Here is a 72,089-nt window from a genome sequence, read left to right as displayed (position 1 = left end):
TTCCAGTTTTTCAGACCATGTTACACTGTATTCACTAAGAAATCTGAGTAAAAACTAACAGAAACCCTTCTAAAGACCTTTATAAAAAACTGACTGGCATGCCTATCTTTTGATTTGGCTGAATGCAAAAAGGAAGTTTGAGAAATCTGGGTTTAGGGCAAATGTGCCCAGGAAGATCCATTCAAAGCCCATTACAGAGGCCCCTGGATTTTGCTGTATGGTGCCTCCCCCAGCACTCCCTTCTTCTTGGTGCTCATTGTCATGTATCTCAACTCCGCACACAGGGTCCAAACCAATGAACTGCAGTTTTGCCATTGTCCCTATAGGTTGATGGATCACAGCCCTAGTCTTTTACCTGCCTAATCCTTTCTCACAGAGGGTTGCCCCTAATTCTAATTAACTGAGTGCCTTTAGGTCCCTAATCTATGCAAAATCCTTTTCAAAATTTGTACTGATAAAAGTGCCAGGAACATATGTATGTGCCAAGATCCTACATGGAAAATACAAGAATTTACTTATCCAAACACAGTCCTTGTGAGTATTTCTTGACATGTTTGAATCTTGCACTTTTAGTAGAGAAACTGCAGGTTATTTGAAAATGAGTTCTGGAAGACTCTCCTGATAGAGTCTAGTACTGGTTTTAAGATAATGAAGGCACGCTGTGGCTAAAAACAAAATATTTGTTAGGGAAGGGTGGAGAACGCAAAGACTAAAAATTCTGATTGCTGAAAGAGAGGTTCAAATGGTATATGAATTACCATCTAAGTAGCCAAAAATCAGAACAAGGATAGTACCCAAAAGACAGCTTCTCCAGAACAAGGCTTCAGGTGTCATAACTTGACATAGCGTTATCAAAGTTGAGATACCAAAGCACACACTTCCAGGGTAGGGCATCCTGGCAAGACAACTAGCACAACACAAAATTGCCTTTGCAAGGTGGGTTGGAGTTAGATCTCTGTGCCTTGAGAGAAGACTCCAAAACCTTTTGACAACCCAGCGCACATGACAGTCCCACCTGCTTTAGGAAAACAAACTAGCTACCAGAATTTAGCCCTTTTTAAAAATATGGTTTATAATTCCTGGAGCTAGATCTTGACATGTTTACTCCTAGGATCTTGCCCTACAAGAAGTTCCACACAAAATGCTGTTCCTAATGAACAATAGATATAAGAATCTGTCTGGGCATAAAATGTATGAAGCAACGTCTATTTCCTAATGGATTCCATAATCGGTGAAAATAACTTTAACAAAATACAGGTTCCCCCTCCCCCAGCAGCTCTTCCTCTGCGTGCCAAGTATTGTGGGTTTACCAAGCCCCCTCTGTAAGCTGAATGAGAGCCCTAGCCTCTTGAGAGTCTCCCAGATCAACAAAATGCCCCCTCTTATTTCTTTCTCTGTTAGAATTTGTTTTGCATGAAATTTATTTGCCCGTTTTGCATGAGCCGTTTGGCTGTAATCTCAGCAGCATGCAGCCTTGCCAGATTTCAGAAAGATGAGTAAACTTCTGAATCTGATAGCGACTTCAACAGAATACCAAAAAGGGCCTTCTTTGTTCTCCATAAACAGACTATTTACTTTGATCTGGTAAAATGAATTAATGAAAGGAAATGACACCTTCCAATTTCATGTGTGCAGGAGAAAGGGAAGTGGGCTTAATTTTCGGTTGTTTTTTTTTTTTCCTTTTTCCAAGGATGGAGTAGTCTAAGGAGCATCTTTTTGAAAGTACAGTGCTCTTAGAAACAGATAGATCTTTTCTCCGATAAAAAGTCTCCTCATAACACTGTAAGGTCCATGTATATGCAAGCAGTTTAGAGTTATTACAAATCTAAAATAGGAAGCTATTCACTTGATCTTTTGGTTCAATCCTATTAGGACCCCCCTGGAGCTCTAAATGGATACCAGCCTGTCACAGGCCTGTTGCTGTGACGACCCAGTCTTTACAGAACAAGAAAAAGAAATGATAGTGATTGGCAGACCTTCCTTGCCCCAGTATGTAACACAAAAGGAGACAAAATGAAGAGGAAGTCAGACTCTTATTACAGGTTCGATGCTTCTTAACCTTACAGCACCTTACACCTGGTAAGTGTCACCCTGCAAACTTAAACCCTCGGAAGACTACTGTTACATTTCAGTATCAGATGTGAAGAGCTAAGTCAGGCATTAATTTATCCATCCTCTTGTTCTAGTTGATTGAAATGCAAACAGCATTCCTAGCAAAACTGCATCTGCAGAAAGAAGAAATAAACACAGAGGGCCAAACCCTGCTCACTGTGCCCTCATAAGTAGATTTATGGGTGTAAAAGCACTAGGTCAAGCAGGATTTAGCCCACGGCGTAAATGAATGAGTAGCTAGCAAAGCAAGGACTGCAAGAGGGAACTGTCTATGGCCCCTATTCGCCCTGCATGAGAAAGGAAAGAATTTGATAAATTCTACCATATGGTGCCATACTGTATCTTGCTAGCTATAAATAATAGTCTTTCTGTTTCTGGTTTTCTTTAGCTTTCCTTGGTAGCTGTGACAGATTTTCAGCAATGGTTATAAAAAAGTGCAAAATGCAGTTTCTCCACCTTTTTTTTTTTTTTTTTTTTTTGTGACCACCAAAAGAAAAAAGATCAAAAGAAAGGGAATAAAATAGGAAAATTCCCATTAGCTTAACAACACGAAGATCCAGATAAAGTCATTGTGATGTTAGAATATTGTACATTCAATTGTTGCTATCAAGAGCTGTCAAAGAAAAATGATTGCTTAAGGGTGATAGATATATACCTGCATCCACAATGCCTGAGCTGTATCTGTACCTTATGCATGTTTTTCCCAAACTTAATTATAAATTTTGATACTATCACATAATAATCTTGAAAAAATCCCAAGAGCCAAATAGCTTTGTCATAGCACCACGGAGAAAGTTAATATAAAACTTTTCTATTTTCATTCCTTTCTGGGTTCTCTTAAAAGCAACAAAGTTTTTACTCATAAATGTTCAAACAGCATTTCTGACATTTGTAGTACAATCTTGTGTTTAAGAGTGTCACTAAACAAATGTTTGCTTGAGTAGTCAGATGAAATCCAATAAACCATGATCCTTAATGATGGTATAAAAGTTTGCTGCATTAGCATGCTCGAAAAATGGCATTCTCCAAAGATAACAAGAGAAAGTTAAATTAGCAAGAACAGACAATCTGGCTATATTCTGAAATGGCTTTTTAATACTCTAAGTCACAGTTCAAAACATTAATTTTCTTGAATAAGCAAAGCTGAACTTTTAAAGGTTTGTAGAAAAGCACTTGCACTTCAAAAAAGATTCAAAACAGTAGCACAGATACTTAGCTGATATAAGCCAATGTAGCTCCATTGGCTTCAGTGAAGTTACACTGTTTTAAAGCAGCAAAAATTCTGATCCAACCTTCTAAAAGCTTTTAGACCTGAAATTTAGAATAATATGCTATTGAGTCTTTTGGATGATGCTTTGGATATTTACATTTACAGATCTCCACCATTATTCCTCCCTAACCATTCACTTCCAAAGTGACACCCACCTCCAAAGCAAAATGCAAAAGAAATAAGCATATGTGTTATTATTAAGGTAGGGATAAAAAAAAAAATATTGTTCCAACATTTCTCAGAATTTTAAAAAGCAAGGAAGTTAGCAGAAATTTAATATTATATTTTCTTTTAACCTTTATACAACTTAATTTCCTACATACCTTAAAAAAAGATTGTTTAATAACATGTTGAATAAAGATAGGCTTATTACAACATATATACATATTGCCTGATGAAGTCTGCACTCATAAAAACAATGCAAGCTTTTGTACATGGAACATATGCAAAATCTGCATGAAAAAATATTTGTTAACCAGGAAAGGAAGAAAGTTAAAGGTGTAAAAAAAAAAATTCTGAAAATATTATATGTCATTTTGTTCCAGAGAAAGTATGCTGAAATATGTTGCTTTTCGTATACTGGCAGTCTAAACTATCCCACAAGAGGCATTGCTAATCATTGTGAATTGAGAAGCTGAAATGAATGCTTCTTTTACAGACCCTTGTTCTTCTTTAAAAAACAAAACAGAACTTCTGCAATATGAGGAACAATAAACTGAGGCTATTTTTTATTTTCTGTGTAAGCTGAACTCATGCACATATAATTTTTGTCTTACAGCGTAAAACAAGTTTTCGTATGGCAGCTTTGTAATCATACACTGAGATTTTAAAAATTAAATAAAATCTTCAATTTGTCAGAAACTAATGTATTTAATTTGCTAATGTTTCAGTAATTCAGCAATCAAGCCATGTTTTATACAGTTTTGTCACAAAGACAAATTAGTTGTTTTGTTAAATTACCACCAAAGGCCGTATAATGTATTTACAAACTACTTATTACTAATGTACAGTATTTCAGCAAGGAGAAAGGGAAAACATTTAGCAGTTCCTGTTTTGAGTAAGAGATAACTGACAACACACTTTCATGACATAGCTTTTAATTTGTTTTTAATTAATACACATGGAAACAATGGTTTGTGAAAATGTATTTATTTTTACTTTTATTAATTTATTTTTAGTATTATTTTATGGAAAACTTTAAAAAATAAGCAAGCAATTGGACAAAATGGAAAAACCAGGCACAAAGAATCTAAAATCTGATCACATTTTTGTCTGCATTCTGCATAGCAAGAATCTTTATAAATATAATACTTTAGAAGTAATTTGGTAATACCTCTATTTTATTGCCATAATTACAGCATGAAAATAGCAGTTATTAGTGTAAAGTTCCCCTGCATTTTCTTCCTTTCGTATAGTTAATATTATCAGCCTTAAATACATACCAAAATACCAGAGTTATAGAAGCATGCTGGGAGGGTTAAACCTCTAGTATTTTTCCTGGGTAGTACAAGTTGGAGAGTAGTCCCTGGAAGAATGAAATTTGTCTCCTCTCTGTGGCATGAGCAGGGGCTTTGCACCACCTCCTGGTGCACTGGGGAACAGCCAGAGACCAGGGCTATCGCTGACTGATCCCTTTTCTCTTCTGTTTTTCTCTTTTTTTTCCCATTTTTACCTCTACTTTTTTTAACCCCTCTTTAAAACTTAGGGTGCAATTGCACCAAAAGCCCTTATCCTGCCCTGCTGTCTCCAGTCCCCTAAAACATACAGATGGAGCAAAGGGTCTTTGCAGCCGCCCTCTTGCTGCCCCTCTGCAAGAGTATCTCTGCGGATAAAGTCAATAGTATGCGCATTGCTGATTTAACACGGACCCCAGTCTGGAAAGCGCTGGAGACCCCGGAGGGATGGAAACTCCCCGAGCTTGCACTAAGAGGTGCAGTGCTGGGTGGCATTGCCCCCCGGGTTGTCAATTTTAGGATCGTTTGAGCAGGGCCTTTCTCACAGTCCTGTCCCCTCAGCCATACCTGCTCTCACTTAAGCTTTCATCATCCTGAGCTGTGGATTTCTAGATGAGCTCCCAACAGTCCAGCCTGAGGGCTTGCAAAAATGAAGAGAAATATTCCTGGGGGTTCCAGTGGGCTTTGGGTCAGGCCCAGAGCCGATAAACTCTCGGCAGCAGACCTTTCCTGGGACGAGCTTGTCCTGCCTCCTGTTATGCTTGTCGAACAGCATCCTAGATAGGTCTATGAGGTTTCTGCCACAGAAAATGAATTAAACAGAACAAAAGGAAAAAAATACAAAATCCCAGACCTCCTGAACTGAATCCTTGTCTCTTGCACTGACAGAGCCACTGTGTGATGGGGATTTGGCCCCATAAGTCTAGTAACATTCTAGAGCAAAACAAAAGAGCTAATAAAGGGTTTTCATCATCTGTTTGGTTTCACACTCCCAGCTTTAAAACAAAACAAGACACTACTACTATAATACCAGAAAAATAAATGCTTTTCCTTCTTAGGTTCATAAAACACTCATTACCCATAATTAATCATAATGACATGCTGTATTCAGGCCTCTAGCTAGGTTCTGGCTGGAAGTGTAAAGAATTGGCTTCTCATAGCTTCCAGTCCTTTACCCAGTATGTTCTTCAGGATGCAAAACTGATTATCCGAAATAGAAATCTCTTTGTTTCCCTTGTTTTTGTTGTGTCGAAAAACCTATTAGTCAGTTGTTAAGTCTCTGCATTTTGAACATCCCTTAAACAGTTAAACAGTTGGCTATTTAACTCCACTGAAGTTAATGGGTTTACACTACAGTGAAGTTAACCTAGCAGATACAAAGTCATTAAAAGCTTGATCAAAGATTGACCAAAACTTGACCTGATCCTCACTAAAGACTTTGGGCCACTACTGAGATCATTAATAAATTATTTATGTCTTAATACTATCTCCTCACAACTGATCCCAGGATATAATATATAATATTGATTGTAATGCAATCTCTCCTTTTCGAAATAGCAATTGATACTATTTATAAATATGATTCTGAGATTTAGAGTAAAAAAACCTAACACCATAAACATTTTAATACTAAATTTCCAAGGCATATAAACCCATAGAAACATCTTTGATTCCAAAAGTAAGGGTGGAAGGAGAAAACAAATGTTAGTATATACCCATCACCCCAGCCAATAGGACATTTAAACCAAGAGTACAATTCTGCTGAAGAGATTTTTTTTCACCCTCACATCACTTACACTGAACTTGGATAATGGGAGGTTGGTGCTTGACAAGGTCTATTTAGTCAGCAGTTTTCTACTCATTTCAGCCTACAGGTTGAATTGGATCAACTCCCAGGAGACACCATGCCTGTTGGCTGCCTCTGGTCCATGTGTGATATCAGGTCAGTAACAGAAAAACACCCACTGGCTTTTGGAGTAATTTCTACTTCCTTCAGATTGGCTCCACACCAAGCATATATACCTGACCAGCTTGCTCATGCCAGTGGCTCCCTTCCCCTCGTCTTCTGAGGATGGATAGTCAGTCTGGCCAAGAACAAGTTTTGAGATCTCTGATATGAACCAGGTTATTTTCCAAAGCCCAGGGAACTGAACAGACAATAGCTGCTAGCATACTTAAGATATGCATTTTGCTTTCTTTTTTGACAAATCTGACCATGAAGTGTGTTTGATGTTGCAGAAGTAATCACTAGTGACTGCTCCTCAACAGGGCATTTACACAACACAAGCAGGACACCTCCTTCTCACATGCTTCAGAAAATGGGTTTGTTCAGGCAAAAGTGGCAAACCTACAAAAACCTTCCCAAGTCTGAGCAGACATCATCGTGATTTCCTCATAGAGATGGTCCTCAGAGTTTAATAACTATAATTTTTGATGAGTGTGCAAAGACTCTGTAAAGGATTATGGATTTGTTGTAGAAATCTAAAAAAGACTTAGAAAGAAAAACTCTCAATAAAATTCTGTGGGCCAGACTGTGCTCACTTTCTGCTGAGCTTAGTGCAGTGGTAAGGCTGTCAGTTATGGCTCCCTAACACAGCCCCATGGGCTGCTCTAGCTTTCACCAGATGGCAGTGGTGCCTCAGGGACTATCCATCAGATGAGGTTAACAGCAGGCTCTCCTCCCCTCTCCTGACATGCCTACCAAATGGGGGACTTTGGGGAGTAAAGCATTGCACCTTCTTTATCCTGTTCAAGACTCTCCCATTTCCTATGGTATCCACAGCAGAATGTTACAGGAAATCTCTAAATCCATAGGACTACCTGAACAACAAAGAGAACAACGCTAAAAAGTAAGGGGTCCTGGCAGTTTCTGTAGTTACATCTACAGACTTCTGTGAAATTCCATAGATCCCTTCTGTTACTAAACTCAAAAGGACTTTTTCTATAAATACAAATAAAGACTAGTCACATGGAATCAGAGCTTATGGATTTGGTTTTGCCACAAGCCCTGTATTTGGACTAAGTCATTTAACCTTCCCATTTTTCAGTCTGCATGATGAGCACAGTAATTCTCCTTTAAATAATGTATGATGGGGTTTAATTCAGTTGTCATCTGCGAAGTGCTAAGGCTGATGAATACCATGGAAATATCTATCTGGCTGTTTGTACAAAGTGTACATTCTTGGAGTATAAGCAAAATTTATATTCCTGATTGTGGAAACAGACTAGAGTTTCCAGCAAGAGATTTCCATCCACTTCTCCTCCCAGCCTTTGTGTAGCTCCCATCACACTCCACACTCATTCATAAACTCCTATGTATTTTGGTTACAATGAATAGCCTATCGTACAATGTATTGTACAATGAATAGCCTATAGCAGTTTTCCCAGTTCCATTCTTACTTTCCTCCACTAGTTAAGAGTTTGGGGCAGGTGGGACTGAGAGATTTCCGACAGCAAATCCTACCTATAGGTAGTAGGCATGGACAGATTTTTCACTGTGGCATCCTTTTATATAATGAGCTAAAGGGGATGTCAGGACACCGTGTGGGGAAACCCTAGCAAGAAACTGCCAGCCGTTGCATGAATTTGCCCAGAAGTGACAGAGTCCAGCCAGGAGGTGCAGACCAACTCAGTTGTCACAGAGAAGAATGGCTTGGGAAACAGTACCTCAAAAGACAGGCAGATGGACACAAGCCGTTTTCTTCAGAAAGTTGCCTCTTACCCTCTAGTGGACCAAGGGACGAAGTAGATGTTATCAGAATTGTTGATCTGGTCGAGGAATATTAATCTCTATACGTGTATGCTAAGAGAGAGAGAGAGAGATACAGATGTAAATAACAGCACACACACATACTTCAGGTGTGCCCAGCAGAAGCAAGTGTGTGATCTGCCACAAGTCTCTTGTTTGTACTACAGCCCTGGTGAAGGCTGAAGGTTTTCCACGCTTAGATAAAACAATTGTACTGTTATGAGAAATGCTGGCTCCAGTGGCACTTCTTGCTTCTCTAAGTGGTGAAAGGTGGGCAGAGAACTGCCTGTGGTACGTGGGCTGAGACCTGGTACCACCTCAACCCTCTTGAGATGTGAGAAACGTTTATTCTCTTCTGCAATGTGAAATATGTTCTCAGGCACAGGAGAAGTCTTGTCTGTTACAAAGAAGCACAAAGGAAAAGGAAAAAGCTGGCCAGTACAGGTTCTTTTTATATGCTGAATTTATATTCTTGCAACGCTGAGTTTTGAGCCACAGCTTCATCCCCACCTTGCCACAATCCTGCAGCTGTGCAGATGTACATGCCATACTGCACGAGCAAGGAAGAGACACATTTTTAATAAGTTGTTCTGACATTTCTACACTATGGCATTTGTATTTATTACAGCAGACCATCACTGTGCACATTGCAAATCAATAAAGTGAATGTGAAGCCGTTCGTAGCACTCAAAGCCTTGTCCATTACTGTAATATCCAGTTGTTTACAGTGCAGTAATGAGGCACTTGTAGGACTCACTCAAATATGGCTTTCATTCTCCCGCATGATCAAATGCCAACATGCTGTACAATGGTTCCTCTGTGGATCAGGTATATCCTGATTTAGCCTTGGATAACACTACAGAAGTCAACAGGGTTGTAGTTCACTCACATCATCAGGTAAAGATAAATTAAGTCAAAACCTCAGACCCAAGCAGTTCCAGAATTAGGGAACTTTTGGCTCTGATCCCTTTCTATCAGGAAGAAGAATTTAAAGAGGAGAGAGGGAACACAAGGAGAAAGGGGGTGTGGAGACAGGAAAAATATGCCATCTCAGCTGTGCATTGGCACCTTCCATAAAAGAGGTCTTGAGCACAGCTCAAAAACCTATTTCACAGCTTCTTTGGCTGAAACAAAGCCTGAGCAAATGTCTGTATTTCATTTCCTAACATTGCAGACTGATTCTGCACAGGACAGACTGCAGAGACACTTGCTGATTCTCTTGGCCACGTCTCTTGTCCCTTCACGTGTCTGGGGTGTGGGCTGTTGAGTGGTTATTTAGCAAATATTCTGGAGAGCCGCTCCCCATCTCTATGGAAACAGGTAAACATTCAATTGAGAAGGTTTTTAAATTATTAGTATTCCTTGTTTTCACATCAGAAACATTAACCCTTGTGGGGAAGGGCTTGCTGACTACAAGTGGAGTAATTTCATCCCAGGTTTCCAGGAAGGAGGCAACACATTCTGAGTATGACTTTTTGTTCTTTTCCCACCAGCAAGACAAAGGGTCTATAACAGGTATGAGGTTTGACCAGCCACAGTTTTGGGGGCAATCTGGCGTTGCACTGGGAAACTCAAAACACAGAGAGCTGGTTTGCTTGCAGATCAGAGAGATTTCAATGAGATGCTATGAGCAGCACAGGCTTACTTAAAACAGGGCTTTGTCCTTCTCTCAAGCATCTTCAATGACCACATTAAAGGTAAAAACTGAAACTTGTAGTGGGGAAAAGGAATAGATGGAGGACAGGTGTTCCGGATTCTCTCAGCTTGTCCCCAAATACTCATTTCCTTCAGGCAGTTACTAATTTCTTCAAAATTTTCCACCTATACTTTCTCTCTTCAAATTTCACCTTTGTTCCTCTTTTTTCAGTCTTTTTTCTCTTTTCAGTCTCTCTTTTCCTGCCAAGGATTTACCTTTCCACAGCTCCCTTACCTCATTTCTGTCACACCCAGCTCCTCCAGTGGCCCTTCCCCAATGGATCTTGCTCTACCCCCAATCCTTCGTTATCTCCCTGCAGCAGCAGGCTTTATTATACTGCTGTTCCTAACCCCAACCCATACTACCTGTTTTGCAGCATCCCAGCTCTGGTGCAGGGCCAATTCAGAATAAACAGCCCAAGCAGGTTATGCCAGTAGCTGCTCACAGATGTGGCTAAGGAAGCCAGATTGATCTACTCAAGTGCAGAATGGGAATGATTCCTCCTGGATCAGGGCTGTGCAAGAAGCTTCCTGTGATGTTTGAGAAGGGGCAGTAACAGGGTAGGAGGGCAGATCTGTAAACCATTACAAGTGCCTTTGCAGGAAAAGCTAGAAGCTTAAGGAAACTGGACAAAGAAGCACTGTTTCTGGGGTTGTGATGGTTTCAATTTTATTATTTTCTTGTGATGCAGCAGTCAGTTTTTCACCAGGTTATGGCTTTTGCATGTGCAGTGGATATACTTCCATAACAGTATGTCATTTGACCTTTTAACTATGCAGATTGATTTTGTGAATCCAACCTAAACCACCAAAAAAACCCCATATAATTTTGTTTAGTTTTTCTTTTGGATCAAACAAGTCTATATTTGCTGATTTGTGCACACTCAGATTTAATGCGCTCCTGCAGACCATCTGCTATAGCACCTAAGCAGCAGGACTGGTATATCCCATATACACCAGAGTAGCTGCACATGCGTGATCCGTCTGTCCAAGATTTCCAGCAGCCTGGTCAGAAGAGCAGCAAGATCCTCAAGCCCTGCTCAAACTAAAACACTGGGCAGAAAGAGGACATGGCCTGGCAGGTAGCCTTCAGTTGCCGGGCTTCATTCAGCTTCACCGAGCCGCTATAAAGCATGTACATAGTGATGGCCTTCATTCCCAGCTCCTCCAGATGGTCTATGACAATTGAAGCTATGACTGGCACAAAACTTGTTCAAGAACATGCAAAACCAGCCCTGGAGTAGAAAGTGACTGACACATTTAGTGAGCAGCACTTACCTAATATTAAACATAGCAGGCTGTGCAGCAGCTTGAGTTGCAGAGTATGGTAATCATTGCTATCATGCAGAGAGGGTGAAGATGAGACTCATCTAACCACCAACATACTAAGAAGGTTGCCACAGCAGCAAGGCTAGAGCTTCAGTGATAACTTTAACCAGCAAATGACATGACTGTCCCCATGTCAGCTCCTTGTCCGAAACCAAAGTATTTCTCAGAAGTCAATAGCTAGGCAGGGTTGCCTTTCCAAATTGTTACAGGGTACTCAAAAGGAATTGCTGCTCTATCTGAAATTACTTAGTTTGCTTGTTTTAACTCCTTTCTGGCTTTATTTGCTAATCTGCCTATTATAGTAAATAATTTATTTTAGCCAGTTTAACAAGACACGGTTTTGGAATCCCCTACATTTTCTTAGACGTACACAATCTGTAAAATTTACACTTCAGTCAGTAGCTCCTAACATGCTGCTTGTAATTGGTGTCTGAATCTTATTTCAGCCACTGCAAAAGCTGGGTTCTGAATGTGAGGACTTGGTGTGTCAGATGGCAAGCAGCAAATCCTCCAGCTAATGGGTTCCCCGTGTTACATCTACACTGACATAGTACAGTGACGTCAGAAGGAGCGTTACTGCCTTCAAGCCGTGCTATTGTGTTTCGCAAATCCACACTTCTCTAGTGTGTACAAATAATAAACTCCCTCGCTACCGCTCCAAAAATATTTAACAGCAGCTGCTCCAGGGATCATTCACATTACTGAAATGTAATTAGTCCTACAAGAAGTGTAGGAACATTTACTAGTCTATTATATTAGCATAAAAAATAATTACACTGCATGGATTTTTTTTTAACACAGCTGTAGAAGTACATATTCTGCACTGTCAGCACATGGAAAGGCAGCGAGATTTGGTAAGCCCACAGACAAGTGTTTATTTGACTCATGGGAAGAAGAAAATATCCAAGGTTTATAAGTATCCTGAAAAAGGGACAAATGTGCTGCAGCAATTCAACAAAGTGCTTATTCTAATCCTTATAAATATGCACCACATGTATCTTTTATAACTGTTATGTTTTGCAGTATTTAGGCAATAGTATTGAAGGCTTTGTCAGCTATGCTTCAATGGATTCATAAAAGCACCTTCCATTTAAAGAAAGAGGATTTCATAGTAACGGGCAAAATTGTAAGTGCTGTCAATGGCTACATTTCATCTCATTGATTCACACTGCGTAGGATGATTGCCTGATCTGAATCACATATGCTGGAGAGGTGCCGCATTCAGCGCAAAACAACTGGATTTCACAAAAGAAATGAAGTAGCAAAATCTGCTAATTCTCTGCGCGGAGACTCTGTCCATGGAAAGCTTACAGGGTTACGCTGAGATGATTTCAACAGTGCAACAGTGAGTGGAAACTAGCAAACTACGAGTCTTCAAATGATGTCTTAAAGCTGCGTGGGGCCAATTAATTAGCGGGTGTTCGATTTTAGTGCCGAACATTGTTGAAAAGAGGCCTTGGGCTGGGACAACCTCTAACTACAGCTAAGCAGAAGGCATTTCAAGACGAAACTTGCAGATCGGGGTGGTTGGCACTGTTAGCAAAACGCTACCAAAACCTAACTGTTTATGTTTGCTGAGGCTTGTTCTTGCCCTGGTTGAATTGTCTGTAAGGAGGGAGGAAGCAATGGATGGGTTATAACCTGAACTATGTAAGTGAAGTGGTTTGTGCAGCAAGGTGGAGTGTTGTTTTGCACGCAGTGCCTGTGTGAATATAAAGAGCCTGTATCTGGTACCGTATGACTGGTGGCAGCCCCGCATCTTGGCATATCAACTTTCTTTTTTCCTCCCCTCTGGAAACTATCTGTGTAATATGTGTTAAAAAGGTCAATGCCTTTTGCGGATTTAATAGTTTAGGGTTGAACTCTGCATGCGATGTTATGCTTGTCATATACCTTACCTGGGCTTTGTTATGGTCTTCACAATCAATGCTAAGAGGTAACAGCCTGGCAAACACTCCACCTAAACTGTGCTAGCAGCAGTAACTCAGAAGGTAGAGATTTGGTTTGCCTTGCAATTCACATCATAGATCAGATGCAGAGACCACGTTTTCTCTCCTGACCTGTTTTGTATTAGTCCCCAAAAGTTACACTTCTATTCCCCTATATTAATAGATTAAATAAGCGCATAGTCTGGATACTCCAAGCAAGATTAAGTTTTTATTTTCTCTCTCTCAAACAGGGATTCAGGCTGTGAACTCATGTGAAGTCAATGCACACCTCTTTCCCCAAAGTACAACACTAGGGCAAGGACAGAGTGAGGTTTTTTGATCGCTTGTAATAGCTTAAAATTTCATCTTAGAGATGGGCTGATTATTTGAAGTGTGCACTGCACAACAAACTTTTCACAAACCTAAAGCATCGTAACAATGGGAGACAAAATACTTCTAGTACAACAGAAGTCTTTGGCATATGAGAAACTTGAAAAAGTTGGCCTAGATTTAAAACATAGCATATAAGCCTAAGCAGACAAGAGGTTAATTCAGAGCACAGAAGAACAGGACAAAGGAGCCTGAGCAAGGTCAGAGGAAGGTAAAACCTCCATGCAGCGCAGCAGAGAACCACGCCGAGTTTGAGTCCCAGAGGCAATACAGATGCACCAGTGCACATGTTAATAAGCTTCATCTCAGTAAAAACTATTAGCATGGGCACAGCCTCCTGCTACACCAATTACTCTGCTTTGAGCGCTAGTTTAGTTTCTTCAAGGTGCTCCATTGCAAACAAAAACTGTGCCTTCTGCTTCTGTTCCCTACACAGCTACTTTGCTAGCAAATAAATCTGATGTGCAAAAAAATGGACATGGCTTAGTTGTGGCTCAGCCTTGCTTCCAGTGCTTTCTTTGAGGATCCCAGAGCTATAACAGCTTGGACTGTGTCTGAGGAGCTCGCCAAGGCATTTTTGCCTTAATACTTTGAGGGTGACGGAGGGTATGGATTGGGAATGCTGGCAGAGGCCCTTGAAAAACCACAGAGTCAAGGCTGGCTGGAGCAGGGGCTGGCAGCCAGCTGTTTGCAAGCAGAGGCTGCTCACCTTTACCCTCACCCTGCATGTACGTGGTCAGCCCTGGCCGACATTGGGTTTCCTCTGTGTGCTGAAAGCCTAGGAGCCAGGACGTGCAAAGCAAGGACAGCTCTGGCATACCTGGCAGCTGCTCTGTGCCTGTAACGGGTCGCTGCTGCAGGAATGAGTCTGCCCACAGGTTTAGGCAGCTGCTGCCTAGCCTCAAACACAACAGGACTTGTTCTGGGTCATATCTGCCCCAAAAATGGTTTGGCTGAACCAGCTGTTTAATGCACCTCCCATGTTTCTGCCTTCTCCCTCACATCTTTAATGGTGTCAGCCCAGGGATTTGTTGTAAGGTTGTGGAGGTCCCCAGAGACAGGGCTGAATTCAAACAGAGAGGGTGTACCATGGCCAAGCACGTCGGAAAGGGCTGACCCTCTCCAAACCCAGGCATCAGTGATCGCTTCACTGCCCCATGGAAGTCGCCTGGGGAGGTAAGAGATGCAGCTAGGGAAGAACATAAGTTCTGAAGCCAAAGAAAATAAAGCTTTAATCATAATTATAAGGTTATTGCGTGACATCGCAGGAGATCGTTGGGAACTTTCCAGTGTCTTTCTCTTCAGACTTATTTTAACTGAGCTAACTTCAGCTGGGTTTTCTGTGAATTATAAGGCTTGCTTGGGGGACAGTTGCATCCCTTTGATGTGTTTTATGCTGGTGTGATTGTTATATATATACCAGCCTTAACTTCTTAATGCAGGGGTTTTGGCGCAGTACAGGAACCAATTCTCCTGGTCTCACTCAATCGACATTTAAATGTAATAGCCAGTACTAAGGGTTTTTTCTTGCACAAAGTGCTAGATGCAGAAGCAGGTCTTAGATGTCTGAAATTAGATTTTGGCACTGAAACTTAGATCCTCTTGATCATTTTGCAAAGCCTCTGAAGTTCATGGGATGAGAGACAGGGGAGCAGCAGGAGCAGCAAATGGCTGCTGCATCAGACAGGCTGTGGGGCTCAGGTAGCAGGTAGGTCTGGTAGAGGCACTTCTTCCAAAAGATGCTGTGAATTTGTCCCATCTCTGGTGCCAACCGTTTCATCCTGCCTTATCCAGAGAAGGCTTTTTGTCTCTCAGAAAGGAAGACAAGCCTTTTACCCCAGCCCTGGGAGGGCACACTGTGTCATTAGGATCAGGCTATAGACTGAACCATAAAAAAATAGGCACAACTATTCATGTTCTGAGATACCTCAGTTTCCCTTCTGTAACAGGGAATAATACCACTTTCTTACCTCTCAAGCAACTTGCAAGAATAAACATATCAAGGAGTATCAGGAGCACAGGTACAGGATGATGCAAATTAACAAATACGTCTGGGCTTTTCTTGGTTGAGAAACACATGTGCCATAAGCGCATATGGGCACTGGGTATGCGGAGCCCAGCTGGGCCCGGGGCGGATGGCCATGCATACCCCGCGTGCACCAGCAGCGTGCGTGGGGAAGCTGGTGCCACAACATGGGAGATTTACACCTTGGCTGGCTCCACAGTGACATCCTTGTGCACACAAGTCCTCCCTGTACCTGCAATGTTCCCTGCAGGGATGTACTATTAATTCATATCCCAGCCCTGTGTGCAATAATTTTTCCATGTTCCATGGACACAAGCCCCAAGGCAGATGCAAGAATAGAAATGTAAGGCAGCGTAAAAATTAAGGCCAGCTGGAGCAACAACACGGGGGGAAAGGAGGATTGTGTACCCCTTCTCCACTGCCACGTGCAGGACTAGCGAGGACTCCTGCAGTCCCTTCAGCACTCTCTCCTCCCCGTGCCTGAATGTGTCAGGGAATCAAATATTGTGAGAGAAAGTTCCATGAATCAGTGTAGACAACGTGGAAAGAGATGGAAGGATTTGTTTTCTCCTGGCTTCTTAATGCAGACCAAGCTGAAGATTGCCACAGAATTGAGCGGTTGGCTGCAGTTTGTGCCCATGGACTCGGAGAGAATGAAAGCGAAGGCATGTGAGGAGGAGATGCAGAGTAAAAGCGTGCTGAGAGAAATGCATATTAGGCAAAAAGAGGAAGTGGGCATGTCTGTTGTGAGTGAGCGTGCGGCTGTGGAAAGGGGCATGTGCGAGACAGAGAGAGAAAGTAGATGAGGGACCTGCCAGCGGCAAGTGTGAAGATGAACACCCAGTAGTGACAATGATGTTCTGGCCAATCAATGATGCTTGATGCATGGGGGACGGAATAGATGTCATTATTCTACAAAACCGTATACAAGCAAAACCCAAGCCATCTTTTTTAAATGAAAATGAAAGAGAAATGACAGGGGAAAAGCAAAATATTTGTGAAATGATTTAAACAAAGAGAAGTAAATCCAAAGAATATATTTTTTTCCCAGCCAATATGATGTACTGTATAGTTTACGAGAGAAGAAAGAAAAAAATCAATCCGTGGCAATATCTGATGTGCCTCTGTGCAATAAACTGCTCTGCAATTATATGAACAAGGTGGTGGTGGTGACGAGAGGGGGGATTTTTGTGTCTCCAAATGTGCTGGGTTTGTATCATCCTGTCACCAGTTGTTCAATATTGTGATACCGGACAATCTCCAGTGGTTTTCCCAGTAGGTCAGTGAACTTATTTTCTTATCAAGCCTTAAGGCAGGTGCAGACATGAGGAAGGCATTTGCCTTTGTTTTTCTCCTTCAGCCCAGCCCAGCAGCTCCTTAGTATGCGGGGCCAGTGATTCAACCACAGAAGTTTCCTCCTCCCAGTATTTTCTTTACAAGGATTGCAGTGAAAAGCACAACGGGGAGAAGTTTCATCTCCCCCGTAAATGCGCATGAGAGAAACGCCTAATTCCTGTTATAAAAGATGGCATTTTAATTACTGCACCGCACTACAGCAGGCACACGCACACAGCTGCGTGCACTCACACACAGTCACATAAACACACACGTGCGCACACCCCCCCACCCCGCTGCACCTCTCCCCCCCTCCCTCGTATGAAGGAGGTCTTCCTCCTCCTCCAATCCCTTCTTCGCCTTTATGCAACCCGGGGAACACGGGTTGATTGGAAAGGTCTCTTTCCTTGATAACAACAATTCAATGCGCCTTGACATTTTAATAGCCTGCCGTCCTAGTGAACACAATCGAGCTGAGCAGTGAAGCAAAAATCATTAGGTAAGCAAGATAATCTAAACGAAAAATCAGCCTCAACTGGCTTCCCACATCTGGGGCACATCTGGGCAGAGGCTACCCTTTCCCGTCGGCTTCCGAACAGGAATCCTCTCCTGGGAAGCGTGTCAGGGGAAAGAGGGGCGTCCATGGATTTATTGCTGGGGGAAAACCATCCCCTCATGCCCCCCACCCCTCCCACCTGCAAACCCCTTCCCTCTGCTCACTCATCCCCTCCACCTCCTTTCCATAGGAGTGAGATGCTGACTTTGCAAGCCATTCGCTTTATGAATATGACCCTCAAAGGGAAGAAACCCTCTCACAAGCCCAGAACTATGTTATCATCGTTATTAAGGAGCTTAAAAAGGAGCTGGGAAGAGGAGACACCGGTGGAATTGCAGCCTGATTGTGATTGATGTGTTCCTATTAGCTCCTCACTGTTATCTCTCTGGATGGCAAGAACAGCCAGTGGCTTGTAACACAACAGATTACCTGAGTTTTCAGCCCTAGACGGATGTTTAAATAAAATATAGTCCCTTTTAGCGAGAAGCTCATTTTCTCTCTGAGGCTCCCAGACTATTTCATGTCAGCTGTGATTCGCTGTGACTCTCCTCAGTAAACATGTCTTATCATTAATAATTCTTTACAAGCACAATTTCATGGAGTCTTTTTGTATGCGTGCGTGGGGGGAGGAGGGGGCGTGCATGCGCAGATGTTGGTCTCAGCCTCATCTCGATACAGTTTGGGAACCCAAGGTGCTTCTCTTCAGAATTTCACCTGCCTTGCCAAAAATGATTGATTACCCCTAGCAGACTGGGTGTCCAGCTATACCCAACAAATGACTTTGGCCCCTAACAACAGGCCTTGGCCAGATAGAAATCAATATTTCACCATTAAAATCTATCAAAGAAGAGTTAAGGCACCATCTGTCCCTGCCGCCTTTCCATGGTGTGTGAACATTAAATCCGACACTTGTAGTACATGAGTAATCAATATATAGTAGTTCACAGATCATTTGTGGTCCCCTTTTAGCAGTGATGGATGCTTGGAATAGTTGTGATTCATTTTGTCACACCATTAAACAAGATTCTGTCCAGTTCCTTCCTGATTTCATTTAGAGGATCATTCTTCACAGTTCATAAGAGAGAAACGGTTTTACCAATCTGCTTCTATTTCAATAAGTCACTTTATAGAGATTTTGTGTCCTGCAGACTGTAAAAATTCTGGAGAGATAGTACAAACATACCTCTAAAACTATTCACTGCATGACATATGCATAAAGTGTGAAAAACTGAATGTAAATATGTTTACCTCTTTATCTACAAATATTGGTTTTAACCCTCCCTTTGCTAGAGGGGTCTTAAGGCAGAAGTACATGCAAATACAGCCTTGCCTAGGGCAGATATAGTCAAATCTGGAAATGGGCTGTAATTAAAAACATGAATAAAACAACTGCAAACGCAGTGATGGAGCTTTACTTCCGAAATTAAAATGGAGAGGCCTCAGTAAAATAAACACCTTTTTCAATTGCTTCTGCTAATATTCACCCAGCTTTTTCTGAATTGTTCATTTTATACTGACAATAAATGTATAACTGCTAAGCATGTTTATATGATTATAAAGAAATGGCCTTCTATTTTGTAACTTTTCTTATAACTGCCATTATTATGCAGACTTCTTCCTTTTTGGAGGAGGGGGGACGATTACATATTAATGTTCCGTAGATTATTAATCTCGTAAAAGACCTGCTCTTTCAGTCCCCAAATCATTCAATCAGATCCTCGGATGATGGTGTAATTGCACATCATGATGGGGCTTCTCAGATTTAAACACTTTAGGAATTGGCCCTGTCTGGACTTCCCCTGGCTGCAGTAAGAGAGCCAAATAATATAAGCAGCAGACTTGGATGTAGAGATGAAGTCAGAGGGAGCACTAAAGACCTGTCAGAAGACATCTTCTAAAACCCCCATTGTACAGCAATTTTCCTAATTAAAGGACATAAATAGCAGTGATTCATGCAACTAGCGGTGCTAGCCTGTCCTCCGTGGAGTGCTTTATGCAGTAATTTTTAATCAGGTTGATCGTTTATAACCCATACATTTTTAAGAATCCTATTTGGCTGCTGGAGCGCACTGCCTCACTAAACACAGCGGCAGAGGAGGAGGAAGGCAGAAGCCCATCCTCGGCTGGACGAGGTCCCACCAAACCCTTCCTGGCAGTAGACCAGACCCCACAGACATTTAATTCAAGTATTGCTTTAGGAAGAACCTATTTGCTAGAGTGCAAACCTCAACCTGGGCCCCCCCTTCTGTATGTGGCTGTGTCCCAGCAGCGTCCAGTGGCTCAGGCAGATGGGAAGAGGTAGGAGGAGAAGGGAAGAGCCCTGTCCTTGTCAATGGGCTCCGTGGAGATCACCAAGAGCGGGAAACACAGTAAGCTGATGAGTTCATATTCATACAAGAAAAGGCACCGGGCCAGCATATTAATGATAAGTGTTAGTAAGGTCGGGTCGCTGGAGCAGAAACCCATAGTGAAGAATTCCTGGGGTCAGGCCTGTCTTATTCACAGCTCCTGGGTGGCTGGGCTCAGGCACTTAAAAATGCTTCGAGCAGGAAAAAATGCCCCAGCTCCACATGCTGCTGGGCTGACATCCCAGGAAAACTGCCAGTGGTTCCACACACGGAGGTGCATGGGCAAGAGCAGGGGAGCTGTGCCCAGGAACGTGGCTCTGAGACATTGGCTTAGGCTGTAGTTGTACCTTTAATTTCTTCCTTTATATATCCATCATTCATTAATTTCATAAGAAGAGCTGTAACAAGTAGAGATAACAAATGTAAAGTATTATTGCTAAAAATGAGCTACTTAAGGAAATAGGGCCAGAACTTCAGCACAAATCAAATATCCACCTAGATTTCAGCAGTGCTGGTTTGCACACATGAAGCCTCCGTCCCTTATGTTCAAGCTTACTGTATGTCAGAGAACAGAGATGGCAAAATAATTACTGAGTATTTTCCAGAAAAAAACGCATTGACTCATGGTATGACAGCAGTTCCTAACTTTAGCCATGCGCCTGACATCCTGGTGCTGGAGCATGCTGAAGGTACCGTGGGTCTCTGAGCAACTCTGCAGGTTCAATGCAGAAGCCAAAGAAAGGAGATAGATAAAAAAAATAAATCCAGTAAGAAATCTGAGTTATTACCTGTTAAAACGTTGCATGGGGAAAAGAAGAAAAAATGAAAACATGCATCATCTCTACTTTCCACGTATTATGCAGAGCACCCCCTGTTTAGCTGAACCTCTAATACATGTAAACAGATACGTGTATTGATTTTTTGCTAATAAACTGCATAGCTGTGATTCCCTTATTATAAATCTTTTCCTAAGCACAAAAGTGAGCAAAGGGAGGGGGAAGGGGTTGTAGGGTAACAAGACTAATCAGGACTTCACCATCAAAGCAAATACATCTAATTAACAGCTATTAAAGAAGAATTTTATGGCACCGTGCACAGTGAAGGCCATTATATCCAGTGGAATTAATCTTAATTATTTGTACCTGTGTACATACATGCAAAGGAAAGCAACTCGCATTAATCTACATTAAACTTAATACACAGTTGGTGTATTATCTTCTGAGTCAAAATTGACTGCTGGTTTCTGCATATGTATCTGTGATGCTATCTTCAGTAATTATAGTACAGTATGTCTAAAGACACAATTTGTTCCATGCAGAGTAACCCAGCAGTTAAAATTTTTTCTGTGATTTTTAAAAAGCCAAAAAAAAGAACAGTATAGGCAGCTATTATCTTCTCAGAAGTCTTTCTTAAAAAAAAAAAAAAGACATAAAAAAAAAGGCCAGAAGAAGCTGTGTAGATTTATTATCCAGCTTAAAGGGAAACCGAACAAATATAAATCTGTGGCTTTCTGAGGTTTAAATAACGGCAATTACTACCCCCAAAATATTGCATTTCATGCACTGTGGACAACGTTGTTAAAACCACCCACAATATTTTGGACTGCGGGGATTTTTTTCCAGGTTTTTACAGAAGTTGACAGTAAATTATGTTGGTTGTTTGTTCACTGGTTTGCATTATTTGATAGGGCTAGCTGTAGAGGTCTGTGCTGCGGTAACAATAATGAATGGTGTACTTTTTACTTTAAATCCCTGCCTAATGAATATAGACATAGGCAAACAGCTACTTCGGATTCCAAAATATAACTAACCACAAAGCAGAGCTCCAGCTGGTCTTCCCTCCTAATGCATTGTTCAAGGGCATTTTCCTTATCAAAAAATAGCTTCTGAGTCCTGAGAAGGAAAAAGAGAAATTGATGTCCGTTGTGCCCAGCAAAAGCACTTCTGATGTGGTGGTGATCAAGTACACAATTGCTTAATAGTGTTATAAATGTTTACACCTGACTGTGGGTTTTATTCAGATTATAATATGCAAAATCCTGACTGTGCAGAAATCAGTAGGTCCCAGTTTCATGCCGTGTCTCAGGTCAGGATCCCCAGAGTAGATGTAACCTACTTTAGCAAACACAGGTCAGCGCCTTGTCCTGTGCAAAAGCCTAAGTACTGGATTTTAGTTATGTTTTAATATATGTTAATTAACCTTCACTAGCTATCAAGGTTTTAAAATCCCGTGGAGACACTATACAAAATATTTCTCTTAGGGCTAATCAGACCTAGCAGCAAGTTACACTCCTTTCCACACCAGCATTTGTAGATGTGTCAAAATATGCATCAAAGTGCCATTGTGCACTTCAGTTGTTATTAATGAGAATTTTGAATTAACATTTGTAACTATGAATGTCTGGTAGTAAAACTGGTAGACTCATGAAGATTTAAAGAAAAAGGCTTGAAAATGTCTCATGCCTGGAGAAGAGGAGGCTGAGGGGAGACCTTATCGCTCTCTACAATTACCTGAAAGGGGGTTGCAGAGAGGTGGGTGTTGGTCTCTTCTCCCAAGTGACAGGTGATAGGACAAGAGGAAATGGCTGCATGTTGCACCAGGGGATGTTTAGATTGGATATTAGGAAAAACTTCTTCACTGAAAGAGTTGCCAGACATTGGAACGGGCTGTCCAGGGAGGTGGTTGACTCACCATCCCTGGAGGTATTTAAAAGATGTGTGGATGAAGCGCTTAGGGACATGGTTTAGTGGTGGACTTAGCAGGGTTAGGTTAATGGTTGGACTTGATCTTAAAGGTCTTTTCCAACCTAAACGATTCTGTGATTCTATGCAGTCAGGCTATTTTCACTCCTTCAGCAATGTTTAGTCTGTTCTTGAATGTTTTAGGAGATGTTATATTTCACGCTATGCTTCTTAAATATTGATGCATGTTTATCAGTTATTAAACCATTATGGCTGAAGTGATTTCTCCTGCCCAGGCCTCTTACCAAGATCTGAAGCAACTATCCTTTAACTCTGCTTGTATAACAAACCTGAGGCTTTTCCCCCATGCCCACACCACTTTTCTGTCTTTGCACATTAACTGTAAATCCCGAGATTGTGTTGTCTTTGTGTTTCTCCATCAGGAAAAGGTGACAATATAAGCATAACAAACTAGAAAGTCTTCTAGCCCAAGGGCATCCAAGCAGCAAGGAAACTAAATGGAGAAGTTCCTGCAAAGGTGGGAAGTACAGAAGATTAATGGGGATGAAAGGAGACAAACTTAGAAGAAAAAATGAGAGAGTCACCTACCAAAGACTGACGTGCTCAGAATTACCTCAGTGACTCTTTTTGAGAGGATATTAGAAAACAAACCATCCCCCACTGTAAAACAGTAAAATCAGAGCTCTGATGCTCTTCAGAGCAATTCTGCACTGGAATAAGTTTGCAAGTTAAGATAAGGCAGGTGGTGGCAAACCTTTGAGAAAGCCAATGGGCTCTGTGAAGGAATGAAGGCTGGAGAGAGATGAAGTGTGCATGAGTACAAATACCATCATTAGCTACATTTCTGAGGTCTGCAAAGTACAACAGAGATGTCTGTTCATGCAAAAAGTTGTTAGCAAGCCTCAAACCACCAAATAAGCGGGTGGGGATGGAGAAAAGATTTGTATACAAAGCTGTGTCTTTGTGAGTAAAGAGAAAAATAAACCACAAATGGATGTTTCTCAAAATATCTCAATCCTGAAAGATTAGCCTCAGCAGAAGTGTCACTGCAGAAACCATCTGCATGTTGAAGAGGTTGCCTAGCAAGGGTTTTTTTCCTCATTATTATTTTCTACTTAGATTGCTAAGAAAAGATCTCTCAGGAGAAATAACAGTAGGATCTTAAAAATAGTTCCAAATCTGCCATTAAAAATTCAACACAGATATTGTCTAAGCCATCTGTACTCATGTCGTTTTGATGCCATCACTTCAAACATGCTGAGATTCTCTGCTGGGCTTGTTTTTAATTCTAAGCACCCGCTTAAGTATTTCACCGAATTAGACAGCCAAAGAGTAGCGCAGTGCTCGGGGAGCAGCCACAGGGGTTTGAAGGTGCTGCGACATCACGGTGCAGCGAACAGGCTGTGTCCTCCTAATGAGATAAAACAGGACAAGGAATTGCACTGAAACTGGAAGAGGTGACCCACAGGAGTTACCACAAGGACAAGGAATTGCACTGAAACTAGCATCGGTGACCCAGAGGGGTGACAATGAGAAACCGCAGCAATAAAAGTGAAAAGGGAGTGGACTGAAACCTAATGTTTTCTCCTCTCTGCTGTGATAGGTATGTTGTTATGCTGTGACTGTCACCATTGCATTTTGCCCTTTTCTGAAATCAAACTAATAATTTCTGCCACGTACTATTTTTCCTTTCATCTGTTCCCCTCTGGAAACTGGGTGTTCCCCATACAAATTTGTTCTCTCCCCATCTAATCTTCCTCTCCTTGCTGTTTTCCTTTTCCACTGCCAATCTCACCAAGGGCATCTACTGCTCCCTTCCCCTCCCCTGGACCTGCTGCTTCTCACCTCGCAGGATCTGAAGAACCCAAAGAGCTCGATAAAGAGCACCCTCCTCTTCAAAACAGGAATGGCACCAGCTAGCGCATTTTGTAGGCTATTGCTGTATTACATAGTCTGCATATTAGGCATCTTTCTACTGTAATTCGTGTGCCTGGAGGATGGCAGATTGTAGCAGCCCCAATGGCAGAAACACCCTCTTAACCTGTTCCTGCAGTGCCGTGTCCAACTGGAGCCGTACACTTGGTTGATCCCCAGTCATCACACTCATACAGAGCGGGATGCAGCACTCTTCTGTGGTGCAGATGTTTATTTATATTTCTGTTATTTACTGAAGCAAATGTTATTTGGATACATTTAGTGAGGATGAAGGAAGCAAGCAGAAACCTGTGTTAAATTACGAATGTCTACATTGGGAGGAAAGTGAGTAAAATATCGACATTGGTTAAGAATTTTCGTAATTCATCTTAGTGTGTAGAATATAAATGGAAGTCGGAAAAACCTCAGCCCTGGTGAAGCCAGTGCAAAACTACTACTGACTCCTTAAGATACCCAGCAGAAGCCATAATTTTAGGTGGATAGGAAACACTGCAAAGATTTATTATATCCTAAATTCTCCATCACTATAGCCTCTAAGCGCTTCTCAAATAATATGACTCATTGTTTCTTTTGACCTTCCCCTGGGGAGAGCAGAGAATGCACCATGAAATGGTTTCTTTTGCAAACCAGCTGTATTTCGGGGTGGAGCTGATGCACATCCTATTTGTTTCTGCAAGAGAGAAGGCAAGTCGAAGACATCTGCACCTTGTACCTGGAAGGGCAGGTAATTGTGCCTTTGATGACCGTCCATCCCCAGAGGAGTTTGCTTCCCAGGCTCAGGCCAGCCCCGCGAACACCCGTCCCTGCAAAGAGAGAGCTAGGAGGCTGCCTGGAAATTAATTCCAGCGTGCCCGAGGCGTGGGGTGGGCAGGCACTGCTTCCATCTCAAGCCTTGAGCCAGTCTGTCGTATACCCTGGTCACAAGCCAGCGAGCACTTTCAAGTCTCAGACCTGTTTAATAATGTCAGTGAGCGCGTAAAATCTTTTTGTGGTCCCGCAGAATAATTAAACTTCCATCAGTGCTGCTGATCTTGCCAACATAACAATACTAGCTACTGCATGCCAAAACAATAAAATAGCTCTTTCCATGAGCAGCCAAATGTAATTTGAACTCTTCAGTTCTTTCCAGTTATTTACAAGTATTGTATTTCACAAACAGACCACCTCTTTTGTAACGTTCTTTAGGAAAGCTGTGTATTATATTGGCATAATAGCCTTCTTCAGGGAGAGCATTTTGTTTTAATAAAATGTGTGCCACCATATTTAATCAATCAGATTGATTGACACCAGCACTAGCTGCGTCTCCCAGCAGATGCTGCTGCTACCTCATTCTTATTCCAGTTTCATTTCTCAATCAAATCCATGTGTAAAAAACATAATGTGCTGCCAACATAATGTAATAAAACTTCAACTGAAATGCACACCACCACGACTGAAACTGATAAGTCAAAGTATGGGGAAAGTTAACTTTAGCAAAATCATTTTTGACATGAAAATATTAAAGTTTTGCAGTTCAGATGTGCCTAGACTAACCCTAACATGAATGCAAAAGTTTCACAAGTGTTAAAAAAAACCTATAGAAAGAAACCTTTCTAAAAGTTATTGAGCTTTTAGCTTGCTCACAGCGTTTTCTAATCTTTGGGGTTTGTTAGTGTCATTCCAGACGGATTTAAGCGTGGGCTGCCCAAGTGAGATGAATTATAACTTTTACCTGAACAGCTCAGGTGCCTGTGTTGAGGTGAAGACCAGTTAGCAGTGATGCATGGCTCTGTGTCAGAGGCTGAACTAGCAGGTTTGGAAGTTAATGACTCATACAAGCATAGAGGGTACCCTAATTGTTAGATGTCACGCACAGGGTGAAACTACTCTCAACTCTATTAAAGTTCATTCTAAATAATCTGCACACCTCATGTTACCCACATGGTATGTATGGCTCACAGAGCAGTTTCCTAGGGAATTTGCCTTTACTGGACTTGTAGGAGCTGGTTTCAGACCTCTAAAGTTAAGACCCTTCTCGATACAGATGGGTCCCTCAAACTCCTGCAGAGGCTACACCTCAAACCCCCACAGTTACCCTTCAGCCTGCCGGCAGTCACCCAAAGCCGGGTGGGGAGTAAAGCAAATGATTGCTTGGCAGATTATATACTATGTGTATGACATTTTCACGTGTAATTACTGAAGGAGATACGAAAAGAGCTCCAGACCATTTTTTTTAAGGCCTCACAATAAATGACTTCCCCTTCATTTATTGTATGCTTTTCCCAGTGATGATACGATAGGAAACATATGCCATGAATTCATGTGCCACCGATTTCTGTACTTCTGTTAAAAAGGAGAACAGAGTTTTAATCTAAGAAAATGCCTGGTGGTTTTCTCCTCCACCACTCATTTTCAAATTAAAAGGTTTCACTAAAGGCAGTCCTGCTGGACAGTGCTTTGGACAGCCTATGTAGCAACAGTGGTTACGGAAAGAGGGAGAGATGCGGAAATGTTAGGCTGCAAGGAAATTGCCACAGCTGGAAGTTTTTCAGCCGTTTCTTTAGGCAAAATGCACAAATGGTAAATACAAATAAGACTTGAATAAATTGCAAGTCTCAAATATTATCAACCTCTCAGTTTTTATCTCCCCAGAACACAAAGAGCCCAGTGGGCAGGTGGGCTGGGGGATGCCCACCAGCAGCACCATGGGCCGTGCTGAGCTGTGCCAGCTGGTTGAGAGCCCTCCTTTATTCCCATTGGATTCAGCACATTATGCTGCTGAATCAGCCCATTTTGCTCAGAAATAATGTGTTGTCAAAGAATGTTCCTTTAATACAGCCAAATGTCCACACGTAGGCTCTGTAAAACGGGGGTGAGGACGATGGTAGGTGTTGTTCAAGCTGATCTCAAACCCGGAGCTGAGACTCGTGGGGTTTGACCGCTTGATGCTTGAGATGGGTTGATGTTTTCCCTTGCCTGTCCCAAACTGGTGCTCACCACCTGGGCTACAGCAACGAAACACCTCTGGGCGACGGAGGCGGTGAAGCCCAGCAGTGCCCGCGCTGCTGTCCCCCCACTGCCCTCCTTCTCCTCCTGTGCCTTCTCAGGGAAGGGCTGGGGCTCTCTGCCTGCCAAACACAGCAAATCCACATGGGCAGCCTGAAATTGATTCCAAAAAAGAGCCGTGGAAATGTTTCAGTGTTTGGAAAAACCTGTTTTGTGGTGCGAAGTTTAGTCCATGTAATTTGGTAAAATGAAAATTCAGCAATCATTTAGTTATTGTCGACACATAATATAGGGGGAGGGAATTTCTGACAGTAGAGGGCTCTTTAAGCTAACAGGCTGGGGTACGAAGTATCTGGTAGCTGCAAGCTGAAGTTAAACACATTTGGACTAGAAATAAGCTGAAATTTATTAGTGATGAAAAAAACTAATCCCCAGGACTTCCTTGCTTTAGAAATGAGTTGGATTCTGTAGCCCTTGACAGCAGATTAAATCAGGGTGGAAAGGAATGGGTAGTTCCAATTGGATTGTAAAGATAATTTTCATTTAAATGAAATACACTTTTTGAAAGAAATAAACTTGTTTAAAATTGCATTTGTTACTATGACAAGCTATAATAAAACCTAGGCTTACTGTTATCTTGGAATAATTCAGATTCATAAAATAACACACTGCATCAATGAGATAAAAGTGGTTTAAATTCCATAATCCTTGGGTTTTAATATGTAGTCCGAGGAAGCAGCTTGAACTTCTGAAAAGAGCTCAGGCTGTAGAGACTTGTCACGAAACCATGCAATGCATTGCCTGCATCATTTTTTTGAAAGTTTAAAAGTCCTCAAAAGTTCATTATTTGCTCCCAGCCCATTGCAGGAAACCCAGGACACCAAGACCCCGTTGGAGGGTCCTTTGGTTCCCTCAAAAAACACATGCCCTCTCCTTTTGCACAATGAGCGTCCTGAGTTCAACTGATTTTGCCCATGGATGGTTCACGACTTGCTGCCTCCAAGAGCGCACGCACTGGCTCCCCAGCATTAAAGTGCTCAGCTCTGAAGCCCTTGTCCTTATTCATTAGATCCAGGTAGACATTTCTGCCAGGAAAAACAAAGAAAACTGCCCGTTTTGTGAACAAGACACCCTGAAGCGGGTGATGTATTGCATATTTGAGGAAAGGTAGAGCTAAATGGAGCCAGATCAGAGCTTTCTTGGAGATGGTACAGTGAAAACACTCCCATGTGGAAAAAAGGAGAAACCTTTCTAAGAAGTTTTCCTCAGCGCTGCTGCTGAAAGGAGTGTTGTCCCTCCGTGTTACAAAATGGCTGGAGCAGGGTTTTCATGGCATTTCATGTGTGCCTCAAGCAGAACGTGGCTCTCAGAGTGGCTTCAGGGAACAGAACTGATGGCCAGGTCCCAGGGACAAACGGCTCTGTTAGAACATGGATGAGAGAGAAAACATAGCAACATGACCCTTGAGCCTAAAATATTTAGATTAAATTTCATCCAAATCTGTGCTAAGCCTTCTTCCGGCACAGCCCTAGCAATGTCCTTCCAGGTAGTCACGTTACATGTTATTCCAGATAGTACCAATGGAACATAATTACATCTGGACTCAATACTGCCATTTTCTGATTAGCAAGACAGCCACTTATCTTAGTATCTGGGCGTGTTATCTTCTCCTACGGGTGGCAATTTGCACCGAAGATGATAAAGCCTTTCCTCACTGTTACTGAATTACCCCTCCCAGAAGCATTCTGAACAAGGCATAGTTTGCCAATGTGTACGTGGAGGAATTAAAGCCCAGAGCATGAATCTCAGCTGCTGAAACATAAGTCTCTAGTGCCAGGTGGGATGGTCTGGGGGACCTGAGACGTCGATATGGGGTTGGCAGGTAGGAGAGATGACCTACGTGAGACCCCACCTTCTGTAGTGGAGGCCAGGGCTGGCAGCTGAGGGAGTCCAAAGGCGTGTGAGGCACGTGTGTTACAGCAACCAAATCCCCTTAAAAGTGATTAAAACTGCCCGAGCTCTCCTCCGCTATGAGGACTATTTATACAGCTCTGCAGGCTGCTCTGCAGAAGCCTTCCAGAGCAGAAGCTGGACATGGACCTTATTTATGGTCTTCATCTGCCCCAAAGCACCCTTGGTACTGACAGACCTTCAAAACAGGGAATGAGAATCAGTGTCCTTTGCAGGAGGGACAGACATTGCTTGTCTGACCCTGACAGCCTGCAGTCTCTGCCAGCTCCTCATAAGGATGCGCGTTTGACTAATACCTTTTCCGACTGTCTCTGTGACCTTTTCTGGTTTTTGTTTAACATATAGTTCAAGCTTGTCAAAGACGTAATCGCGGAAGTGTATTTTTGTGTGTACCTTTGCCTCCGAACAACCAAGCCCGTACATTTCAGTCTTCCACTGCTGCTACTTCTTGCTTCCTGGTCTTTGTATATGCAATTTATTTTTTTTTATTTATGCTCCACCCCCAACACAACTTCTTAGTATACGTAAGGGCAACAGCGCTTCTCCCTTCCAAGAGCATTTAAGCCCTGAAGCAGAGTGTGCTACCACTGCACTAATGGTCAAGTTTACTAGTGGAAGTGAGGGGATGCTGTGCAGAGGGAGAGCAGATCTGTGCTCCGGATGCCCGCGGTCAAGGTGGGGAGGACAAATTTTTCCTGTCTTCTGCTCCCTCTTGCTGCCCTTCCCTGCCATTCCCCAGTGCTGGTCCATGGGCGTTGACTCCCTCTCCCCAAGAGCCTGAGATCTGTGATGCCATGATTTGACTCTGAATGACAGAGAGAAAAAAAAATGAACCACAGCAGCGGGTGATGAGGGCAGAGCAAATGGTGCTGCTGCTCCTCTCCCCACGGCCAGCCAGCGCCGTGCTTGCCTCGGCAGCCCCAGGCACTCCCGGCACAGTCTGTTCCCGCTGCCTCCGCTGCACTGCTCTGCCATGGGATTTTTGTGTTCAATTGGTTTTGGCCACCTTCCAAAATTTCCCTCAGGAATGCAACTGGAAGGAGGGAAACGGCAGTTTTTAACACTTCATATTTCAGCTCAAGCGGAATGAAATTTTAGTGGAGCAAAAACATGGTGGTTGAGCACCTCTGTAGCCTGAGGGCTGTCTGCTCACCAAACATTGCAGGCACACCACGATCCGAATGTCAATGTTGTGAAGGGATGTGTTGCAAAGCCTGGAAAAAATATTTCATCACACACCCTCCTCTAACATGCTAGAGAAGTCCAAAAAAATTTGGGCATTGACATTTCAGAAAGTTTTGAAAGCTCAAACTAATAGAAATATCCCCAAATTTTGGAAAATTTTCCATTCCTATTTGGCATCCGTGGCCTGACTCCACTTCTAATGCATTTGTCACTGCGTAGACATTAAATGTCCTGTCCTGTTTGTCTTCCACTTTGAGCTCTTTCCTTTGCACAGTGATGTTTTGTAGTTGGATTGCAGAGACTTACGCACACAATGTTCACCCAAAATTTGCTTGCAGGGTTATTTACAGCCCTCCCCATCGTACGAGGCAGGGTGACAGTTGCCAGCTGTGCTGGTGGCTTTTGGGATGAGCAAACTGAATGCTCTGAATTTGGCTGGAAACCTGTAATTCATTGCACATTAAAAAAACCTGAACAACATCAGATGTGAACGCTCCTTTTTAAATGCCCCGCTGCTTGGCACAGATTTCTCCTACATCTGTGTGAAGAAGTTCCTGCACGGCCCGGGACCATGGAGGAGCTGGGACAGCAGCTGTGCTGCAGTCATCATTTTGGAAAATTGCTGGATTTAAGGCTAAATTTACAAAGACTTTGGCAAAGTATGGAGAAGGAAACTTCAGGGTATCTGGCCAACCTTGGGAATGTCCCACCAAGGAGAAACTCTTCAGGCAGATGTGTTGATAATGTATTAAGTTGATTTTATGCAGATTTGCACTTTCCCAAGCAACTGGAGGAACAGTTGAGTAGTACCAGGAGAGGGCAGGGATCAGGGGTTAGACTGGAGTATCCTCATCCGTGCTCATGGACAGATGTGAACTGTGTAGCCAGTTTATACTAAAGACCTCTTCATACTGAAGGTTTTGGTTTCTTTCATCCAAGGCATCTCTCCTGATGTTTGTCTTGTTTCGCTGTAGTGGGTTGACCCTGGCTGGATGCCAGGTGCCCACCAAAGCTGCTCTATCACTCCCCCTCCTCAGGGGGACAGGGGAGAGAAAATATAATGAAAGGTTCAGGGGTCAAGATAAGGACAGGAGAGATCCCTCACCAATTACTGTCATGGGCAAAACAGACTCGACTTGGGGAAATTAGTTTAATTTATTACCAATCAAAATCAGAGCAGGACAATGAGAAATAAAGCCAAATCTTAAAAACACATTCCCCTCACCCCTGCCTTCTTCCTGGGCTCAATCTCACTCCTAATTTTCTCTACCTCCTCCACCTGAGTGGCACAGGGGGATGGGGGATGGGGGTTGTGATCAGTTCATCACACGTTGTTTCTGCTGCTGCTTCCTCCTCACACCCAACCCCTGCTCCAGCGTGGGGTCCCTCCCACAGGCTACAGTTCTTCACAAGTTACTCCAGCGTGGGTCCCTTCCATGGGGTGCAGTCCTTCAGAAACAGACTGCTCCAGCGTGGGTCCCCCACAGGGTCACAAGTCCTGCCAGCAAACCTGCTCCAGCGTGGGCTCCTCTCTCCACGGGGCCACAGGTCCTGCCAGGAGCCTGCTCCAGCACAGGCTTCCCACAGGGTCACAGACTCCTTTGGGAATTCACCTGCTCCGGCGTGGGGTCCTCCATGGGCTGCAGGTGGATATCCGCTCCACTGTGGACTTCCATGGGCTGCAGTGGGACAGCCTACCTCACCATGGTCTTCACCACGGGCTGCTGGGGAATATCTGCTCCGGCGCCTGGAGCACCTCCTCCCCCTCCTTCTTCACTGACCTGGGTGTCTGCAGGGTTGTTGCTCTCATATATTCTTACTGCTCTCTCTGGCTGCAATTGCTGTTGGGGTTGCACAGGTTTTTTTCCCCCTTCTTAAATATGTTATCCCAGAGGCACTACCACCATCACTGGTTAGCTCAGCCTTGGCCAGTGGTGGGTCTGTCTTGGAGCCGGCTGGCATTGGCTCTGTTGGACATAGGGAAATCTTCTAGCAGCTTCTCACAGAAGCCACCCCTGTAGCCCCCCGCTACCAAAACCTTGCCACGCAAACCCAATACATTCACCCAGTTGTTACGGCTTATCAGTTATACCAGCAGACTGTTTGGGACTTACGTATCCATAAGAATGGAAGTGTAACAGAGCCGTGATTTGGATAAAAATGACAGGTGCTGCCACGCTGTCAAACAGGATTTTTCTCATTCACGCCTAGGACAGGAGAATATTTTGGCCAGTAAACTTCTCTATCAAGTATGAGAAATTCCTTGCCATGACATTACAGTCTCTAGAATAACCCAACTGACTTATTTCTTTGCTCCACAAGAGCAACCATACGGACTTGGACTTGATGAGAGCCATTCAAAGGGCCGATCTCATGTCTGTTGTCCCAACATTTGAATAACATCTCCAGGAGAATACGAGACGGAAGGATCAACACTTAATCAAATCCAGGATTTCATTTGCCTTGGACTAACAGCTAAAGAAACTGGTTTAATTTCTTCTGTGAGAAAAGTGAGATAAATGATGTGTACGTGTGTTTCAGGTAAAATATTTGATCGCTTACCTTCTTAGTCATCACTGGTCTTTAATCGCTTATTATGTAACGTTACACCCAATACAGATTACATCGGGGGAAAAATCACAACCATGCAGCCTGCAGAAACTAGAAAGCAATTTGTCTACAGGAGGAAGGATGCTCTTTTCTGCACAGTCCGTGTACAGCACCATTTATCATCTGGGAGAATTGCCCGGAGGCAGCAGAACAATGCTCAGCTGAAGTCTCATCAGGCCAACTGTCTTCTTAGAGGCTCCTGTCCTGATAGTGGCCAAACCCTACGACTTTCCCAGGGCAAAGACCTCTAAAGCGATGCCAAATCAGTCAGCCCAAATAAGTTTATAAGACTTTTTAAACTCTCAGCCACTGCCGTAGTGAAGTATGGTCTTTTCCAGGCTACCCCTGCGACAGTGCTGTATTCAGAGACCTATTGTGCTTGCAGATTAAAGACAGATCTATTTGGTAATAACAAAAAAAAAAAAAAAAAAAAGGAAAAAAAAGAAAAGAAAAAGAATCCCAAAGCCAAACCCTCCAAACAAATTATTTCCTACTGAAGAAACTTTTCTGATCCTGTGAAACCTAACTACAGTTTGGCATGTTTTCCCAAACACAGCATGCAAAAGTAGTAATATTTTATGTTGTGATTATAGAACATTGTGGGCTGCAGCCATCTGCTAAGAGAGGGACATTCTGCTCCCTGAACATCCTGGCTGTAATTTGAACAATATTTGAATTTCTGAGAGTTACCGGGAGCTCTAATACGGTGTGGATACCCGTCAGCACTAACAGCACATAAAACATGGGAGAGCTGACTCGGGGGTGACAGCGGCTTTTGGCACCTTGGGATTTTTCCCGGGCAGTGGAAAATGTTCCAGCATGAACTAAACACGTAAAAAGGTTTCCCCGAAGCACGTGCTGCCCCTGTGGCAAACAGAAAGCACGAGGGGGTGCCTCATGCAATAGCATCATCTCCCTTTTTCAGAGTTACAGTTGGGTTCAATTTTCTATTATTGCAGATCTTTGGGGTGGGATTTTTTTGAAGCATTCAGCCTTGGCCTAAATCCTCTCCTGTTTGAAACAATGAGCCCCCCCAAACCCCCACTGCTTTAACGGCAGAAGAGCGCAGCCAGCGCAGAGCACTTCAGGAAATCCCTCCCCTCGCACCCAGTCCTGCACAATGGGGCAAACGTTTCATCCCTGCGTGAAGCCTGAATAAACAGGCATTGCACAAGGAATCGCGGTGGGGAAGCGAAGCCGCTGAGCCAAGGGCAGGCGCTAACGCTGCAACCACTCTGCATTAACCGTTATAGCTCACGGACCGGGATCATTCCTGGGAATGCTGCTGCCCTCCTGGGGGAGCCTGCATCCCCCTCGCCCGTTGTTTGACTGACGTCCGTGAAACTCTGTGTGCGGTGGCTGACGGGACCAGGCTGGCCATGGCGTGGTTCATACTTCCATATCCTCCTATAGCTGACAAAGATGGTAATTTCTGAATTTGAGGGCTATTTATTGTAAGGTCAGTTTTGGTCCTCTGTTTGCAAATTTTGATGCAAGTTAATATTTTTGAAAATCAACCCATTTTATTCGTTAATGAAAGAATAATGCAGCCACAAATCATTACGTAGGACCTTCAGAAGAAGACGACTTAACTGTTGGTTTGAAATAGCTGACAAAACCGTACTTATCACTCAAAGACAAACTAAACTTGGAGATAAGACTGGAGTGAAAGGGACATCTGTTTGACACACCAGTCACCCCCAGTAATTTCTTGACAAAACATCTCTGAAAGCCAGCTCGGCTTCACCCAGGCATCAAAGACCATCTGCGCTGAAAGACCTGCAAAGTTCACCCACATTTTTCTCCTTGGGACTCACAGGCAGGTATTACAGATGGAAACAGATGGAAACAGATTTCCACAGTGGGTGGGAGCTTCTTCACCCATGGGCTACCTCGCAGGAGAAGGCATGGAGGACTAAATATGGGCTCAACAGCCTTGAGCCTATGCCTATAGCACCCCAGCCAGAAAACTATGCTTGTATTGGGTGAAGAGTGTTAATTTGCTGCTAACACACACTTTTACATCACTATTTCTTCCTTATCTGGGCTGTTTCTGGTGTGGTTCATCAATGTTTCACCCTGAGTCTCAGGATGTGTTTCTGTAGGCCAAAAGGAATAAATAGCTTTTTTTTCTGCAGTAGCTAAACAGGCACAGTAAATGGACTCTCCCAGTTTGCATTAGTTGAGGATCTGTCCCATCATCTTCAATGCCAATCTGGGCACTTCCTATCATCCTTCTATTGAGATGGCTACAGCAAAGGCATAAAACGCTTTCTTCAGGCAGCCCTGTGAATATTGTGCTCGTTTAAGAGGTACGTAAAGAAGACATCACCGCTGTACGTGTGTCCTTTGCTAGCAATCAATGCACAGCATACGCTTTTGATGAGGTTAGATAACAAGCATCACATGGAGAGAGGAGTACCATGCACACACAACCTTCTGACTTTGTGTCAGCAATAAAATGAGAACTACAAAGGCAAGCAGTAGCTGCCCACTGTAGGATGTCTCATCTAGTTCAAGTTCAACTGTGCAATACAAGTCCAACTCTCTGCAGTTTGGTAAAAATACCCACCCTAAAACAACAAAAAACCCATATACTGCTCTGAAGGATTAACATAAGGATATATCTTTGTTCACAAAGCCCTTCTGAGTTTTGAAAAAAGGATCTTTTTATATCAAAAATAGAGAATTCTTTCATGTTACTGTCAGCAATGTAGCCCACCTAAAATTGCATTATTAGCACTGACAGAAAGACAGGTGTTAACAGCTGGAGAGAAAACAAATGTAGAGCGCTATGGCAAAATTTGAGGAGAAACAGATGTGTGAGCAACTTTCTCTTTGATATTTATTTTAATAGTGCTTCTCAAATGTGTTTAATATTTATGCAGCTATAGTCTCAGCTTTCACTGGCACGCTAGAGCCAGCACAGTGCATTATTCACCTCTGCCACCACTTCTTCTTTTCTTTTCCTCCCTTCTAACCATCATAAAACAGCATCTGTAAATCTCTCAGGAAATGCCAGTTTATTCCTCCTCCCCTCCCCCAGTATAAAATGGATAGAGTTTTTTAGCAGTGGGAGTTCAGTGTGATTAGTATGCTAATACGGGAGAGAGAAAAGGAAATGGAGATGAGAGATATGGTCCTTCAGCGAAGAAAAGCAGGAACAACTGAAAGGAGGATCTCTGCTAATCAATTAACCTACAACGGACCTAATGCCATAAGAAGCTATTATGCATAAAGGGACAAAATTCTCGGTGACAGATGGCACTTGGGCTCATGATATTACAGGGTTACTGCTCAAGAGCTTGTTTACCTCCCATACAGGGGTAAGCAATAAAGCAATAAAATTGCTTATTTGTTTTAAAGAGAGAAGTTGAAATGCTTATTTACCAAATCAATCACGGTTTACTAAGGCAGAACAGCCACAATCCTCATGGCCCTAAAATGCTGGATACTTCACTGATTTCAAATAGCAATTATCTATTGCAGTTTCTTGAACCCGCTCTGACTGCAAAGAGACATTTAATTTGCAAATTTTGATGAAAATTGTCATTTTTTTAATTGCCTATTTCACCAATTTGAATTTTAAAACAAACGATTAACTAGAAGCTCATTTTTACTTGCCTTGGGCAAGCCCGGAAAATATTTGTCAAGACCCAAGTCTGTCTGCTTAGCATTTGAGTTGAGAAATGCACAACTGCCTTCAAGTCAACATTAGCTGTGACAGAAGCAAGACTATTATTTAACAGTAGCTGAAAATGTCAAAAACAAGTGGCGTCTGGCATTTTGACAAGACGGCGTTGAAAAGAAACCACTTTTTTTTTCAACACTTGGTTAACTGTAAAGCAAAACTGTACAATTATCACTCGGCTCCGAGTATGGCTTTCGCAGGTCCCTCTGAAGTGGTGGGGACGAAGGAGAGCAGGTGGGTCTCCATCTTCTGCTGGCAGCCACCTTCCAGCCCCAACCATGGGCCAGATCCTTCGTGCTTCAAACAAACCCACGCTCTGCTCCCAGGAATGGGGATGGCCTCATCTAACAACTCGTCCCAGGCCTCAGGCACATCAACTCGATGAAGACATCCCGAAAGCTAAGGACATACGTAAATGTTTAGAGGTATGTGTTTTAGATGTTAAATAGCTGTCGGAATAAAATGCAGGCATTTTTTTTAAAGTAGGTATTGTGCCTGGGCATTAATCAGCCTTTTTTACATTAGAGTTCATAACAAAGGGTCGGCGGATTTAATGAAAAATAGTATTGTGATGTAGGAAAGCCTGATGCTGAAATAGTGTAGGAAAACTACTATCTAAAATACTTTCTTTCCACAGGAAGATTAAGTTGGACGTTACCGTTTTAATCAACGGTAAGATGTGACAGTGCTTACGATAAACAGCATTGTGAGCAGTCTCAGGGAAACAGTGCAATGGGCGATAAGATATTGTTTGCAAGAATTTTAGATAGCAGAATGAATAGGCCTTACTAATTTAAGAGATGCCAACGTGATGAACATATGTTCTCCTCTTCATCGCACACACCAGATACTCAGCATCATTTATCTGAGCTCAAGTAGAACAATTTTCTAGCAGCTTTTCCTACCTGTTAAGTCCCTTTAACATCAGTCAGCATTAGGAAGGGTATCAAATCCCATAAAGATTTGTCTATACAAGTGTCAGTTGTCTGTTTATGTCCTTCCTCAGCAAAGTCTTGGCATGTGCCTCACAGCAGCCATGCAAGAGAGACATCAGGCGATGTGTTGCATGATCCCTTTCCTAGGTCACATCCCTTAGTAATCTGCTGTGTAGCAGCTACAGAACCAACCTCACCACATCTCTCTGGGTCTCATTAGTTACTGTGACCTTAGAAATCACAAACTATCGAAGTTTGACAGTTTGTCACAGTGTAAATACTCCATGAAAAGCTGAATCAGATGATGCCAGAAAGCACGTACTGTCCCCCAGCTTTGAAACTTCCCTGATGAGATAGTTTGGGGGTTTCTGGCAGCAGCTGGAACCCTTCCTTGCTGCACAACATCCCCGGTGCGTGCCTCGCTTTTATGACCAGTGGGAGGCAAGAGAAGCCAATAGTGCTGATGAGAGGCCTTCCCTTTGCACTGACCCGTGCACTGCTGCTGCGATGGAAAGGAGGGGACTGGGGAACTCCTCCTGCTTCGGCTAAGCCTGTTTTATTTCCTGGGAGCAGATTAAGGGACCACATTTGTCAAGCCACAGGTTGCAGGAGCACACCACAGAATCACTAAGGTTGGAAAAGACCTGTAAGATCAAGTCCAACCATCAACCAGAAAAACACCACTGTGCCCATTAAACCATGTCCCACAATGCCACGTCCACACGTTCCTTGAACACCTCCAGTGAGGGTGACTCCACCACCTCCCTGGGCAGCCTGTTCCAATGCTTCACCACTCTCTCAGTAAAGAAATTTTTCCTAATATTCAGCCTGAATCTCCCCTGGCACAACTTGAGGCCATTTCCTCTTGTCCTGTCACTCATCACTTGGGAGAAGAGACCAACACCCACCTCTCTGCAACCCCCTTTCAGGCAGTTGTAGAGAGCGATAAGGTCTCCCCTCAGCCTCCTCTTCTCCAGACTGAACAACCCCAGCTCCCTCAGCCACTCCTCATCAGACTTGTGCTCCAGACTCCTCACCAGCTTCGTCGCCCTTCTCTGGACGCGCTCCGGCACCTCAATGTCCTTCTTGTAGTGAGGAGCCCAAAACTGAACATAGTATTTGAGGTGTGGCCTCACCAACATCCTCATTTACCACTGAGCTGATCCAGAATGGTGAAATCCAGTGGTTTTCAAATTCCAAGCAGCATTCCAAATCCAGGGACTTGGGGTTCAAAAAAGCACCTTAAAGTGGCACACATGGGTCTGAAAAACCAACTCTTCCTCTTGCCTTTAAGTATACTCCCATCGAGGTTAAGGTTTGGGTGCAAATGCAACTTGTGATCTCTCTCTCGGTCCCTTGGTACTTAAAAGGTGATTCTCCTTTATAAATTTACATTAAAAAAAAAATCAAAGAGCCAGTGTGTGTGTACTATACAAATACCATTGGTATTTGTCTTTGTGCTGGGCATTTTGACCTGGCATCTAAATCGAGCTCCCTTTTGCATCTAGCCAGCTTATCAAGTGACCCCTCGTCTCACTGCTCTTCACTGCCCCAGAGTTCATCCCCTGAACCAGTGCAACGACCAAAGTCTGCAGAACAAACCTGAAAAAATGTTTCCAGGAACGGGTACTCACTTTCTACCAGCTTCACTATTTCTTAACACTGCATTTCTACATTTCTTACTTACGTGATACTACATGTCTATCATTTCTTATACCACTTATCACCATAGTGGATACATCACTACATCGATTCATGTCCTTGAAACATCAGTCTTCAGGATCTTTCAATTCATCTTCTTCAAGCCACTACTCCAGCTGCATTTTTGCTTGTTACACTGATCTGAGGAAACTGGTTGGTAAACGGGGCCCGAAACCACACAAAGCAGTATTATTTCACTCTCTCCAGTTTAATCAGAACAGGCACAGGTCCAAACCAAATCCTCAGCTGAATTTCCTGCAAGCGAAATACTGGACAAAAAAAAAAAGCAAGATTGTGGCAAGCATTTATGACAACAAGCTCAGCAGCAGCCAACATTTTGCATTTGCATCATTGTTAATCTGATCTGCCAGATCTGATTCTTCCAAGTGAGTCCTCCTGAAGAGCTGATATACCATACAAAAAGCACACATTGTAGATCACAGAAAATGATGACAGTTTTCATCAGTGGCGAAAGAGAAGAGGGAAAGACAGATTCTGCAGCGTGCTCCTCTTACTTGTTGCACAGCGTAGAACTTTTTTTGGACCTGTATCACATTAGAGAAGGTGAGGTCTAAACAATTTCATCCCTTTGAAACACAGTGGGCCAAATTTGCGATGAGCATGAATTGCTGCATATCCACTGAAGTCGATGGAGCTACGCCAGTTCAGCTGAGAACTTGGCTTTGCATGTCAGTTCATTCAGCAATGATTGCACTTGACATGCAGCACAGAACAAGCATTTGTTTTTAAAAAGAAAACAGTGGAGTCTTTCAGTGCTAACCCAGCCTATAAATAGTCCTGGTTCCAAGAACGGGATTAACTGTCCTTAGCTCAGCCTCCTATGTATTTGTGCAAAGAAAGAGTAAGGAGGAGGAAAAAAGCATATTCTTCCTTCTTTGGCACACTGATGGTAGGTCTCACCACTCAAGATAAGAAATGATGGTCTGTAAAGCAGGGAAACTTTGGTTTTCATTAGAACCTGTAATTGATATATGCACTTAACGTCCTTACAGGGACTTTCACCCCCACCTGAACACCACGTAGTCACATCCCTCACCTTTACCTCACCATTACTAACCAAAGTTTCTCCCAAAGTTGAGAAGGACTGTGTCAATCTCAGATAGACATTCCTAAAGCCATTTTCCTGTGAATTCTCTGGTGGCATGGCCGGGCTTACCTCGGGCATTCCTAGTCCCTGAGGAAACAACTGGCACAGCTGGATTAGAGGAAAACAGACGAGCCAAAACATGCTCTGGTGATCATGGCCAATAGTGATGCCTTCGGAGAACAGCTGAAGATCAGAACAAGTCAACACAAATGCACTGCATCTGTAAGGCTCCCCTTCCTCTCTTGTTTTGAAACCCAGGATGAAATCAGAATGATCACTTATTGTCCTTTTCTTTCTTGCAATGTTATGCAAAATGCTGGAGCTTCTCCTTGCATAATTTCTAACCAGTAAATTAAATTGCAACCCTATTCCTCCCAGCTTTCTTTTTAGATCACACATTTTCCCTGAATAATTGCATGAAAAAGATCTTGCTTTGACGTTTGATTACCAAAAAAGTATTAAATATCTGAAACGTTGGTTTATCTCACGTAACACAAGGCATACACTGAACTAATCAGAGAACAGAAATAGCAGAATTATGTTGTGAATTCAGACAGCAATATATTTATAAACAGATTTTCTTTCAACAAATACTTTGCCATATTTGCTTAAAAGGCATAATTTCATGATTCCTACCAACAAAAAGCAGATGTTATGGCTATACCTGCGGACTTTGCTATTGTGAATACTCTGCAATGTGTGCACGTATCCCTGCCTAACTACAGTACAACAGGTCACTCCCTGCATAGGGATTTTAAATGCAGAAGTCAAAGCAGAACTGCTGCCAGTACAGAAAGCGAACCCTGTGAATTCGATCTGGGGACGTTGCAGCTTGTGCATCAGTGTCAGATGGCACACCGGACACCACTGAGCTCTCAGCCGGCTTGGCCTGGGGAAACTTAGTAGCAGCCCTTTCCCTTTGTATTCTTTCTTATTTGGGTATGTTGTTTCCTATCTGCTATAGTGCTGGGCAGGCTAAAAAACCAAAGTAAGCGTGAAAGCGCAACAGGAGCTGCTAAACTTCTGTGCTTCAGAAACGAAGAGCAAGAAAGGAAAACCTCAAGAAAATAAAAAACTACACTTCAACCCGGATTCGGGTCCAATCAGATCAAGAAATGACCCCTACCTCTTCCCCAGTGTGGCTTTTAAGCATTCAAAGCACAAACTCCCAGTACGCTGCCTGAAAAGCCCAGGCATAAAGTTTATCCTTTAATTTGAAGCTTTGTCATTTGACCAGGGGAGGTAATCAGGACAAGGCTCTGGACCATGCTGCTCAAAACATGACAACAGACACACCAAAATTCCAAGCTGGCTACATGAAGCAATTAAAGCAGTGTTTACTATTCCACGACAGTTAACATGTTGGACTGACCTTTCATTTACTGTTTAGTACCGAACATTAAGCTGCAAAATTACTCATGCTTTGCATTTAGTACTGGCATCAAAACTAACAGCATTAGCTAGCTATTCCCACAGCGAGACACACGTTCCCTCTGCCCAGCTGTGCATGTGCTTTTACAGGCATTGTATTTGATATTTAACATCACTTCCACAGGTTATATTTATCTATTACTATTAGGAATTATTGGTAACACTGCTCCAAAATGTAAAGAGCATATGCAAAATGTCCAGGGTGATGCAGCTGGTAAAATTACGTCCCTTCCTTACATGCTGGGAGAGATAAAAAGGGAAGGCTGGTGTATGCCCATAGGTCCCCGCAGCAGCCCCCAGCCAGATGGCAGAAGGGAAGTACAGAAGCTACAGAGGAAGTTTCTTTGTTTACTCTCCTATTAGCTGCTTTCAGCAGCCATGTTATAAGGGGAGACAGAAGATGCGTTTCGCGAGAGCCTGGCAGACCAGCGGTTGGAACATTCTTTCCAAAATGGGCAACTTTCCATTTGACACCCTCGGGCTGAACTTGAGCAGGAAGGGCCCGGAGTTTCCATTCCCCGGTGTGATGCTCTCACAGAGAAGCTACAGATGAAAGGGAGAGGTTAAGTCTCCAGCAAAGCATCTTTGCCAGTGTGCTTTTGACCGATCTTAGTGCCACGACTAGGTAAAATTACAGTTCTTTCTTTCCTTGGCTGTGAGTCCTCTGGTCAGACACTTGGCATGCCTGGGCCTCTGCATTTTAACTACAGAGTTCAGGGTTTTGGGTCACAGGTTGCCCCATCCAACACAAACACGGGTCTTCTCCATTCATAGCCTGCGCTCTGTCCAACTTTCACTTCTGTTGCCATCCTGCTGCGGGCACTGCGTCACAAATACTGATGAACCTCTCTCCCCACCCTTTCTTCACCTCTGCCCGGGGGCTTTTTCATAACACATTTCTAAACCTCTATTTGTTACATCTTTTTTGAGACAGAGTGATGGGCACTGCAAATGGACAGTCTGTGAATACCAGAATAACATTCAGTTCATATCCAGACCGGAACATTAATAAATACAAATATATTAAGGGATTCCCTGCCATTCATGGGGTTTTTTTCATACTCATAGCAGCTATTTATATCTAAATGTCTATTTTCTGTATTGCAACTGAAGTTACCTGGCTTATTTTCCCCCAGCTCAAATATTCCCATTGCAGATTCAAAAGGGCAAATTTTCAAAGGCTGCTCAGCATGCTAATTATGATAGAATTGCCACGGACTTGATCTTGCCTACTTCTTTTTCAGTATTTCTAGACAGATGTTTTGTGCAACCAATATGCCAACTCAATGGTCAAAATTATTACAAGATTGCTGATGGAAGGCAACTGAGTGTATTTAAAAAAAATCAGTATCATTTCTTAAAGAAAGAAGAAACCTATCAAACAAGGTTGTAATTGTATTTAATGCACATTTTGCTTTTAACAGCAATTTGCCAGTTTAAACAGCATAGACCTTACAATGCTTAATTAGTGAAGAGGTTATAGTGCTTATAAAGTTGTATCTAAAATATACCTTATTCATTCTCTATTGAACAACATTTTTAAGACAGTCTAATGTTATAATTACACGATATACAGTAGCAGCATGTTCACACCACTACAGTTAAGGCTGTGTCAGCATTCTCGTCATGAACCTTTTTCAGGGTTTGAACACATCAGCCATAAAATTACAATGCAGTTTGAAAAAATATGACATCCAAGATGTGAATCTTGTATTGACTTTAGTCAAATAAGAATAAAAATGATAAAACAAATACCATAAAGGACTCTACCCAAATTTATTTTGGATGATTGCTGCCTTTGCACAACATGCTAAAAATTTCCAAAATGAAATTTAAAAGAAGTTAGTGGACAGCACAGTCTAATCAGCTTTAGATGAATCCGAGTGCAAAGTGTTGTAAAGTGGGTGCCACAGACACACAATAACCACTTCTCACATACTGCACATTTTAACATACACAAGGCTTTTTCTGTGTAAATATTTAGACTGGCAGGTAAAAGCAGTTCTACCACCAAGTGAATTACAAAAACTACTCCTCTCCAGTTGTATACACTTATTGGTCACGATGAAAGTAAATTGTTTACCAAGTCAGCACACTGGCTACTGAGGCACCAAGTGATTCCCTACAGTTAGGATAAGAAACATCTGATTTTTTATGCCATTCGTGCCCTGGTAATTCAAGAGGGACTCATCATGCTACCCACCAAGCTGAAGCCATTTGTTTAAGTAAAGAAGGCGGATGAGGCCAAATACTGTATGGAAAGGGACCCAACAGCTTCTTCAGTGAAATGCCAGAGCCAGAGCCCACGTAAGGAAACTCCACCCTTAGTTCATGCCCTAACAGTTTCTTGGTTTTATTAGTAAAATGCTTCTTATTGCCATATGGTTTGATTAAAAGAAAATCTCTAGTCAGGGATCTACTTAAACATGTTCTACCTCTGCTTAAAGCAAAGCGTATCTGTAAGTGCTTTCCTGAAACATTACCCAATGAAAGCGTGCTTCAGGTGTTGAATTGTCATGGAACCAGGATAAGCTGATGAAACTTCGTGGAGCTGCAGAACCAAGCTCTTTATACATCATTTACTTATTTTTACACTTCCCCATTCAAGAAATTTTCCTTTTGTGACCACCTCACAACACTTTTGGAAGCACTCCCTTGCATGCTTTTCAGACTTAGAGATAAGCATATAAGACTGAAAAAGAGTTGCCTATTTCAAGCTTCGTGTACAATACATACACACATTTATTAATAAAAACTTGTCTAAACATCTATTTGTTCTTTGGACCAACTCCAGCCTCCCTAGGTGACTGTAACATGTCTTATAAACCTTTCATGGAAGATTTAAAAAAATAGTACTTCAAGACAAAAAAGGAAACAAATACATTAAAACATCATCAACACAGAGACAGAAGGGGGAAAACAAAGTTGAGACATCCCATGCGAAATTCACTGCTGGCACAGGTTAGCAGTGTCCTCTTGAAGTCTACTTGCTGCCTTCTTATGCAAGTTCTTTTACCTCATGGTCTTAAAAGGGAGCTGCAAAGCCAAGAGGAAATTCCACGTATGCCCCCAAAAATGGGTCACACACTAAAATCCTTCTTCTTAAGAAGAGACCAGATTAGCACACAGCCTATTTCAGCTCCCTGTCCTATCAGACTTTCTGTGCACAGGCACCTGTAAAACAGGGGTAACAGTATTTCTCCACCTCAGAAGATTGCTATGAGAACAAATGCATTGATGGTTGCCTGGACCATAGTCACAGCAGTAAGGGCTACATCAGTACCTAAAATACAGCCTTGCCTCCTTCTGCCGATCCCTGCAAACAGAGCAGGTAGCAGACAAGAACTATCAGGAGTAACATTGGTAATGGAGGGTTTTATGACACTATATGGTAGTGGCAGATTTAGTTCAGCATAATTAAGTTTTGCAATAAAAACTCCCTAAGATTTTTTTTTCATAAGGGATCAACACAAGTCAGCTTAAGGGATTGTACAAGAATGACCCAAATTGTATCCTGTTACTCAACAAGTAGTTTCGGAATCTGTCCACATCTGATGATGGTCCACGTAAATTCATATACAAACATGTATACTGGTTGTACCAGGGGAAAAAATAGCAAATAATTTCCAGCTTCAGTTTCCATTTCTGTATTCTGCAATACTGGGCATGTACCACAGACAAATTAAATGCTACAGCAATAACCCATACAATCCGTATTAAGTTTCCTCACCGGTGATGTGAGTAAGAAGAATGATACAGTGTGTTAATAGGTAGAAATCAGTTACTTATTGCATCAAAGCTCACCTGTAAACCATGAATTTCATAAAGATATTACAGGCTATCATCATGGAAAGAGAGTATCTTCATTCCTAAATCTGAATCCCCTGTCTTTCACTGAGCTATTAAGAACAAATTCCTCAAAACTTTCAAGATAAAGTGAAGCAGAAGTTTCAGCTACCGAAACGTAGTGCAAAGGTTCAGTTTGGCACTGCAACATTACGGACAGACAAGAACTTATGGTAAACTCAGTTTAGATTTGGAAAAAAAGAATCCTATAATTGAACCAATATTGTCAAATGTATTGCATACTATTGTAACTTCACAGTAATCAAAATCAGACATCAAGGTTTCTATAGAAGCAGCAATCACAGATTGCAGTAAAGTATACCACTCAAGGGGAAAAAAAAATTGCATTTTGGCAATTTCAAAGTCAAGTGTTCCTTATGCTCCTCCGACAGTCATTTGTCAGGTATTTTCCTGTTTAAAAGGTGCATATGGTTTCTCCTCAGTCCTCGTGAGACTTCTCTGCAATGACTTTGCATTCATACTGAAAAACAGAAGTTGACACAATTAGTAATAATAGTTTACATAACTAAGGAAAAAGACTGCTATGAGATGGATTTTTCTACGAAACAGATGATAAAATAGCTTAGCTTACACTTCACCCAGATAAGTTTGGTCTCCCTAAGTTCTGTGCACACACTGTTGGCTGCAATTTCTGTCTCCTTGAGCAGCAGAAAGAGCAGTTCAGACTTAGGGGATGGCCTGACTTCTCCCCAAACACAGGAGCTCTTATTTAGCTCCTATCCCTGAAAGGAGTAAAAGTAGGCAACTGAGAGTGTACAGAGCAAAGTCATAGGCTGTGCTCTGAGTTACAGTACTAACAGCTAATTAACTACATCAGAAAGCAATGATTACTGATTTTTACCTTACTCCACATCCACAAGTCAAATAGCTGGTTGGTATATATGAAGGAAGGAATGACAGGTAGATTAAAACTTTACTAGAAGGCAGTCAACCCTCCCCCCTAAACTTACCATTGCCAGCTGCCTGCCAATATTGCCCATAGTTATGCCACCTGCAAAAAATATACATGGCAACCAGGAACGAACATAAAGGAAATCTGGAGACGTGTATCTGGAAAAGAACGCACATTTTTGAGCTCAACATTGTGCAATACATAGAGTCCTCCAATACATGAGACAAATCCACAAATTTAAATATTAGGACATTTCAACTAAAAAAGACATGTATTATTGAAATTTAATTACTTGCAGCAAATAACAAAGAAAGATTCTTATTGATTATAATCCCATTTGTTCAACTAAAAAAAGTAAGTTACATTGTTAAGGTAGCATTTTTATTGAGATAAGCAACTTCCAACTAGGAGTCTCACTTACAAACACATAAAGTGGACTGTTCATGAGAGCTTTTATGTCACACTCAAAATTAAGTGCTGGCAGCTTTGGAAATCATGTCAAATTCTACCCTTTCAGTTATTCTAATTTTATGTTACAGCTTCAGGAGACTATCATTTAATGTTAAAGGAGTAAATACTTACTGATAAACTCCATTGTAGACCAGAAGTTGTGACACCAATGTGGCCAGGAAAGCAATTCCTACTCCAAGACCAAAGCCACTGCGTGATCTATCAAATGTCCACCACAGTCCAATTGACAGGGCTGCTAATGTGAGAGACAACTGGATATTGTTGGCAAAATCTACTTTCTGTGTTGATTGTTAAGGACAAGCTTGGAAATATCATATACAAGTCTAAAGCAGTTTTCTTCATTCTGTTTATCGTATTTTGACATAACAGAAAAGAATACCATAAAAAATACAGCACTAGCAGTATCAGCTATAAGGAAATAAGCCTTGTAAGTGTTGCCAATACATCAGGAAACTAAAAACTTACAACACTTCTTCACAATTTTAGGGTCTTAGCACTGTACAAGAGTGAAGACACTAAACACCTACCAGATAATGTAGGCATTTTATACAGACATACAATGCACGTTACTGTTCAGAGTAAGGACATCTCATCTTTACCTGGTCCTTTGTTACACTAAGCATGAAATCTTAAATCTAGCATTAGACGCCTCTAAACGACAAGGATTTACTGAAAAAGGTCACTCTTACTTAATTTTGTTTCATGTACATGCTAGTTTACATTCTGCTAAACATAAAAAATGTTAATGTTTTCTATAAAACAAAATATACATAATATTACTGTGAAAGTATTCATGTAAACTAGTATTGAAAATCAGTTTTGTCAACTGTGTGATAGAAGTGTGAAGTCACTCCAGATATCTTTAGTGTTTCACATTCTTCAGAATGTTTTGGAAATACTAACTCATCCTCACTACTCCTGTCCAAACCAGATTATTAAAAAGGAGGCTGTCAAGTTTCATAAGCCTGAGAGCAAATTTATGGGATGACAACATAAAAACACTGCCCTATTTTCTCACAAAGACCTGGAGAGAGACCTAAAGGAAATGAGAAAGAAGTTCAACTAACTGAAATAAATAATTACAGGATAAAAAATCAATAGCAGCAGAAAAAAATGTCAAACAAGACCAAAAACCACACCAAAGACGGTAACGTGCAGAACTGGTAATAAGCTGACAAGAAAGCAGTCTGGAGAGCTGTCAAGGAGTAAATACAGTCAGTACATTAATGACGTCCTGGAATATGTGTAACAGCTGTTAGAAAACTGCAAGAAGGTTTGCTGTAAATAATCTGACCCATGCAGAGAGAAGCTGTCAATTCTCTTGTATTTCTTAAAGGCAGCAAAGTTGCATGCGCTTACACAGCGGGTACAGTCCAGGTCAGTGAGAACCACAGGACCAGATTAATGCATCTTTGGCAAGGAGAGCAAGGCTTGTGAGGGACAGTGGGAATGACTCTGAACCTTGGCAGCTCCAGCTCATCCGGCCATACTGGATAGGATGGCTGATGGGAACAAAACCAAACAACAACAAAACCCATCTGAGGGCAAAGCCACCTCAGTAAGAATTAAGCCAGCTCTCACATCTTTCCCTTAACTTGCCCTCTTTTCCTGGAAATGAGGAGATTCAGTAGCATGCAAATCAGAACTTCTTAGCACAGTTTCTACAAACTGTGTTGGCACTGGCACTGAAGGAGATGAGAGTTCCAGAGATGATCAGATTCCTTTCTAATTAGTTTACAAGAACCCAATTTTCACAGACAGATCCTGGTTTTACCTGACAGAGGCAGCACTAGGCATGACTACACAAAACCACTAAGACTCACAGCACTACCAGTAAGGTGTGTCACTCCATGTGAAAAACACCCTGTCACCCAGCATGGCCCCAGCTGCTTCAGAAGGAAGGGACGCCAGTTTTGAGCATGCTTGTGCAAGGATGTATCTAAATAGCTACACAGTTAGGAGGAGTACAATCTACTGCAACACGCTGACTGACTTCTAATTGCTCTTACTGAAAGATCACAGGAATGGTAACTACTCTCTCAGCATCAAGGCATCATTTGCAGAATGGGGTAACAATGCTTACTTGCTTTGTGTAGTCCTGGGTATTACCTGGTCCTGAGTTCTCCCCATTCTTTGCAAAGTGCATGTGCTTCACTGATGACTTCAAGACTGGGCCTCAACCTCTTACTACAGTATTAAAAGGACATCAACCCTTGGAATGTCTTAAAGTACTTTTCTGTAATACCTAACAAATAAATATTTCCCTGCACTTACTTTAATTATTCAAAGAAAATAAAGACTATAAGACAAAGCCCAATACTGAGACATTTCTGATGAAAAGATTTTTCAGAATGAAAAGACGTGAGACTTATCACCTCCAATACTGCTACGACAGTTTAACACTAACATGAGTTCTGCATTTCCCTTGCAAAAATACTGCATGTTATATCTTTACCAAAAATTCACCATGACTGCCTATGTGAGATTTGTTTTAGTGGAAACCCATTTGTTGAATATAGGATACAGCACTGGCATGATTTATTCCCACAAAGACAGCTACACATCGCATTACACTGGACCATTCTCTCTTAAATTTATGTGGCTCTCCCAGATGTCTGTCCATGCACGGGTACAATAACCCAATCACAGCTGTGGAGACAGGAAAGAAAAAAGGCACAGAAGTTAAAGCACTGGCAATATTTAACTAAAATAAAGACTATCTAGACTTTGACAATTATTGTGACTACCAAAACAGATCTTTTAAGGATAAATAGTACAAAACATACATTGTAAAAGAAAAGGAATTTCAAACAATTTCATTATTTTAAAAAGCCCTGTAAAACTTCAGCAGCATCTTCAACCACTGCAGCAGTGACCTGGCAAAAGTAGCAAAACAGAGACGATTTGAACTAGGGGCAGAGGATGAAAGAGCTCTGCACCCTACCAAAATCTACAGTCTCACACTACAGTTCAAAAAGAGCAGTAATAGCTTTCAGGCTGGCACTTTTGGAAATCCCACATATCGAACATACATGTTTAAATAACTGCAGAACAAACACACCACAGTAAGGGCAGAGTGTGGTTTATAACACCAATGTTTTGTGTCTTCTTTTGTTGTTGTTACAAGCAGGCTTTGTTTGGATAATGTTTTTCTCTTCTTCAGTGCTACTATAAAGGCTCACACAGAAGAGGGAAAGCCAAAAGCCTACAGTAGCTTTTGAATACAGAAAGCAAACAGGACTTTCAACCCCAGGGAACTGCTACGCTCTTTGAACATTTTTTCATAAATGTGTTCTCTACTGCATTTGCAGCTAAAAAGACTGTTACCAACACAGCTGAGGAATAACACCAGTGCTTAATGTTAAACTGGTGCTGCGGGGGGGGGGCAGAGCCTGAGTCATCAGTACCGACACCAGTGCCCTCAGTCTCACATGCTGTTGGAGGTATGTTATGGCAAATGCTCTTTATGCTGCCGAAGAGGAAACTGATCTCCAGGATTCAGGAAAATAAATCACCAGTAAAGCTGGAGATAAAAAAAAAAAAACCCTGAGCAATTTTCTTGCCAAAGGCATTGGGCCAAACTGATGACTAATAACAGTGACAGATGAAAGGACTTCTCTGCAAGCAGCCTCGATCACCACTGATTATAAATATGCAAAATACCTTTATTCCGTTCATAATAATAAACCATACTGCAGACAAATGTTCATGCCAATTCCAGGAAGGCTGTGCAAGTACAAACGGTAAGAAAATGGGTGAATTATCAGCATTTACCACAGAAGTTCCCTGTATGTACACTAGCAGAGAAGATAAGGAAAGAAAACGGAGAAGAAAAGACTGATAATGAAAAAGAAAATTTGAACACCTCAACAGGGCTCACCTGCTGGGAAAAACCAATTAATGCAGCAGTATCTTTAAATCAGGTGGCTTAAAATCAAGTAGTGCAAATGCCTAGCAGGTGACTGACTACACTTTACAAGCCATATCCAGTCTTTCCATCAAAACCGCCAACCCATCAGCACCAGAATGGCCCACAAGGTTCTTCTGAGATGGTGACAAGATCTAGCCTTCATGACTTCCCCATATGCAGCTGCAGACAGTGTTCTCAGACGACCCAAGAGAGCACAAGGTGCAGCTTGATGAAAACCGTTGACAGTGCAAACATTACAGTGAACACTGCAAACTTTATGTGTTGCTGCTGCAAGGTGGGATTCTGTCATTTCAACCCCCACAACTCCATATATGAAAGATCAAACCTTTACCAGACATGTTTGTCAAGACAGTTTAAAGTATAAAAGAAAAATGCAGCAAATGCAGGATACAAACCAAAAACTTACCAACAATCTCAGCAAGAAAACATAAAGAGGACTAAGACAACTAGCAGATAAAGCAGGTATGTAACTGCCACCATAACATGCCAAATGCATTTCCACAGAACAAAACTGACGTATTCAGAGAGACATTTGGGGGGTTTCCTTTTACACCAAGCTCCTCTATGACATCTGGGGTGTAGTATTTCAACAAGGTATCAAAAAGAACGCAATTGGATGACTAGGGTAAAAATAGACTTTAATATTATCATTAGTAAAACAGCGATGCCAATTCAAAAGCTAGTTCATTGACTCATATTAATACCCGGAAACGTGAGCTTCTCCATCTTATTAAAACTGACCTCTAGGAAGATACCGCCTTTACTGTAAAGGTTCGCTAAAGCAGAATCCTCCAGTACTGGTTGCTGAGAATACTCCCTTAGTAAAGCGTAAAACTGACCCATGGGATCAGTGATCTTCAGAGTCAAGTTGAAAGCCAAATTCCATCAGGCTTGTAACACGGAATACGCCATGATACTTGAAGATGAAAGAAGAGGAAAAAGGGATATTTCTTACTACCTGCAGTAGACATCTCACTTAAACTAGCTAAACAGGCAAAAGCCTCAACTCCCTACGTGGTCATGGGAGAAATGGAGCATGTTCACATCATCCAACTTGATACATGAATCTAACTGAGGTGCTCTGTTCCGCAACTTGCCTCTGCAACCGCAAACTGTGGGCCTGGCCTCAACTACCTGAGACACAGTCAGGTCTCCCAGCTTTATGGAGCTAAAGCAATGCCTCAAACTGGAACGAGGAACAAATGGAAAGCTGGACCACAAAAGGGAGCATTACTCAGGGGGGTTTGCTGCGCTCAAAACAAGGTACTGTGTGCTGCACCATCTTGACATTTCCAAGGTATTTTCAAGGGTGGTCTGTAGAGCACACTCCTGTAATCCAGCCTCAAGGTTACAAGCGGCGCCACCTTCTAAAGTCTGTTAAACTTGTACTCTAACCCGGCAGAAAAAGCAAAGGTTATGCTCTGCCAGCAATATTACAGTAAAACAAGTTAGCAGAACAACAATTTCTGGACACATGAATGCATATTTGTGTATACACAGGGAGATCAGAAGGATAGTAATAGCTCGAAAAGGGTAGTGATGCTGGAAGAGAAATTTTTATCTTCCACACCTTTCATATAGTTTTTTGCAACTATGTAACTCCCTATCCACCCCTTCATCTCCATGCCAGGCATACGTACATGACTGAACTTACCTGACGCTGTGCCACAGCAAGGTGGTACCCACCAAGCTGAGGAGAAGATGCTTGTAATCACATCAGGGGGGAAGAGAGTAACGTTTCTCTGGATCTGAAGCAAGTTTAATACTAATGCAAGAAATACGCCAATAAAAAACAGCACTATACCACGAATTACCAAATTCATGCCACGACTGGTTACAGATGAAATGTATGGGCCACACTTTTTTGGTAAGGTTGGCATTGCATCATTTTCTGCCATGACTTCTTATGTTCTCAGAGACATCCAACAGGCTGACTGAGGAGGATTCACTTGCAATCAGTATTTTGACTCTCCTCAATTAGGAGATACCCAAACCCTGAAAAATAAAAAAAGAAAAAAAGGGTGAAAAATGCAGATACAAGAAACATTAAATATATTTCTCTTAAATAAATCTGAGATTAGGTTAAAAAATATGGCCATTATATTTTTCTGAATTTTCTGAGGAAGCAATTAGTCATTTGAGAGCAGAATCAACCACAGCTGCAAAAATGCCATACAAAGAAAACAGGTTTTACAAACAGCTTTGTCTACTAGGAGACAGAGGAGGAGGAAACATGTGGGATGGGACAGCTAGGAATGTGAAAACCCAGAGAAGAGGTGAAGAAATGAAACCCATATCAGATAGAAGAAAGGCTTGCTTTGCAGTAACAATAAATTGTTTTTCTCCCCTCCTTTAAGCAACAACTGGAGATTATGTAATTCAGAAGCAAGTAAACACATCCCTTAGTTTCAAGTCAGCCACAGAGGTTCACAGATCTCTCTTCTTGAGGAGATGCCAGAAAACATTTCGCAACTGGAAAGTGAAATCTGAGAAATATTTTTCAGGATGGAGTTAGAATTTCAGCAATCCCGCAGCGCATCCATTTTCATAACCCCAGATAAGAACCAACAACTCATCAAACCAGAGAAATAATCTCAATACAGAGAAATATTTATCTAAGTAACACACTTTTGGTGAAAACTGCCATACATTATTACAAACTGTAACTGTAACCAGGCAGAAAAGAACCTGAGAGTGAAGGGAAAACGAGGGCCCCCTGCCCGTGCACTAGGTAGCATCCTACATGAGTAACTCTGCCAGCACTACAGGAATGGCACAGTTCCCATCCCAATCACTCTTTTTAAAAAAACCTGTCCATCAAGAGTCTTGTTACACATGGATTCAGTGCCACATTCATGTATAACAACAATTTTGATTGACAGCTTAGCCACCTGGAACTTAAGAAAAAAAGCTCTGACATTGTTTATAAATTTGAAACTGCCAACTGGTGGCAGCTTTTGTTAACTCTTACTTACGGCCACGTGGGCACAAGGGGAGCCAAACCAGCACACCCGTTCCCCTTCCACCCGGATTCAGCAGATCCGGAGGAAGCTCTCTGAAAACGCGGCAGTAGCGCAGAGGACGCAGCATTCACTTTTGTTGATTGAAAGCCAAAAGGGAAGTTAAATACATCCAGGCTAGTTAAGACACTACAGGTAACTCCACAGAAGACGCGATGCCACACTGCACCATCCTCCACCGCTCAGAAAAAGTTCCAAGAGGCAAAACAAAACAAGAAGTTCTGATCACATGTAACTTCCTGCTGGCAATTCGGGGAGGCAGCATAGTCCTCTTAAGAACACAGGGTCTCTTCTACACAGCCAATTCTCCATGTTATTTGCAATCATGAACACGTCTGGGGGGGGAGGCGGGAGGAAGAGGGCGACCGCGGTGTCTGGCTTCTCAGTCAGCTTCCTGGCTCACACTGAACACTGAGATGTCTACATCAAGGCTGGCACTGGCACTGCAACGCACTTCCCTCAAGCAAGAAGGAGGTGCTCCAGATTTTGTTTTCCCTCCGCCGGATGGCACCGCAGTGGAGCTTGGATAATACATTTAGCCTCCAGGAAAGACAGCACAGAGTCACAACTACATCACTATTTCAGCTGAGAGTCTCCCCTGTCCCTGGGGGCTTTGCCCACCAGGCGATCACAGGAATTCACAGGATTTACAGGAGTCTTTTCAATACACGGCATTGGAGACTGTAGGTCCCAATTACAAACCGCAGGAGGAATACCATACCTCATGGGGGCTTTTAAACTGTTATGTCCATTCCTAGCTTTAGCTTGCCTAGGAGAACAAGGTAAACTCTTGACTCTCCACTTACTTCACCATCCCAACAGCTCTTGGCACTTCCTGAAGTCTGCACATCCTTTTTGCCTTTTTAAATCCATGACCAAATCTGAGGCATACAATCCCAGGTTCGGCTTTCACAGCTTTGTACAAGAAAGTTCGCACTCTTCTGTCTCTCTTTAGATGAGCTCATCTGCTGCACACCAAGGATCACAATTTCTTCTTTCACTGTCATAAAGCGGTTGCACACATCCTGTGATCCATTACTACATTCAAGTCTCTCTTCTTTCCTGTTACTGAACTCCTTGTTCTTTGGTACTGGCCCCAAACCTTGCACGCTGAATTTCAGCCCATAGGTATTATTTACTCTGACACTCAACGTCACTCCATTTTTCCTGTAGGATATCTCGGTCTTCTTCGGCCCTGCAAACGGTTCCCAGCTTTGGGTCATCAAACGTCATTACTGCATGCTATTTTGTGTACCAAGGTCATCAACTAAAATACTGAGCAAGATCAGTCCAAGTCCCTGTCTTTGGTTAAATCTATTAATAATTTCCCTGCAGCCATTATTTTCCCATTTTATACCATCTTTTGCTATCTCCCTCTAACAAGACTCTGCTTCTTCTAATTCTTCAAATATAATAATCTCTAGCTTAATTAAGAATCATCAACTGTCCCATATGGCAATACTGATGTAAACACCAAACAAATCTTACTTTTTTTTTCCTAGACATGCTGATGATCAAATAAAAGTCCAATTTTATTCTGTCATAAACCAGTTTCAGAACGTAAAACCTGCATTTACCCAATTTCCATTTATTTAACACATCATTCATCAAATATATGCTATTTAATTGTGAAGGCTTATCAAAATCTAACAGGACCGTGCGACGCAAGGAAATCGCTTACTGCTTTTATACAACCACTGCAGCTGCAAGTCATTCAAGGCACCAGCAACAGATTTTTACTATGAGGTAAACAGCCTGACCACTGCAAGGGCACTTGGGTGGGTACACGTCAGGGAATGCTTATAACAAGTAATGGAAGGTCCCAAATTAGCATGATGCAGTAGTTTCCATCTTGTTTTCTCACTGTACACATATTGATCCTATTTGTTTTATCCCAGTTTCCAAATTTTCCCTGCTCATTGGCTCTGAGACAGAGCAATGGGGGAATAGAGCAAGGTGACCAATACTCATGTAAAGATTCTCCAGTGCCTCGGACAGTCTGGGTTCACGGTGCTCAGGCATAGCAAAGGTATTTACTATCGTCACCTTTCACAAAAAAAAAGAAATTAAGATCTCTAAAGAAGACATCACCTCCTTCTCCTGGACTGGGAGGCTAGGGTGCCTGCAGGTAGATGAGACGATGCCTCTCTCCTTTTAAGCCTTGTATTTTACTGAGGGTTTCCACTCAGATAGGAAGAGTTCACATATTGAACCAACACTACTGCTGAGCCTTCGTCTCTTGGGAATACACATTCAAAACTGTAACACCACACTGCAAGCTACAGGCTTGGCACTGCCACAAAGTCTCAGCTGCACTTTCCCTCCTCGGTGGCACACGGCTTCAACCCAAGCTTGTTAACAGAGCATGTGAGAGCATTATATAGGATTCGCAAGGCAACCACACGATGTCAGGCATTGCAAAAAAGTTAACAAGTAAATTATCACCCTGCACATTTTCAAAACACTTAGTCACTTAACTGTCTTCTAATTAGAAGATCTGTCCTGCAAGTGCTCCCCAATGCTCCCTTCATGCTTACAAAGAGCCTTCTGCTGTGTGCGATTCACAACTTCTTACACGATACAGACACATTAGAAACAACGCAGTGTAGCGGAGGCCAAGAAAGAGAAGATTTATTTAAGCAACACCGCGCAGGAGATGGCAAAAATGGTGACAATGACAAGAAACCATCTGTCATCCGCGAGGCAACGCCAAAAGCAAACCACCCCCTTTCTCCGTGCACCCGGCTCGGCGGCTCTCCCGGCTCGGCCTGCTCCGCATGCCCCGGGCCTGAGGGGTCCTATCAGCCTGGGCATCAAGCCGGCCGCTTCGGGCCAGCGTTAGCGCCTCCAGCCCAGGCTGGGCCCATTAAGCAACGCCCGCGGACGGGCCGCGGGCCCGGCGCGCAGGGCCCAGCCCGCAGGCAGCCATCCCCGCCCCGCCTGCCCGGGGGGAGCCTCGCCAGGCAGCAGATTTAACCGCTGCCGGGGGGGGGAACGGCTCCCGCCGTCCTCTCCCTCTCTCACCCGCTGCACACGGGCATGGCGGGCACCCGCCGCGGCCCTCCCGGCACAGGCAGCCGGGCCGCCCACCGCTTGCGCCGCGTCCCCAGCAGCCCGGCCGCGGCGGGGCCCGGCGCCATCCCCACCCCGAGACAGGGCTCCGGCGCTGCCGGGGGCTCGGCCGCCCGCGGGGAGGACGGGGCCGCGGGGCGCCGCTGCCCGCCCGGCCCGGCCCGGCCCCCGCGCCTCACAGAGCCGCTGCCCGCCCCCACGCCCCCTGCGCCGGCCCACCCGTCCCCTCGGCGCGGCAGCCGCCGCAGCCCCAGGACTCACTCGGCCTCCGCCATCTTCTCCCTCCCCGCGCCAGTCCCCGCCCCGCGCAGCCTCCGCAGCGCCCTGCCGAGCAGCTGACGGGAGCGGCGGCGGGGCGGGCTGGGCGCGGAGCGGGGCCTGGGCGGCCGTGAGGGCCGGCGGGCCCGTGGGGGAGCGGCCGTCTGCCTCCAGGCCGGCCCTGCCCTCGGGAGCCCCGCCGCGGGGCGAATGGGCGCTCAAAGGTGCTGGTCAAAAGCAGCGTGCGTGCAGCATAGACGGAGCAGCTCACAGGAGCTTCAGCAGGAGTCAGTTTAACTGCACACCGCCTTTGGACAGGCGTTTGTTGGCAAAGTAAGGAGCAGACACATGCCGGTGGCCTTCTTGTACCGTGCTCACGCTTCCAGCTGAGTTGGGCTTAGCGATGCCGGGTTGTGTGATACCCCTCTTACAGGTCTCGGTCAGAGAAAACGGAACGATGAAGTAACTGCTGGCCTGGCTCCGGCTCCCCCGAGCACCTGACTCTGCAGAGACTTTCACATGGGCTTAACTTCATTGATTGGGGCAAAAATGGCACAGCCTATTACTCCAGAAGCCACACGCTCGTCACCAGCTTGGGGCCTACCGAGGAGAACGGACAATGGGAAGCAGAAAACAATTTGCTTTTACCTGCCTTAACAAGTAGTAAAGGCATCACAATAAAAAAATACCATTTATTGTACATATGTGGGGAGGGGTATGGGAGAATAATGCTGTTATAGTCATTTACATACCCTATATATGTTCATTGTAACATTATGTTCATTATTATTCTTCTATTAATGAACTTTTTCCCTTCTCATTGCACTGATAATGAACACAATTTATTAAAAATATTCACACATCGCATTCCCCCGAGCTTAGTATTTCATTGCAAAGACTTTGATAGAGCTTTCCATATTACAAGGTCTGCAGTGATTCAGTGCAGATCCTACTACAGTTCCCAGCATAATGATTGGATAGGATGGAATTTGTAACTATTTACGATAGTGGCATCTTTAGTGATAACTGTGGTTTCTTTGTGCTGGTATCTTGTGCACAACAGTGTCACCAAACATGTATAAACTCAGAGGAGAGTATATGGGTCTGTGACAGACATATTAAGAATGGAAAAGGGAGAGATTTACAGCAGCAGAAACTCATTGTGGTTTAGATAAGCAATAAATGAATTTTCAAATCATTCGACTTTGGTTTTCGTCACACAGAAACAAAATCTTTATTCTCAGTAATTCCAACTGAGCTGCTTGCCCTGTCTGGCATTTAGATAGTTACTTTGCTGTATTTGAACTCCAAATTTTGTATCGAGAAAGACAAAAGGGTTTTTTAATCAAATAAAATAGCTTTCCCTAAAGTTAGATAAATGCCTTTGGCCAGCTACATGCCTGAGGCAGAGCAATGTGCCCTTTCTCTTTGTTCCTTAAAGACCAGAACCATCAGAAAGCCTGAAAGCAGAACCTTCGTGAACATAAAGTGTGTGCATTAGAGAGGAAAGTGTGGCATAAGTAGATAGAGACTGCAAAAGATTGCTGGATTTTTCCTTCTCTAGACACACGTATATATAGTCAGGTAACGATTTGTCTATAAATAAATTTCGATTAGTTATAATCAGGTCTGCTGCTGTGTTTGGTACTATGAAATTACAAGATCTTTATTCCTACAAAAAATAAACTGATCAGATGAGAAATATTAGCTATATTAGTAGAGGGGTATTAAGGCTAATATGTGAGAAAATAAATAACCAGTGTTGGTGTAAATCAGTGCAACTCCAAGGACTTTATTGGCATTGCCAATTTACACCAACTGAAGACTCAGCCCTAAAACCCATCTGGTTATCGTAGAGGGTACAATGTCCTGTTGCACAAAAATGGGAGAAGCACGAGGGAAAAGCATACGAAAACGTATCTGAATTGGAAATTGCCGAAATAAATACATCAGCAAATAGTTCTGCAGGCAAAGGAGGCAGACATACGACCTGCAGAACAATGTCACTTGCTCCAACTTCGACTGGAATTGCTATAAAATGCCATGGGAGAAGCATGTTTTTTAGAAAGCAACGCGGAGTTGTTTCATTGCATTGGCTGCAGAACAAGACAGTACAGAATATTCTGGATTTAGTTTTGGGAAATAAATACTGCTCTGGATATGATAAATCTGACAATGAAAAACTCATCGAAGTTCATAGAAAGCAGAGGAGCCTAGAGCAGTCACATACCTGTAGAAAGAATAGAATTGGTCTTACGTCCATAACAGTGGCTTTTTAAAAGTTTGATTTTGTAAAGGCCTTCCTAGCTGCCTGATACACCGGTGGCGTGAGCCAAGGCCTGCCTGGCTGAAGGTGTGTCCATAGCAAGACTATAAAGGAAGGGTGAGAAGACAATAGATGGATGGATGGATGGATGGATGGATGGATGGATGAATGGATGAGAAATAGAGAAAGACAGTAAGACAGTAGGTAGAAAAACCTAACGTGAGTCTTTCTTTGGTGATCCATGATAAAATGACCAGGAAACATCTGAAACAACAGGCATGTGTAGCTTGGGAAAAGCTTATACATATGACAAGGAAAAGCCTTCTGCAGAAGTCTGGAGCTGATTCCTGGTAGGGCTTCCGGAGATGATATAGATAAGGACAGCATCAGGCCAAGGTTATTGTTCTTCCCCTAAACATGCCTTTACTGTGTGGAGTGGTGGGGCAACCACAGAGTGCATTCAATGTAAGAAGACCATCTGGGTAGGGGTCTTGTTCTCAGAGATTAGGCCAAGTTTGCTTTCTGGTAGGTATATGAATGAACGTCAGTAGATCTCTACAGGCACAGTCTGAAGATCCTGGATATCTATGGCATCCCTTTAGCAGGAGTTGTGAAGATGCCTGCTTGTGAACTGTGCTGAAGGATGGCCGATGACCAACAGCAGTTTCGCAACAAGCAATGCCTGTCCCTTCCTCATTCCAAGTTTCAGATAACTACATCAAATACTGCTGTTATTTGGGGCCTTTAGGTAGCATTGTAAAAAAATGTCGTAAATTAGAGAATTTTCTTTATCAAAATATTCTTCAGGAACACAGATCTCCTTCAAAGCCTTCTTGGAAGCTCTCCATGCATACAGAAGGCTTCTGAAAGGCCTTCAGAAATGAAGAATTATAGAATTGGGCACATTTTCCACAAATGCCTTTTATTTCACCAGCTGAGGCTGCTGCCTTGTCTCTTTTATTATCTGCAAAAGAAGGCGTAGTAGCCATCTTAGCACACAGCTGGGTCACAGGCAAAGATCAGCATGGCTGACAAGTCCTGCAACATATGGGGAGCTTGTTAGATGCAAAGAGGCAGTGTACTGTGAACGAGTCTGGGGTCTTGGCAAGAGCATAGCGTGCAGTGGGTAAGTTCTATAAAACTGGTTTTCCAACAGGGTTGGCATTTTAGAGAGGAAAGGAAAAAGAGACACTAGCAATGGGAAACCATCGGATCACGCGCATTCTTACATATGAAAAGGGCTTGTGCTTATCTCAGGTTAGCAACAGGGTACACAATTCTAGGGCTGGTATCAAAGGCATTTTTGTTTATTTATTTAGCCACTTGCAAAAGATGCTGGGTTGTCAGCTCCAGAGGCTAAAGTCCTTTATTTGTTTTCTGAAAGGTGCTGCATGCACAGATGCAGCATGAGTTTCCCTATATCACTCTGCCAGTGTGGCTCAGCCCTGATGTAGTTGCCACAGTCATTCAGTACTTGCTAAAATAGTTACCTAGGGAGTAAACACTGCCAACCACAGTCGTGGTTTCTGAGATATGGAGTCCAGCCCAGTCAGAAGTTTACCAAGATAACCTCATTGCATCACATGCCAAAGAGCCACAAACAGCTGTAGTACTGAAAGACTATGACATTTAAATAAGATATTGAAAATGCAAGGTAATCATCATCATGTTAGAATACATCCGGATATGGGATTTAGAAATTAAAGACTTCCTACCAGATTTTTATAGTGCCATACAACATCTAGATTCAATGGACAGACTAAATAGCTGAGACACTGAGCTTCATGGGGGTGTATTTTTTTCAGTGATAAATTCTGGTGGGAAGCAAGGACAGTATGGAGCCTGAAGATACACAGAGAATATATATGAATGCATTCCAGTCCTAGGTGTGTGTGCATGTGTCATAAGTGTGTCACTTGCTAAGAGTCAAAATAAGGTCAGTGCAGTTGAATAAGTATATGCAAAAAGGGCAGGAAGGAAATTCATGTCAAAGCAAGCTAAAAATAGGTGGCTGAGTGGATGAGAAGAATGGCATAAGAAATGCAAACAGAAAAACTGCAGTGTCTGAGAAGGAAAGCAGCCTTGCACAAGAAATTAAAATATTTTCTGTACTCGATTGAAAATATTTTAAATATATGTGTAACTGAAGATAGAAGGAAGTGGTTTCTCTCTTAATATATTTAAGGTTTGGAGGTTCACAATTTCTCTGCAGCCATGAAATTCAAATTATCTTCCTTCCTTCCTTCCTTCCTTCCTTCCTTCCTTCCTTCCTTCCTTCCTTCCTTCCTTTTTCTTTCCCTTTCTTTCTTTTTGTCTCTCTTTCTCGTTCTCTCTCTCTTTCTTTCTCTTTTTCTCTCTTTCTTTCTCTTTCTCCCTTTCTTCCTTTCTTTCTCCCTTTCCCCCTCTCTCTTTCATTCCATTTGTGGCATCTCAGATCCACAAGAAGGAAAAGTTTCTAGCAACTGCATTTTAAAAGCTCCTACCCAGTATCATATAATGGCTTGCCATGTAGTCATTAGCAAGCAATTGCAATGCCAATTGCATTTGGCAATACTGTTGACTGAACTTATTTCAATTGGCATTATATTTGTAGAGATACAGACCTTATATTTATCCCTAGAAAAATGTCAACAACTCATTTTAACTTATTTTGAGGTAGGGCAACAACCCACCCCTATTTTGCTATTCAGTGTACAAATACGGAGTGAGAACCAGTCTACCCTTGCAGAGCTTACAGTCTAGAGAGAGCAGCAGATTCCTCTGCAGGTGGTAGAGAGAAATAGCACATGCGAAGTGCTCCTTCTGCTCATTTGATGTATCTATTTTAAGTTTAAAAAATTGTCTTCTGGAGAAGGCTGTTTCTTTCCTTCACCTGTTGCAGATGGAAAAGATGCCAAACTTCATAGTCATTTAACTTTTAGGTCTCAGAATAAGGAGATAATGATGTTATCCTGTGTAATTTGTTCAACAGCCCAGGTTATCTGGGTCAGTGTTGAGGAATGTTTGTGTTGCAACGAGTCTCAGGCATGGCTGTGTCGGACAGCAATCACTGCTGGCATTGACATTGCTGGGAAGGACACATTACAGAGCAGTTTGAAAAACGTCTATTTCTCTTAGCCAACAGAAATCTGCAAATTTACAGTGACAATTCAAATACCAGAAGTTCTCATTTCCAGCAAATATTTCCATTTTGCAGCATTCAACTTCCTCTCGAATTTGACCTTTCCCTCAGAAAGCACACAGTGCAAAATGCCAAAATAAAGGAACCACGAGCTCGCTTAGAAACAGTTTTCCATTAAAAGCAGTTTTAATGAAATACATTCCATCAGCCTTAGTTGCTTTTAACAGTCAGTAAGGGATTCAGGTGCCTAAACATGGGATTCAGGGTCTATCTCAGAAACACTTCAAGGCATCCAGGACACCTGCATGGAGCTGGGGATGTGACAGCCACGTGCAAGACCCGTACCTTCCTGAGGCTGCAGCTGGGGCTGGGGAGGGACACTCCAAGGCATCTAGAATAGCATTGCACACCCTCGGTTAGGCAATTGGTCTCCAAATCTCTACAGAGCTACACAATTTCATGCAATAAAACATCCTGTCTGATATTAATGGGCTATCAGAGTCTGACAAAGGAGAGAGTAGCATGGTGCTGTCAAGTCTCACCCTATATTCATGATGCTCCTTTGGCCTCTCCGGGTTATTTTACACCGGAGCAGCCCGAAGTTCCTGCGCTGGCAGCTCCGTGCCGTGACCTCAGCAAGTGCTGAGCACCGGGTAGGTGGCTCAGCCACCGCCTGCAATGCCAAGTCCTAGAGCAGGAGGCAGGTTGCAATCCAGGCACCTGCGGCAAGAACTGCTGCTCTCCTGGGAACCCTCCTAGCACATGGCATGCAGCCTCAGCAAGTTTGGCAAGAAAAAAGCGAAGTCTGGTGTTTGGCAACCTGATTGTGCAAGGAACACAGGGATAAACGGAGCAATAGGTAGCAATCAACTCCACGTAACTCTCCCTGAAGCTATAAAAAGACAAGAAGGATTGTCTGAGTTAGCACTATTATTTTTTTTGAGTCGCAGAATCACAGAGGCAATGCTGGAGAGCCATGTGCTGGAGAAGGAAAGAAGGTGGAAGAACATAATATAAAACAATATAATGGAATTTGTAGAGTTTTTGGGCCTAAAAGATTGAAACCCTTTTCCTCCTTCCTTATTACTTTACTGCTTTGGCTGTAATCATATAAAGAATTGTCTCTTTCTTCTCTAGTGACCCACCAGTTAGTGCCAGTAAAGAGCTGCTAGCCTGTCCTGGATTTCTGGGCTACTGCTTCAACTTGCCCTTTTCTGATGAAAGCAGGGATTTAGCCGTGTTGCGTAAGATTTGATGTTACAACCAGAACATGGGGTACGAACCTTCTGAACTTATATTTTAATGTAAAGGCAAATGGATCTGTTAACAGAATTAATTATCTTCTCTTCTATGTATTTTTTAAGGTTTAACGAGGAAGGTTTAAGAAGGTTTAACGAGGAAGATTTTCTTAATTCTTATCTGGTTTAGTAGAATTATTACACACGAGTTGAACCGAAGTACATAGGACTTTACACGTACTGAAAAATACGTACCCAGCTGCATTTCTGATGTGGATCGCTGAACTACGACCAGCCTAAACTGGCTCCTGGATTTTGTCTTTTCCTTTTACTCCTAGGCTACACATTTTGGACCTGAATTTCTTCTGGCATTGTAAAATTATTCTTCCCCAGCGAAGAATTTGGCCTTCACATTGCAGAGAGACAAATAAAATCTCAGTATTGTGTTTGTGTTTGGATTGTTCCTAGTGGTTTTTTGTGGCTTTTTTTTTCTTCTTTTTGCTCCACTGATTCATTTATGAAAAAAGATGATGAGATTCAGGCTTCTGATGGTATTTCCATTACCCAGGAATTGAAGTACTCTGAGCAGGCCAGGACTTGCATAAAGATAAACACACATACCCAAAGTGAAAGCAAATACTTTAAATACAGAAAAAATATTACAACTTGTGCCCTGTGCTACTTACCCAGCAGACCTTCTGCTGTGGATTTATGGCTGCTGTCACAATACTTTCTTCTCTGGCTTTTCTCGGAAGAAAGCTTTTTCAAGAACTAAATTCATTAGATTCATAGAGAGTGTTAAAATAAAAATGTTGTCCATACAGATACGCACATATATACATGCATATACGTATAATTAGCAATCAGTTCTTATAGAGATTTGATCTAAATCCAGCAGATTAGATTATCTGATAATTAGTTTGGTTTGAGTTTGGATCTCCAGGGTAGATGCTGGACTCCAAATAACATAATTAGTTTGAGAAAGGGCACCAGCTTCTCAGCAGTTCACTCTCATTTTCTTAAATGTGCTTCCTGACAGTCATGTGAAGATCTTCCATTCCAAATAAATTCAAAGCCATGTATCAGTTGCCAATTATATTATAAAAAATAAGGGAATTTCACGCACCTGTCTTTTTGAGAGTAATCTGCTTATACAATTTCTTGACTCTTAGCTCAGCTTTTTCCAGCATTTGTGGTGAGCAGAATAAAGACCATGTTTTATTCTAGTTGTGAAATTTTAGCTATATATTGTTAGAGACTTCAGAAGTAGTTTGACATGCTTGTAACCAGAACATGGGCCAAAATGAGTAATGTTTTGTCATCGGTGAATTTCTGCTGCTTCAGAAAAAGTGATCTTACCTTCATAACCAGCAATGATCTTACATCTTATATCTTCAGATGAAACTTGGTCTCTTGTGGCCGTGCTAGAAAAGTGATACATTTTCTATTTGCTCTATAAGCAGAATTTCAGTTGCCCTGGCTTTCTCTTTTGCTGCATAATAAATAAGGAGTGTCGTTCAAGTTTTGGTTTTCCTATTCATAAATAAGAAATCTCATTCTCATTTGGTGTAGAGACGCTTCAGATGCTTTACTAACATTTTATTGTCTGCCTCAGTAACAAATACGCTGTCTGTCCGGAAACACTGTGGCTTCCATTAGGCCGTTCTATTCATTTGGCTCAAGTAGACAATAAAACATGCTGAATGACAGCGTGTCACTGATGACTACAGAGCTTTAAAGAAAAACCATTCTGCCTCCTGCCTTTTCATCCATTTTCCTATATCCCAGTGTACCCCCCCAATTGTATTTTAATGGAGGCATGACCCTGTTGATATAGTTCTGTTAATTTTTAGTGATTAGGCCAGTGTAAAGCTTTGTTAGGTAAAACTGATTACATTATTTTTTCTAAATGAGGAATGTGTGTACCAAGATCTCAAAGATCAGTAAGTACCCTCCTGTTGGCAAATGTTGGTTAAATGTATTTCTGGTAAATTATTCTACAGTACCTGAAAAACATTGGAAAACTGGGTGAGGTCCTTTAAACAAAAGTGTATATATGTCCATCTGCTCTGGGCATAGATGGAAGAAATGACTGAGAATCAGTGCTAAAAATGGGTAGTCTGTGACTCATATTAGGGGTATAAATTGGTGGAATGTCTGGTGTGGTGGCAAAAGACATTTCTTCCACTCAGGTTGGAGGTTTCCATATTGCAGAAGCCTGGTACAAAGCCAGCATCACTTATGTTCCCATTTGGCTTATACAGTGCATAGGTCTCATGTGCTGCACAGGGATGAGGTTTTATTTACATTTATTTTTTGTTTTTTTTCAGTCCTCCTAGCCAAGCAGAAGTATAAGAGATGTCATCCTTCTCTCTATTAACTAGACATGACCCTTCAGCAACTTCTGCCTGACACACATCTGGTTTTCTGGAGTCCATTAGAGGTCCCTTATCATGAGGGATCATCTGAACCTTCCGATGCCCTCCAGATATTAGGTATCAGTATGTGACTTTCAAGATAACCCATGAAATATTTATTTCTTTCTGAAATGCAAGTAGGGCTTTTTCCTGTTTGTCATGTATTTCTTCTGCGGGGAAGGAGTATTCCAAAGTGTGTTGGAAATACTACCTCCCTCTCTGAATACTTACATTTCACTCTAGAGGGTCAGCAAGTGGCTAGAGGCTGTAACTTGGACGCAATGGCCTTCTTTCAAGAAATTGGTTCTTGAAAACTTGCCCACAAGCAATCAGCTAAGAGGGGTTTCATGTGTGCTTTTTTTAAGATGGAAGACCTAACACAACATTATTCCAGAAGCACACAGTGCTCCAGCGAACACATCCCTCACACTCTAAGTGATGTCCTACCTTATGTGCAGCCGTGCAGATGCCAGCCTTTACCTCACGCAGGTACAATCTGTGGGACGGCAAGCTCTTTGGGAGAGACAGCATCTTTTCATTACGTGTGAGCACAAGACGTAGCCTAATTGTGACATCTGGAAGCCACTGCAACATTTCTAGGACCAGACTGTGAATCTCTGTGGTAATAAGCCGTTGCTTACCCAAATGACCTCTGTGAAACTAGGACTTGCAATATGGACCATAGTAAACAATAATGACAGAAATAATAATAACAATGCATTTCTGTGGCTGCCTCCCTTTTCTATTACGTGGGAGACATTCAGGTACTACCAGACAGATACGGTATGAAATATAGATGTGTTGTATTTGGAAGTAGTAATAATGGCAGCACACGTGAGGTAACTTAATGAACTATCTTGGAGAGTGATGATAGTCTATGCTCAGAATGTTACGTCTCTCCACCTCTTAAAATTACATACACTATTTACAACATCTCTTGGTTGAGCAGGGATTTATTTATGTTGCTCCACGTCCAACTAAATGTTAAATATGACGTCATGCAGTACTGCTCCATCTCTGGTTGAAGGTACGAGTGGAAAGACATAGAGAACTTTCTTCTGTGACAATCCCATCTACAGATACGTATGAATTGATAGAAATAACCTTTTGTAATACCCACAATTTTCTGTAGTTCTAATTTTTATTGCGCCTGCTGCCTGAAAGATGATAAGACTTATTCATAGAATTCACACTTCAGTGGTTTGATAAATATATAACAGTCTGAAAAGGAGTTTCTTGGTGCAGTGCATGTTATTCATCAGGTCTCAGTTTTCCTTGGGTTTGGTCCTAAGGCTTATTCTTTTTTTTTTTTTTTATTTGACATTTTTGGCTGACTTCTCTGATCTTCTTCCTACCAATAACCACAAGGAAAAATAGCACTTGGGACAACTAAAACTAAATATGGCGTGACGAAAAATATGTTTATATACCTTTATTATATTATCTCTTATTCTCTATCTGACAAATGAGTAGGTGAGAATATTGTAAAGTGATATTCTATAGCAGGCACAATGCTTATCAGTTATTTTTCTTTGACCTTCTGCCTTAGAAAATTAATTCACTTGAGCTGTTCGTACACTAGAACATTAGGGAAAAAATAATGTTAGCACTAGTGAATATAATCTCTGCAGGAAAGCTGGGCAATTATTCAATGGCCTAATCTTATCTCTTGTTTCATTTTTATATGGCAAGTCTACATTTAAAGTATTAGATATACTGTGCTTCTGCTCAGTACCATCAAACCACAGTAAATAAACGCCGCTAAGTGCCACCGTGAGTGAAGGAGCTTATAATGAGAAGTGTGAGTAGACATGTGCGCCATTCATCATTCTGTTCAGTCCGATATTGGGGCTCTTTTTATCAGCAGTATTCGTAGCGGTGTCATCACCTCTGGTATAAATCTTCTGTCAGTGTCTGTCGTCCCCGTGCCCTATTAAACTCATGCTCTCACATAATCACTGAATGACCTTTGGATGTCTTTCATTAACCTCTGACCTGAACCCCGCTGGCTTCTTGTTGGTAGGTAAATCTATAACATGACATTTGCTTATGACTCAACCTTTATCCTTGCTTAATAGTCGTGCCTTTCAATTTTTTTTTGTTCTGGAGCAAAAAGATAGTTACAATCTTAAAGCACAGCTTGGATTTCAAAGGTTGGAACACAATATTCACCTAAGTGTTTCCTAATAGACTTTCTAATATTTTTCCACTGCTGCTTACTGAATCTTATCAATTGTAAATTGATGCAGGACATTAGCCTCACAAATAATATTTTTGTTTCTGACAGAAGTTTATTTTCTCTCAGATATTTTCTTCTTGCTGTGTTCCTTTCATCAGGGATTAGGGATTGATGAATTAAAATTCGATTGTGCAGCTGTGCCACAGCTTAGCCTAAAATTTTTGGTGCTGGAGATGAGCGTAGATATTACACAGCAATAATAATAACAAAAATGATGCAAGATTTTGTTCTCATGAGGATCAAGTGGGCTGGAAAGTAGTTACTCCAGTCCTCTATGTTGCCGATGTCTTACTGCAAAGCCTTGGTCAAGCTACTTGCTTTTTCTATGACTCATTTACCTCACTTGTAAAACGGGCCATGGTAAAACTGTACTCTGCAGAATAAAACATGAAAAATGGCTTCTATTTACCTCTTGTGTGCTTGGGAACCAGGCTGATACTCTTATTAACCCTGCTCAGCTAAGTGTGTGTACAGAGTTGAGAGCGTACTGAATTCTATTTCTCCTCCTTCAGCCCTACCTCCCCCCTGTGAATGTGCCCCTAATTACAGTTAACTATAATTAGTACCAATTAACTAAAATTCTTAGCTGTTGTATTCCTGCTAACCCATTGATGAAAGGGGCTCTCGGCAGCCAACAGGAAAGTAAGGGGTTAGGATTTGTGCGGGCATTGGAAGCGGGGGGTTCGAGGAAAATTGCAGGACCGGCTGGTGCTCCCTTGGTGAGGGGTTGTGCTCACTGTCTCGGCAGGGAAATAGGAGAGAGGAAATGGATACGGCACCGGAGGAAACCGGGGAACACGAAATGCAGGTATGAACTGTGAGGGAGCTTGTGGGGAGAGATCGGGGGGGATAGGTTTGATGGGGGCTGTCTGCAAGGTGCTGTGGTCCTAATTCAGTCTTTTGAGTGACCACAGAAAAGAGCTCGGGGCTTCCTGTGGGAAAATTAAGGTAAAAATCTGACTGAATGTACGTGGAATGGCTTTTGCATTTACTGCTAAAGTGCTATAAATCATCCTGAAGCAATGTTAAAATAAGAAAAGATTGGATGACATTATCTTCTCAACTTTATATATACCTTTAACAAGGCTATTTTAGCAGACTTGGGTACTTATAAAAATTTCAACTAACGTGTGTAATGGCAACAGTGTTTCCTGAGCCATATAATGCACACACATTCATTAAATCCAAGTCTTGATGATTTTGCTATGTCGAAAGCTAAAGCAAAATGCCAGCAGTGTGTTCCTGAGTTTTTCTCTCTCCATTTCTTTTCACTGTGTTCAGGAACAGCAAGTAGGTTACACTTCCCTTTCTTGTTTCGGTATGAGGCTGTCTCCTCACAGCCGGAGGGCCCATCTCTTCTCAGCTTCTGATCAAGCACCATCAAAATGGGGAAAATTTCAGGGAATTGGGAATGGACAGATATGCAGTTTGTCTCTTCTTTAACTTACTGTGTTTTGATATAGCATTCCTCCCTGTTTTTATTACTGTTGTCTTCATTTCTCCTTTTTCTCTCTTCTTTTTCTTCTATGCTTGGGTATGTCTCTTTTGATATCAGGGGCAAAAAAACCTAGTGTTGATATTTTGCGCTTCATAAAATACCTGGAGCAGGTTACATGGATAGCAAAGGACCCTGCAACAAACCACAGATGTCAACACATACCCATCCCTGGTGTCGGCTGACTGCCGTAACTCTTCTACCTCTCTGGAAAGAGAGGTTGTTCTAGGGATCAGCCATCTCCACTAGAAGCTGGCAACACCACATGTGCTTGGGACCAGTGTCCTGTGAACGACTCGGATGTCGTCTGAAATAACATCAGATTCCTTGTGGTGTCTGAACTCTGGATAGGGGAGATATCGAGGGATGTGGCTGCAGTCCTTTGGCAGGGAGCAGAGATGACAGCGTTGGTGTCTGCTTCAGTCCTTGGAACCATCTTCCTCATTGTCAGGTCACCACAGAGAAATCTTCATGTCCTATGGATGTGGAACAACGGAGAACTCATTTCCTCACCCCAGGCTCATTACATGGATGGTATTATCAAACATAATACAACTTATATGTGGATAGTTTGATAACACTATACCTTTTATTCAACATACATTTACTTTTTTTTTTTTTTTGTTGTTAAATCAAAATGAGAAAGGCTAATGATAGGGTAAGGAAAGAAAAGATTTCCATTCACATGTAGCTCATTTGTAAGCACCTTGCCCTTCCCAGTTTAACATACAGCTGTTTTGGAGCTCACAGACAGCGCATGGGGTAAACATTGAGGACTGCGATGGGATTGGTGGTAAGTTAAACCAAGAGCTGGTTAGATGCCAATTCCAAGAAAGAGTGTACACAAATGTCCTGGTAAGAGGCTGTTGCCTGGGCAATCACCTTTCATTGGCAAAAGGAAAAAAAAACAGGGCAACATACTGTGTTATACTAATCCATCAGCCATTAAGGGCTATTAGTGCCCTGAGGGCACTGACACAAAGTGCTGCAGTGGCAGGGAGTTAGGGGCAGACAGCAGGGAAGCATGGAAAATATGATGGAAGGCTCATTTCCCCCAGAAGTTCCTAGTGCCAGTCTTTGCTTGGGCCCCAGCATCCGCGGTGGTGCCTGTGACATGACCTGGTACCTGGGCACATGTTTGTCCTGTTACTGGACAGGGATCTGTTATGTCAGGTTTCATCGGAGATGAATGTTGTTATTGTGAATAATGGTAACAATAACAATAATAACAATAAGATACTAGAGTACTCTGGAGCTCTAGCTATGGATCAGAACAATATTGTGCTAGGCACAGCAAAGCCCTTTCCATCACCACTGGAGGGTGAGATGAATAAAGTCACAAAAGCATGGGAACAGA

General features: G+C 42.4%; 1 protein-coding gene across 1 annotated transcript; it reads right to left on the bottom strand.

Moving 5' to 3' along the window:
* Positions 1-43,825: 43,825 nt before the first annotated feature.
* Positions 43,826-57,978, bottom strand: INSIG2 (insulin induced gene 2). Its single transcript, XM_059820134.1, has 6 exons — positions 57,960-57,978; positions 53,261-53,601; positions 50,200-50,324; positions 47,787-47,953; positions 47,263-47,362; positions 43,826-46,772 (listed from the first exon to the last, which is right to left on the bottom strand). Exons 2-6 carry the CDS (start codon positions 53,502-53,504, stop codon positions 46,731-46,733), a joined length of 678 nt encoding a protein of 225 aa, XP_059676117.1. The 5' UTR covers positions 53,505-53,601; positions 57,960-57,978; the 3' UTR covers positions 43,826-46,730.
* Positions 57,979-72,089: the final 14,111 nt, after the last annotated feature.

The sequence above is a fragment of the Gavia stellata genome, chromosome 8 (genome assembly GCF_030936135.1).
Source record: "Gavia stellata isolate bGavSte3 chromosome 8, bGavSte3.hap2, whole genome shotgun sequence".
NCBI classification, from domain to species: domain Eukaryota; kingdom Metazoa; phylum Chordata; class Aves; order Gaviiformes; family Gaviidae; genus Gavia; species Gavia stellata.
This window is presented reverse-complemented; position numbering and strand designations above follow the sequence as displayed.

What these genes read in the sequence shown, in the direction of transcription:
- INSIG2 (XM_059820134.1), bottom strand. Translation starts at nt 53,504, where the DNA reads ATGGCAGAAAATGATGCAATGCCAACCTTACCAAAAAAGTGTGGCCCA. An exon ending in TTGCTGTGGCACAGCGTCAG is followed by an intron (nt 50,325 to 53,260) that starts GTAAGTTCAGTC and finishes CTGTCTCCACAG; the next exon opens with CTGTGATTGGGTTATTGTAC. An exon ending in GTCTACAATGGAGTTTATCA is followed by an intron (nt 47,363 to 47,786) that starts GTAAGTATTTAC and finishes GTTCTTTTCCAG; the next exon opens with ATACACGTCTCCAGATTTCC.